At 39.7% G+C, this 72,089-nt stretch overlaps 1 non-coding gene across 1 annotated transcript; it reads right to left on the bottom strand.

Moving 5' to 3' along the window:
• Positions 1-47,244: 47,244 nt before the first annotated feature.
• Positions 47,245-47,317, bottom strand: trnar-ccu (transfer RNA arginine (anticodon CCU)). The gene has a single exon. It is a non-coding gene; the product is annotated as a tRNA-Arg (tRNA).
• Between the last annotated feature and the right edge of the window lie 24,772 nt (positions 47,318-72,089).

Raw genomic sequence — 72,089 nt, 5'->3', positions numbered from 1 at the left:
TGTCAGAGAGAGAAAAGGATCAGCATGGATCTGCTTCTTTGGGTTCAGCAGTTTTTACAACTGCCTGACTGGTCTTCGTGAATAGCCATACCAAACCAGAGAAAAGCTGAGCTGGGAGAACTGGTTACTTCCCTTTCATTGTACACGTATTTTCTTTAAAGCTTAAAAGGCTTTTGCCTTAGGCAGCATCTGTTAGCCATAATCAAAATGGCCTTAAAACCCTTCAAACCTATACTTTTTGGAGTCTGTAAAAAGTCATTTACGACCTTTCTGAAAAAAAAGACCAAGGACAGCATAACCTTGTGAAATGAGTAGCATCATCACACTTTTAAATGGTGTAATTGGACCAGCCTCCACCATTTCCTCTGGCAGCTCATTCCATACATGCACCACTCTTTGTGTATTAGGTGTCTTTTAAAACTTTAGGTGTCTTTTAAAACTTTCCCTTCTCGTCTTAAACCTATGCCCTCTAGTTTTGGACTCACCCAACCCAGGAAAAGACCTTGTCTACTGACCCTATCCATACCCCTCATGAATTTATAAACCTCTATAACGTCATCCCTTAGCCTCAGTGCTCTAGGAATACAAACCCAGCCTATTCAGCACCTTCCATAGCTCAAACCCTCCAAACCTGGCAACATCCTTGTGAATCTTTTCTGAAAACTTCCAAGTTTCACAACATCCTTCTGTCAGGAGGGTGACCAGAATTGCATGCAATATTTCAAAAGTGGCCTAACCAATGTCCTGTATAGCTGCAACATGACCTCCTAACTCCTAAACTCAATGGTCTGTCCAACAATGGAAAGCATGCTCAATGCCTTCTTCACTATCCTATCTACCTGAGTCTCCACTTATAAGGAACTGTGAACCTGCACTCCAAGGTGTCTTTGTTCAGCAATACTCCCCTGGACTTTACAATTAAGTGTATGAGTCCTACCCTAAGTAGGATTTGCCTTTACAACATTCAGCACCTCGCATTTATCTATATTAAATTCCATCTGCCACTCCTTGACCCATCTGATCAAGATCCCATTGTATTCTGAGCTAACCTCTTCATAATAATAAAGAATAATATTCATTTATTTGACACAATTAATACTATCACAACAAAATATACTGTAAATTATCTGGTTACACAGTTTGCAGATGACACCAAAATTGGTGGACAGCGAAGGTTACCTCAGATTAAAATGGGATAGTGATCAGATGGGCGAATGGGTGAGAAGGAGCAGTTGGGATTTAATTCAGATAAATGTGAAGTGCTGCATTTTGGGAAAGCAAATCTTAGCAGGACTTATACACTTAATGGTAAGGCCCTGGGGAGTGTTGCTGAACAAAAAGACCTTGGAAAGCAGTTTCATAGCTCTTTGAATGTGGAGTCGCAGGTAGACAGGATAATGAAAAAGGCATTTGGTATGCTTTCCTTTATAGGGGGTTGGGAGGTCATGTTGCTGCCATTAGTTAGGCCACTGTTGGAATATTGCACGCAATTCTGGTCTCCTTCCTATCGGAAAGATGTTGTGAAACTTGAAATAGTTCAGAAAAGATTTACAAGGATGTTGCCAGGGTTGGAGAATTTGAACTAAAAGGATTTGCTGAACAGGCTGGGGCTGTTTTCCCTGGAGCATTGGAGGCTGAGGGGTGACATTATAGAGGTTTATAAAATCATGACGGGCATGGATAGGATAAATAGACAAAGTCTTTCCCTCGGGTGGGGGAATCCAGAACTAGAGGGCATAGGTTTAAGGTGAGAGGGGAAAGATATAAAAGAGGCCTAAGGATCAACTTTTCATGCAGAGGGTAGTACGTGTAAGGTTGAGGTTAGTAGAATTGCAATATTTAAAGGCATTTGGATGGGTATAAGAATAGGAAGGGTTTGGAGAAATATGGGCTGGCTGCTGGCAGGTGGGACTAGATTGGGTTGGGATATCTGGTTGGCATGGATGGGTTAGACTGAAGGGTCTGTTTCCATGCTGTACACCTCTATGACTCTATGACTCTAAACCTATCTTGTGCTTTAACTTAACTATGGATGATCATACACCACCACATTATAACTAGGTTGTACTCCACATGGTGATGTTGTCTGGTCTTCTCCCGATGATCCCAGGGGTGCTTTCTCTTTTCAGTGGTTGCTCTTGAGTTAATATACTGAGTTTTGTGTTGCCGCGATTCTCATACTCCAAGTTTTACACATATACTGGAGGGTCTTTGGTGTCCTCAAATAGATGGATCAGGCTCGGTCACCCTGGTTGATCAGGCCCAACCAGGCATGTTGATGGCAGATTGGTACTTAGGCCTCCATTCCTGGTGGTGCTGGGTGCACATAGCCTTCTCTAAATGAAGGTGTGAGGTGCTCTCGTGTCTGGTACACACCGCAATGTTTCTGATCCCCCAAGAATGACTTTCCATTGACTCTATTCAAGCCCAACTTTGGGTGTGGATTGTAATGCCTGCAGCTACCAGATTGTTTGAAGGTGGCTGCAACCTATCTGGCTGTTGTAGCATATTAATTAGCACAGTCACTTTGATCAAGGCTTTGTCTTTGTTTCTAGCATACTTTAGTAATTGTCCAATCTTTGTAAATTCATCATTATGAGCGGCCACAGTGGTCAAGTGAGGTATATGTCTGTGCCTCCAATATCCATGCAGACCTATACATTTCTGGGCCCCACTCTTGCTTTTTGGAACAGCCATTTCTTGGAGTTTATTCTTTACTTTTTCAGGATTGACTCTATCCCTTTTTGTCCGTTGAATGGCTAAAAACTGCACAGCTTGTACTGGTCCTTGTATCTTCTTTGGATTTACTTCCCAGCTTCTGTCTCACATAAGTTGTACTAGTGTGGTTAGACTTCTGCCACCGCAGTGTCTGTTGGTTTGTGGATCAAAACGTCACATTAAATGAGGTGGCAGCAGACAATAGTCCCTTGCTATTAACCCATGGTATAAGGTTGGACTGTGTGGGTAACGATGGGATAGCCGACAGAAGATATATTGGCAGCCTTCCCACGTAAAAGCAAACTGAGCTTGTGATTCCAGGGCTATCAGTATCGAGAAAAATCAATAATGGAATACCAGGCATCTAGCCCCTGTTAAAAAAAACCTTCAATAACAGTGACGACTTCAGGCACAGCCACTGATAGTGGAAGACCATATTTGTTGAGTTGGCAGTAATCAACTGTCATTCGTAAATGTCTACCAGACGTCTTTACAGGCCATACCGGGCGGCTGTACACAGATACTGCATATGGCACAATCCCTGCAGATAACAGGCACTGTATAATATACCCAATTTCTTTGTGTCCCCCCAGAATACAATACCTTTTCATCAAAACCATCCATCTGGGCAGAGGGATAATGATGGGTTGCCATTCTGCCTTGCCAACAGTAACCATCACAGCTTATATACCGAAAGGGAATTTGCCCAGTGGGTTTGCATGGTGGTACCACTTAATAGGTCCATATCAATATTATTTTCTGGTATGTTGGATATCAATACCAGGACTACTCGTGGAGGTCCAGTCCCCAAGGCTATTCTAATGTCTATTCTAATTTCTGATGTTATCACCCAACAAATCAATTAATAGTCATTTTGAGCCTTACATATCTATCTATTACCATGTATAGGAGTAACTTCTGCCCCAGGGTCTAGTAATGTAATATCTTGTTGTACATTGCCTTTCCTCCAATAAACGGTGATAGGGACATGAGGCCTTGGGTCTTCGGTTGTCCCACTAAATGCCCTTACAATCTCCCGGAGTTCCGGGCCTGCCCCTGAGCAATTGACTGACTGGTTCATCTCTACTGCCGTCCTCCTCCAGGCCAGGGTATGGCGATGTTGTGGGAGACACAGTCAGTGTAGTTTTCTTTCTTCCCTCCACATCTGATTTCGTCTCTCTTGCTTCCTTACCATTTGAAAAACAGTATGTCTTCTAAATATTATACATGGCATTCGTAGTTATTCCATTTCTATTCCTGCTTTCAATAATGCTGCAAACATTTCTCTTCTGGTTGTCTTTTGTTTCACTTTCAAACCAACCCCATATCCAGTTTGTTGTACCTGTTTGTTGCTTGTTCAGGTGGGCCTCACCCTTTGCTCACCAGCCTCCATATCCTCTAACTGTCCTAACAACAAACATACCTGTCCGACTGCAAATCCCTGGACTGGCCCTAATAGAGCTAACATGGCACTTCTCATCCAACCTGGACCACTTCACATTAGCCGGCTCCTCATTCTGTCTCTGAAAACTTCCTGGTCTGCACCCTGAAACTTCTGAGAATACATAACTGCTTGCGCAGTCAAATCCTTCAAATATTTTATACCTTCTTGCATACTGTCCCATTTTTCAACACCACCTTCTCAATTCATCGAGCAAAGGTATTTGTTTCTTACTGCTAGTGTCAGTGCATCACATAATGATTCATTTTGCCCTACGTTTCTAAAAACACTATTCACATGTGGATTAGCACTTAGTGCTCCCAGATTCCCTTGCTCTGTGGCACTCAACATGGTATGGGTGGTACCCTGGTCCCATGACAGCGTCAGCCAAGTGGCCAAAGGTTCACCCAAGTTATGTCAAAAGCACGACCCCACATGCTGTAATTCAGGCAAAGAATAATTTCTCACCATTGTTGAATCTTGGAAGTTATTTCAGCTTCCTACTTGTTTTGCCTTATTTGTTATTAAGGGTCGTACTATTAGACCTTTTTGTAAGGATGGTTCCAGAAATGGAGCATCTCTTTCCCTGTCTATCCTTTCATACTCTGAAACAGATGAATACCAAATGTCTCCACTCCAATGGTTGGGGTTCCACTGTGAGGTTAATAACCAGCCCACTTTACCAGGTCAATTTTCCAATTGCACTATTTTGCTCCCTTTTTCTGTTGTACCGGTGCCAGATGGCATACTGTCTGGTTCTGTTTTTCCTCTGCTTTCTCAGCTGTCTCCTGTGCTGTCTTAACTGATTTCTGTTAGGGTGATATTACACCATCCTACCACCATTAATGTGGTCTCAAGCTGCCTGTTGTTAGCCTGGCACTTCCAATTCTCTACACATAGAATACATAACAATATCCATCTCATCTGTGGTACAATATCGTTGCTCTGCAAACACTTGTTTATGGCAGCCTGCATGAATAACCCTCCTTTCTGTCACTTTCCGTTTATAAACAATCTCCATTCTCATGGGAGTCCTAATTGTGCTAACAAGTTAGCTACGGACTCGAACCCAGAGTCTGCCACATTCCATCCTGGATTACTGCTCTCTTTGGAGCATCAGGTTGCCTTTCCCTTGTCTTAAACTTTTTTCCGAATGCCATCCTTGTGCCTAAGCAGTTCTTTTCGATTTGATTAAGTGTTGGTCAAATATTGTGGCACTAGAAAAGCACATCAGGTCAGGCAGGTGATGAAGGGCTTATGTCCAAAATATCGATTCTCCTACTCCTCAGTTGCTGCCTGACCTGCTGTGTTTTTCCAGAGCCACACTTTTTGACTCTGACTGTCCAGCATCTGCACTCCTCACTTTCTCCTTCGAATATGTTTGCTTAAGAGAATACTCAACAACAGCAATTTGCTTAAATCCGAATGTTTATTAGTCATAATAATAATAATAATAATAATAATTAATGGTAAGGAAAGTAAGATTATGGGCAGAATTTTCTGACCGTCTTGCTCTGACTTACATGTTATAAGAATTACATATGTATAATAATTTTGATGGAGTGAAATCCATCATGGTTAATCCATTTGAAAAGGGGCCTGGCAACAAAGTGATTGAGAATGATTATTGTAATTTGCTTCTACTAAACATGACAAAAAGACAGGACATGTTTTTCTTTCCCTGGAGGTAGTGAGACAAGGATATAATGGGACAAGTCAGCCCTGCAAAGAAAGTCGGCCCCTTCTCGCTATCTCTCTACATTCTGAATGGCCAAGCATGTCATCCTGCCACACATTAAATAATTCAATTAGTGGACAATGAAGGACCTCAACTCACTACCACCAAATCACCCATCACTCTCTCTAGCAGGAACAAAGGTGGCTTGGAAACTATGGAGATCTGCCTGCAACGTTAGTGAGGAGGCCTCTAATTGTCTCGATATGGGATCAATCAGAGAGTTGGATGGGAAAGAAAAGGGCTGATCTCTGAAAGCCACCCTCCTACTCTTGCCTCTAACCCTTCTGACCCTCTTTCTCTGACTCATATTGTGTGAGAAGAAAATAAAACATAGTTCATTTTATTGCTGCTGGGTCACCCAAGGAATCTGCCTCAACCAGTAGACTTTAGCATCTGGGTTCTTCTGGCTTAGGTTCTGGCAACCTGGGTTACAAAGTCTGTAATTTTGCAAGAAACATGTCTATATTTTGCTTGTCAACTCTTAATGAACTGATTGCTGGTAAATATGGTATATTTCTCCTGACAGTGGAGAAGTGTGTTAGTCCCTTCCCCATACACTTTTAAAGGAAAAAAGGGAAAATTCTGTCTAGAATCTCACTTCTGAGGGCAACAAGTAAGTTAGAATTAAATGCAATTTGAGGGATGAGTCACAACCTTTACAGGGCATTTTTTTCCCTGCTGTCTTTGAATGAGCCAGGCAAGGGACAACAATATTTTAACATCGTGTGTGGCTGTCATGGCTATTGGCCAAAAGAGTTCAACAACTGATTGACACAGCGCAAGTTACCTGCCCCTAGAAATTTGATATAACACAATTGGAGCAGGCAGGAGTTTTCATCAAGTAGACCTTGTGGGCAACATTGAATAGTCCCCAGATAGCAGAGTTCATTGACCAGTATTTCTCAGGCAGATGGAAGATAGACTGGAAGTAGAGGAGAAATCCCCAGGGAAGAGATCGCTAATACCTTAGCTAGAGAGCATGGTTGTGTGCTCATCACTTTTAATGAGATTGAAATGTTCCACACTGACAGACCACTTGTCATCTTGTTATGGACTAGGCCAGACAATTCAAAACGCCCTTAAGCAGATAGCCCAGACCGTGACTTTGCTATTTGTTTAGCTAGGTGTATAGTGGATATTCCAGGTGTATATTAGCTGGGTCAACTGCCAAGTTTTAACCAAACAAGTTTATTTACAATATTGCAGAATGAAACACAAAGAACAGAAAATAGAAGAGCCAATAACCTGACTTAATTAAGCTGTTTCAAAAACATACACATCCCTTCGCACAAACAATAAAACATGGCACAGGCTTACAGTTTGCAAGGAAAGAGACAAGTCCAGCAGCTTCTTTCACACATTTTATGTTTAGGGATAAATTTAAAGGGCCCCAATAGACCATTCATCTCTGCACCAACTCATCCTGCGCTTTTTACAACTCTTCTGAAAAAAAATCAATGACACAGCAACTTTGAGAAAAGGGAACAGCTTTGACAAAAGGACCAGCTTTGTGACACTCTAGTATCAGTGAGACATATCCAATCATCGTGGGGTTATAAACTTTTTTTACCTAATGTAACATAGCTGAAATGCATATTTTAATAAACTCAGTAAACTATCTGAAAATTACTGACAAATCATCATTTGCCCATATTAGGTAACTGTAGAGTTATATCACTATTTCTCCTTTTAGCACTTTGTGATTATTAAATTGTGACTGATCTATTTGGTACTGGACATTTTTTTAGAGATTGGAGGAAGTGTTTCCTGAGGTTAATTAACTTTCGCATCTATGTTTAACTGTTTTTCCCCTAATTCTTCTATGATACTTTGGTTATATGTGTAACTAACCTTTATGTTGAAACTACAAGATGATAAGAGGCATGGATAGAATGGATAGCCAGAGACTTCTTCCCAGGATGGAAATGGCTATAACGAGGGGGCACAATTTTAGGGTGACTGGAGGAAGGTTTAGGGGAGATGTCAGAGGTGCTTTACACAGTACATGGAATGCACTGCCAGCAGTGGTAGTAGAGTCAGATACATTAGGGATATTTAAGCAACTCTTGGATAGACACATGGATGATAGTAAAACGAAGAGTATGTAGGTTAGTTTGAAATTAGAGTAGGATCAAAGGTCAGCACAACATCGAGGGTTGAAGGCCTGTACTGTTCTATGTTCTATGTTCTACTTCTGTGATTATCTGAAGAAGCTTTAACTAAAAGCTATTTCTTAATATTGCGAGTAACTTCAAAAAAACAACTATTTACTACAAAATAACTTCAGCTGCTTTCCTTGCAGCTGCCTTGGCTGGTTCACAGACTGAGACTCACGTCTGGTGTTATTTATTTGCTGGGACAATCATCTTTTCATTAATGAGCCTGGATCAGTTACTTGTCTGTGCTTAGGCATTCTCTTATCAACACTGTCTCGAACGTTTGCTCGCAGGACCTCTTCACTAGCCTTGAAGTAGCTATGTTCAATGGTAAAAATCACACACAGTCACAAACACACACTCACACTCACACTCTCTCCCACACACACATACACTCTCTCTCTCCCTCACATGCACGCATGCACACGCATAAGTCCATGGGGTGAATTTGCATTTATAGAATTGTGTTTGCAGATACATTCTATTTTGTTTAAAAAACACACAATCTGAAGGCAGTCAATCCAGGTGACATTTTATAAATTCCTACTTTGGAAATAGAACCAGTCTGACTCAGATTGGAATACAGGCAGACTCTAACCATACATCTTTAATGCATTGTCTGAACTGAAATGTCACCTTTTTTAATAAACCTTAAGTTATCTTGGGAATGTGACATGAAAGAAGTTCTAGGATGTTTATATTAATGATTTGAAATCTGCAACCCATTCTAAAAGATGAGGGGCTTAATAGCAATCTAGGTTTGTCATTATACTGCATCAGTTATACGACACTATGATTTTTTTACTGTAAATTCTGTGTCCTATGATCCTGCCCTGCTAGCTACTTGACGAAGGAGTAGCACTCTGAAGGCTAGTATTTCCAAATAAACTGTTGGACTATAACTGGCGTGGTGTGATTTTTAAATTTGTCCAACCCAGTCCAACACTGGCACCTCCACATCCTGTTCAAAGGTACTATTGTGCTTCACTTAAAGGCTAGAACAGCTGTTTGTTCCATTTATCTCTTATCAGCCATTGTGTGTCTTAATGCTGGGACGGGCTGCCTCATTGTATTTAGCCCTTGTTGGCCATTTTGTGTAAGCAGGTATGGACCATTTTGGTATAAACCCAAATGAGTGGCCCATGCTTGCTTGATCTTTCTCTGATCTGAGACAAAGAATAAGAGAATAATCATGTTCGTGCATTGAGGCCAGATTCAGGGAAGATTGTTTGGCCCCCTCCCTGCATTGACCGGTTTCTGCTGGAATAAAAGTCTTCTCCTTGCCTGAATCCTACCTGCCTCTTGACTCTTTGTCCCCTGTTGAGGGCAATGCTCCTCCAATAACTGATCACAATCCCATAAAAGCAACACAGCTGAAAACACTTAATTTGTGTTGCCAATTTACCTGACCATCTTTGGACTGTGGGAGGAAACCGGAGCACCCACACACGGTGAGAATGTGCAAATTCCACACAGTCAGTTGCCTGAGGTGGGAATTGAACCCTGGTCTCTGGCACTGTGAGGCAGCAGTGCTAACAACTGTGCCACCGTGCCACCTGTAATGTACTGCTCATAAGAGCTGAGAAACAGCTTTATACCAGAAAGAAAAAACAAAGACTCTTTGAAATTGGTGTTATTTTCAAGTTTGAAGCATTTAGTTTGGAGAATGTAGGAAGGCCTGAATTTGAGCTGAGAAGACCACAGTTGTGATGGTTTGAAGAAATATTGGAAGATCACTTAACCAAGAGATAATGGAAGGATCCTTCATGAAATCTCATACCTTGGAGAATAAATGGAAGAGGGTGAAGAAATCAAATTGAATTCTTAATAGTGGTGGCACTTTAGATTGGAAAAAAGCCAACAACCTGACTAAGTAATCAAAAGAGATGTCATGAGCAAAAGGGATGGTTCAGTTTAGAGGTTTAGTCAACAGTTTATGTGATTGTGTTTCAATGTGTTTTCTATTCAAAGGATAAATATTCACCTAAAACAATTTTACCTTATTGGTTCTTGCATTACTTGATTTTTGTATAATGAAATTCATTTGATTTAAGCATGAAATCTTATGACATAACTGTTTTATGTTGAATACAGGGTGTTCAATTTTCTCTTTAACGATTAACAGTTTCTACAGGGAATGTAGCAAAATTAGAAGCCCTTTGTAAGCCCTTTGTACCACAAACTGACATGCTGGTATACTGCATTTGCTAAAGTTAAAGCTAACAGAATCTCATTGCAATTTATAAATATTAATTGTAAAACAGAATATTGTGTGAATTGTAAGTCATTTTTAAAGAATGAACATTTGTCCCTGGGAGTTTTGTAATAATTTTAAAAAGCCAAGGTTAATAACTTGAACAGAAATGTTGTAAATTGAGCTAAATGCAAGTGCAAAAAAAAGGACAAAGGCCAGAATATTACATGGCCTGAATGGTGTGGGCTACAGGGGGATTCTGTGGTGGACCTGTGCACAAAGCCTGGTGAAGCCTGTCCTGATGTTGGGAACAACTAGGTTTGGGACGTTGAGCCAAGATTCTCGCTAGGGAAGAGCAAGTGACTTATTAACAGGAATATTGCTTGTTTGTGATCTTATTGATTGTGTATCTCTCCTCATTAAATTGCAACTTTCTATCATAATACCTGTTGCAAGCGATCTTGACACCGAGAATTCTTAACCTGGAATTTGGAGCAGATTCCTGGTGTCTTGATTCCACCTCTTGTTCTGAAGGACCTCCATGTTGGAAACCAGGCCACAACATATCAGGACATGTTTATGGGCACTAACCACACATAACCCACACCCATAGACATTGGCATCCAACATGTGCCAGCCTCAACAAGCCATGGCTTGTCTCTGATCCTCTTATAGGATGCTTCTAAATCTCAGTGCTGCAATTTGGTATGCACCGGCAACTATCATTGTAATGCCGCAGCACTATTCATTGACTCTGATCTGCTTTGCCTTTTTGCGCCTTGCCTCTCAGCCAGAGATACCTGCTCACAGTACTACTGTCTTGTTATGACAATTTCTGACCCGGCTAGCATGGTCTGGTGTCATGGTTTCCTCTGTTGGTTGCAAGGGAAGAGGATGCCCTGTATCTGCACTACCACATCCAGTAGGACCTCCAGGACTCTGTCATAAAATGGGGCACCAATTTCTCCTTGTCTATTATGTCTGGGGATTTCCGGGCTAATAGCATTTGTCCAGGTTCACAAAGGCCTTTCAGAGATGGTGCCAGTGCCAGAGATGGGCAAATGAATTCCGGGATAAGTCAGCAGTAATAAGTTGTTCTCAATTGAGTAAGTAGTAGAATGTAAGTAGAATTGGACAAAAGGTGTGTCATAACTGTGGGGTAGATCGTTAATGATCAAGTTTAGTAAGATACATTGAAAAGACTCGCTAAGCTCAAAGAAAGAAACACTCTATGAAACTCAACAAAATCAACACATAGCCAAAGAAAACATCAGATTCAAACCCAAAATAATTGATGCAATAGTGCAGTTTTTGAAATTTGATGAGCAATAGGTTAACCTGAATACAATACAGCTTCAGTTAGCTAAGAACAAATTGCAATGAAGCAACTTGGAATCAAAGGCGAGGAAAATGAAAGAAAAATACAAAAAAAACTTGACTGAGAGTTTCAAAGAGTAAAATAAGTGAGAGCTGTTGAACTAGGTTATAGAAAATCTTCATTAATGAGCTATGGAATGCAGTGGATGATAATTTGAATTCATCTCCAGATTTTGATTTAATGAGGAACATTTGCCTCTTGTTCACATTTAGTGAAGAAAATGTAGAAATGAACCTTGTTTTCTTTGACAAAACTGGTACAAATTGAGCTTGACCACAATAGAAGTGAGGCTTTTTTTTTAAAGTATCTTTGTAGGGAGAACAATAGATATTCCTTGCAGTCTTTTGGAAGAGGACTCCTCTGATTTTGAGACTTTGCACATTATTTCATAACAATTATTTCACATTAATTCCAATGAGCTTGTCCTCAAAGCATACAAAATAGAATGCCAGACTTTGAAGGAGACATAGTAGCACTGAACATTCATAATATGTGTGAATGGGAAAGAGCTTCAGTTTGGCCAATGGTTTTAATCAATGAAATTAGAGGAGGCTTTTGAGAAAGCATTTCACTAGCTAGTAGGTCACACTTGGAAGGCTGTGAGATTTCTAAAATGAAGAAAGCTGCTGTTCTACCTGATAAGTATAGTCAGCAAGGTGGCAGTGGCCCACCATCTGTAAAAACAAACAGAGATAAGGAACTTGAGTGGTAGTTAGTTGAATCCTAGCTACAGTAGGTAATATGGTAATAACAAAAATGCAGATGCTCTTCAAAGTAGTCAAAAAGGCCTTGTGAAGGATAGGCATGAATCTTTTTATTTTCTAGAAAGTTAGACAATGGAAAGTCATTTGTTACAATTTAAAATGCTGCTTACTGCCAACAGCACTATTAGGTGATGCAGCAAATGAACACGAGCACATATACGGTGTTACTGTGCCAAGTCACAGAACAGCAATGGAATTAGAGTCATACAGCACAGAAACAGACCCTTCAGTCCAACCCGTCCATGCTGAACATAATTCCAAACTAAACTAGTCCAGCCTGCTTGCTCTGCATAAATAGTGTAATCGTATCCACATCCATCACTTCCTCAGGAAATTCATTCCACATGCAAACCATCCTCTAAGTAAAACATTTGCCTCTCAAGTCTTAAATTTCTCCCCTCTCAACTTAAAAACATACCCTCCATACTCAGGAAATCCCCCATACTATGGAAAAGACAACTCCATCTATATCTCCTATTATTTTGTACACTTCGATCAGGACTCTAGAGTCCATCTATTTTTCCACAGTAAAACAGACTTGAAATATTCATTTAATAGTTCTCCCATCTCCTGGGTGATGACCTCCTTGATCTTTAAGAGGCCCTACCCTCTCCCTAGTTACCCTCTTGCTCTTAATGTGTTTGTGGGATTTCTTTGGATTACCTTTAACCTTAATGCTATCTCATATCCCTTCTTTGCCTTCCTGATTTCTTTCTTAAGAATGCCCTTACACTCTTTATATTGATTAAGAGATTCAATTGAACCAAGTTGTCTATATCAAAAATAATTTATTGTTTATTCCTGACTAGAATCTCAATATCTTTATTCATCCATTGTTACTTAATCGTACTTGCCTTACCCTTCACTCTAACAGGAACATAATGCCTCTGAACGCTGGTCATCACACTCTTGAAAGTCTCCCACTTGTCAGGCATCCTTTACCAGTGAATAATCTACTCAAATCAATTTTTGGAAGTTCTTTTCTCATACCATTAAAATTTGCCTTACTCCAATTAACTTTTATGGAAGGCTTATCCTTTTTCATAAACATTTTGAAACTAATAGAATTATAGACCCAAAGTATTCCTTCACTTTTACATCAGTCGCCTGCCCTGCCTTGATGTCCAAAAGAATTTCTAGATTTGCTCCTTTCCTAGTAGGGTAAAAAGTGAGGTCTGCAGATGCTGGAGATCAGAGCTGAAAATGTGTTGCTGGTTAAAGCACAGCAGGTCAGGCAGCATCCAAGGAACAGGAAATTTGACGTTTCGGGCCAAAGCCCTTCATCAGGAAGGGCTCTGGCCTGAAACGTCGAATTTCCTGTTCCTTGGATGCTGCCTGACCTGCTGTGCTTTAACCAGCAACACATTTTCAGCCCTTTCCTAGTAGGAGCATTCACATATTGATAAAGAAAATTTTCTTGAACACATTTGACAAATTCTTAACCATCCAAACCTTTGACACTGTGGTAGTCCTAGTCAATGTTTGGGGAATTAAAATCCCCCATTATTACAACCTTATTATGCTGACAAATATCTGAGATATACACATTGGTTTCTCAATTTCTCTCTTACTATTGGGGAGTCTATAGTACAATCCCATCAAAGTGATCTTTCTCTTCCGATTTGTAATTTCTACCCATATACTTTCACTGGACGATTTTTTCCAAATACCTTTCCTAGTTATGGCAGTAATGTATCCCTAATTCAATAACACTATACCCCTTCTTTCTAGCTTTCTTTTCTATCCTTCTTATTGCATCTAAAATCAAGAACATTGAACTGCCATCTTTTAGCCAAGTTTTTGTAATATCTATGATGTTGCAATCCCATGTTCTTAAACATGCTCTGGGTTCTTCAGTCTTACCTGTAAGACTCCTTGGATTGAAATAAATGCAATTTTATTCAGCATTATTACATACTCTGACTCTCTTGTTTTTTCTCTTCTAATTGATATGCTGTCTTTATATTCAGAACCTTCCCTTTCAATCTTTTTATTTACATTGCTACTTAGATTTCCTCCACTTCTCTCTGTCAGTATAAAGTATCCTTTAACAGAATGACCAAATCTCCCTCATCACTTTCCAGTTCAGGTAAGACCCATCCTTTTTGCACAGGTCTTTTCTACCTCAAAAGACATTCCAAATGTCCAAAACCCTGAATCCCTGAACGATACACTACCTCTTCAGCCATTGATTTATCCCCTTTTATTTTTTTCCCTTGTTTGAGTTTGGCATTGAGATCAAATCTCAAATTGCTACTTCTAATGTTCTATTTTTAATCTTTTACCTAACCACTTACATTCACTCTGTACCACTTTAATCTTTTCCCTAAACATATCATTTTTAACAATATGTACAATAATGTCCAGCTTCTCAACCTCACTTTTAACAATACGCTTGAAGAAATGTCCTTAATTCTGTTGTTGTGGTTCTGTTCGCCGAGCTGGAAGTTTTTGCTGCAAACGTTTCATTCCCTGGCTAGGGAACATCATCAGTGCTATTGGAGCCTCCTGTGAAGCTCTTCACAGGAGGGTCCAATAGCACTGATGATGTTCCCTGGCCAGGGAACGAAACGTTTGCAGCAAAAACTTCCAGCTCGGCGAACAGAACCACAACAACGGACACCCGAGCTACAAATCTTCAACCAGACTTTAAGTCCTTAATTCTAGCACCAGGAAAGCAACAAACCATCCTAATTTATGTTCATTGCCACAGAATCATCTGTCTATACCCCTGCAATAATAATTCTATAAAATCTTGTCAAACGCTGCCTAACATAAGAATCATTTCAAGTATTCAATAACTGACTGCCCCTTCCACTTTCCTCGGAGAGACTATCCCCTTCTACAATTCCAAAAATGGAATATCAATTCGATGGAGGAATAACCACCAGAGACTTTTGAACTACTTCTTACCTTTCCTGACAGTCACCTATCAGTCTGACTAATCCTGCTGTGTAATAACTTTTCTAAATCTATGAGCCATCTCACTCTGCACCTTATGTGTGGCCTTATAACATCAAGCCTAAAAAAAGGAAATTCCAATAAAAACTTATATATAAAATAAACTATCTTTCATTACCTCCAGAAAAATGGAAAAAATTGAAAAAAAAAATCTGAAGCATGCAAAACCTAAATAAATCCAACTACTTAGCTGACCAACTGAATTAAAAAAAATTCCTCTTCAATGAGTTCCTCAAAGAAAACATTTTTTCCAGAGCCGATATGTGTCAGACTCCCTGTAATGAGAACAGAACTCGTTATTCTCAAAAAAGCTGTTCGGTTTTTCAAAAAAATATTTTGCATTGTGAAAAAAATGCTCTAAAACACATATAGCCTCTTCTAACTTCTGAATTTAGAAGTTAAAAAAATAACTTAGCTGTTTATTTTGGACCCTGAAAAGCTCATTTTAAAAAAAGTCAGCTTGAAAACAAAATCATGATTTTTTTTTGTTTGGACTTCTTAATTTTTTTGAATATTGTTGAAACAAAATGAATAAACATTTTATATTCACAAAATATAATGACTGCAATATCTGTAAAAAAAAACTAGAATAAATATTTAACTAAGCATGCTGCTCAGAAAGCCATAGGGCAGGGTAGTTCACTGAACATCTCACTATTACTGTACTCAGTTGATATTATGCTTCATACCACATTTATCATTAAAACATTTCAGTGTGAAATCTACAACGCTGAAATGGCAATAAATGTTCAAAAATTAAATTGAGGAATACAGCTTCCAATTATTATTTGTCAACTATAGTCACAGGTGAGGTGCTGGAAGACTGGAGGTTGGCAAACGTGGTGACATTGTTTAAGAAGGGCGGTAAAGACAAGCCAGGGAACTATTGACTGGTGAGCCTGACCTCGGTGGTGGGCAAGTTGTTGGAGGGAATCCTGAGGGACAGGATGTACATGTATTTGGAAAGGCAAGGACTGATTCCGGATAGTCAACATGGCTTTGTGCGTGGGAAATCATGTCTCACAAACTTGATTGAATTTTTTGAAGAAGTAACAAAGAAAATTGATGAGGGAAGATCAGTGGATGTAGTCTATATGGACTTCAGTAAGGCGTTTGACAAGGTTCCCTATGGGAGACTGATGAGCAAGGTTAGATCTCAAGGAATACAATGAGAACTAACCATTTGGATACAGAACTGGCTCAAAGATCAAAGACAGAGGATGGTGGTTGAGGTTGTTTTTCAGACTGGAGGTCTGTGACCAGTGAAGTGCCACAAGGATCAGTGCTGGGTCCTCTACTTTTTGTCATTTACATAAATGATTCGGATGCAAGCATAAGAAGTACAGTTAGTAAATTTTCAGATGACACCAAAATTGGAGGTATAGTGGACAGCGAAGACGGTTACCTCAGATTACAACAGGATCTGTACCACATGAGCCAAGGGCCTGAGAAATGGCAGATGGAGTTTAATTCCGATAAATGCAAGGTGCTGCATTTTGGGAAAGCAAATCTTAGCAGGACTTATACACTTAATGGTAAGGTCCTAAGGAGTGTTGCTGAACAAAGAGACCTTGGAGTGCAGGTTCATAGCTCCTTGAAAGTGGAGGCACAGGTAGATAGGATAGTGAAGAAGGTGTTTGGTATCTTTTCCTTTATTGGTCAGAGTACTGAGTATAGGAGTTGGGACGTCATGTTGCAGCTGTACAGGGCATTGGTTAGACCACTATTGGAAAATCTGGTCTCCTTCCTATCGGAAAGATGTTGTGAAACTTGAAAGGGTTCAGTAAAGATTTCCATGAGTGTTGCCAGGGTTGGAGGATCCGAGTTACAGGGGGAGGCTGAACAGGCTGGGGCTATTTTCCCTGGTGCGTCGAAGGCTGAGGGGTGACCTTATAGAGGTTTACAAAATTATGCGGGGCATGGATAGGATAAATAGACAAAGTCTTTTCCCTGGAGTCGGGGAGTTCAGAAGTAGAGGGCATAGGTTTAAGGTGAGAGGGGGAAGATATAAAAGAGACCTAAGGGGCAACTTTTTCACGCAGAGGATGGTACGTGTATGGAATGAGCTGCCAGAAGATGTGGTGGAGACTGGTATAATTGCAACATTGAAGAGGCATTTGAATGGATTTATGCATAGGAAGGGTTTGGAGGGACATGGGCCGGGTGCTGGCAGGTAGGACTAGATTGGATTGGGATATCTGGTCGGTATGGACGGGTTGGACCGAAGGGTCTATTTCCATGCTGTACATCTCTGTGACTCTATAACTAATGTAATCACGCTTGTCCACTCTTTGGGATTATGACTGATCATATTGCATTTTCACCTCTTGGCTTGGAACATGCAGGGTTAATTATATCATTACTGTTGCAAATGTGTTGCTGGTCAAAGCACAGCAGGTTAGGCAGCATCTCAGGAATAGAGAACTCGACGTTTCGAGCATAAGCCCTCGAAGATTATATCATTACTGTAACTGTCCCATGCAGCCTGTTACATTATTTATCTGTAATTTATTCAATTGTTTCAGTTGAAAGTAAACCTTTGTAGATCACTGACTTTCTGAATTATAATGTGGAATATTGCTTACAGTTGAATCCAATCTCATTGCAGGAATCATTCTGAGGGCAATGGTTTCTCGCAGTATCTGTTACCAGAGAAATTGTAGGAAATGTTTAACAATAGTAGCGGGCAAGGAAGCGGGCCTGTTGTCGTCCATGTGTGTAAAAATGTGCATGTCCTGGCAATAGAGATCTTGTTGCAGCTGTGTGATGTTATCAGAGCTACTGGTGCATGCACTGGTGATGGCAGCCATCTTTGTTGACTGCCTTTGCATTGGGATCAAACATTCTGAAAAATTAAAACGCCTGGTGTTTATTGAAGCAATGCTTTCACAAAGAGAAAAGCTTATGAAAAAGTAATGTCAGCCGTTTTTATCAGCTACATTCACCAGAGTTTGTAAAAGGGATTATGAATGATTTATGTTTGAAGTGAATTTCGTTGAATAATTTTGTACCAGGGAGGAGTCAGAAACATTGTGATTTGAGTATAAGAGTAATGATGTTTTGCGTCATTTGTATCGGAGGTTGGTTAGACCTGACCTGCAGTTCTGTGTGCTGTTTTAGCCTCTTTATCTCTGTGGGTGGCACGGTGACACAGTGGTTAGCACTACTGCCTCACAGCTCTAGGGACCCGGACTCAATTCCCACCTCAGGCAACTGTCTGTGTTGAGTTTACACATTCGCCCTGTGTCTGCGTGGGTTTCCTCCGGGTGCTCCGGTTTCCTCCCACAGTCCAAAAATGTGCAGATTAAATGAATTGGCCATGCTAAATTGCCTGTAGTGTTAGGTGAAGGGGTAAATGTAAGGGAATGGGTATGGGTGGGTTGCTGTTTGGAGGGTCGGTGTGGACTTGTTGGGCCGAAGGGCCTGTTTCTACACTGTAAGTAATCTAATCTAAACAGTTCAGAAGAGATATCATCATCAAAAACGGTGTGCAATGATGTTCATCAGACTTGTTTGCATCATAAGGGAAAGTCCAATGAAGAGTAGTTGGGCAAACTGGGTTTGTATTCTCTAGCATTTCAAAGAATGAGAGGTGATCTCATTGAAAGTTCCAAAATGTTTCCAAAATAGATGTTTTCCAAAACAGATAGATGCTTTCACTGTTTGGGAAGTTTAGAACCAGGGGGTACAATTTCAAAATAAGTAGAATGATCATTAGTCTTGATGAGAATTTTTTTTAAAGCATTGTGAACCTTTGGAAGTCCCAACCAGAGAGGGGTGTGGAGGCTTAGTCTTTGAATATGTCAAAAGATTGGTAGATTTCTGGTTACCAGTGGCATACAAGGATATGGGAATGGACTGATTGAAATTCAATGAAGTGTTTGATCAGTCAGGATCATGTTGAATGGTGGAGCATTTTTGATTTGTTGAATGGTCTACTCCTTACCTATGTTCCTTTAGAGCTATTGGTTTAGCTCAAAGCTTACTCAAAGGTTATGGACTTTTCTTTAGATTTTCGTTGATAATTACGCATTGACACAGAATGTTGATGTGCAATATGTGCCAATCCATTGTGTGGGATAAATTTAAATTGTCCTCTGAGTAAACAATTTCTGTTGTTTCTAAACTATCTATCTATTAAACATGTAGTTTCATACTGGAGATGATTTAGCAGAAGAAATGTCTTTTCCACATCTTGGTCAGTGTACTATAATTCAGAAGATAACCCAGTTGAGTAAGGAGTGGTTTTAATAGAAATACTCATGCATCTATTATAGTAATGGACAGTGCAAAAGCAACACAAGTGTCTGAAGCTTTTCAAAGTAGAACTTGGAGTCATAGAGACATACAGCATAGAAAGAGTTCCTTCCATCTATCTCATCCATGCTGACCAGATATCCCAAATTAATCTAGTCCCAGCACTTGGCCCATATCCGTCTAAGGTAAAAACAATGACTGCAGATGCTGGAAACTAGAGTCTAGATTAGAGTGGTGCTGGGAAAGCACAGCAGTTCAGGCAGCATCCGAGGACCAGTAAAATCGATGTTTCGGGCAAAAGCCCTTCATCAGGAATACAGTCCCCCCATATCTCTCTAAGCCATTCTTATTCATATATCCATTCAGGTACCTTTTAAATGTTGTAATTGTAGCAGTCTCCACCACTTACTCTGGCAGCTCATTCCTTATACCCACCACTCTCTGCATGATAAGGTTGCCTCTTAGGTCCCTTTTATATCTTTTCCCTCTCACCTTAAAACAATGTCCTCTAGTTTTGAATGCCCCCAACTCTGAGGAAAAGACATTGCCTATTTATATTATCCATATCCCTCAATATTTTATAAACATCTATAGGTTCACTGCTCAGCCTCCGATACTCAGGGAAACTAGCCCCAGCCTATTCAACCTTTTCCTAGAGCTCAAACCCATCAACGCTGGCAGCAAACTTGTAAATCTTTTCTGAGTTCTTTCAAGTTTCACAACATCCTTGCTGTAGCAGGGAGACCACAATTGCATGCAATATTCCAAAAATGACCTATGCAGTGCCCTGTACAGCCACAACATGACCTCCCAAATCCTGTATTCAATGCATTGACCAATAAAAAATAGCATACCAAATGCCTTCTTCACTATCCTATTTACTTGCAATTCCACTTTCAAGGAACTGTTAACCTGTACTCCAAGGTGTGTTTGTTCACCAACACTCCACAGCACCTTATCATTAAGTGTATAAGTCCTGCTCTGATTTACCTTTCCAAAATGTAATATCACATATTTATCTAGATTAAACTCCATCTACTAATCCTTAGCCCATTGGCCCATCTGGTCAATATCCTGTTGCATTCTGAGGTAACCCTCTTCACCATCCACTACACCTCAAATCTTGGTTTCATCTGCAAACTTATTAACTGTACCTCCTATGTTACATCCAAATCATTTCTATAAATGATGAAAAGCAGTGGATCCAACACTGAAGCACACTAATGGCCACAGGCCTCCAATCTAAAAAGCAACCTTCCACCACCACCCTCTGCCTTTTATGTTCGAGCTAGTTCTGTATCCATAAGACTAATTCTCCCTGTAATTCCATGTGCTCTAACCTTGCTAACCAGTCTATCATGAGGAATCTTGTCGAACACCTTACTGAAGTCCTTATAGATCACGTCCACCATCTTGCCCTCATCAATCCTCTTTGTTACTTCTTCAAAAGACTCAGTCAAGATAGTGAGACATGATGTCCTACATACAAAGCCTTGTCTACAATCCCAAATGAGTCCTTATCTTTCCAAATAGATGTAAATTCTGTATCTCAGGATTCCTCCAACAACTTACCCACCAAATTCTGAACAGAAGGAACTGAAATCTCAAAGTAACTGTATTAACACCGAGCATCAAATTATATGGTGGAATGGTGTGTCTTTCCAATTGCATGGAAGACTGAAAATGTTAGAAGGTTAAATAAAAATTTGGAATAAGGAAGCCATACATCATGCTCAAATAAGTTAAATAAGACTTGACTTAACTGCGACTGGTAAAACTGAAGGATTACTAATTGTTTAAAGCCTAGAACAAAGAAGGATATCAAAACATTCTGCTTGAACAGAAGCAGAATTTAGTGAATATTCTTGAAGTGACAAAGAAAGATTTTGATCAACAAATTGCTGGTGCAACTAAAAATGCCATTTTGAACTTGCTATCTCACAAGAAAAATATAAGGTTTTCATGTTTAGAAAATTTGACTTAAAAAAATAAAGATATATCTAGAAATGTGCATTAAGAAAGAGATTGTTTATCGGCTGAATTAACTGGAACATTTTTTGGTGGGTTTTCACATTGGTGAAGCTGCAAAGATGAAAGGAGATAAATTTCAAAAGGTGAAATCTGAAAAGACTCTTGTTAACAACTGAGGATAAAAATTCAGAGACCATGCTTGCAATCTCCAATGTGAATGATAATGAAATACCTGTTTGCAGAGCCAATTGAATTAATCTGAATGTAATATGAAAACAAAACAAGAATTAAAATGTCAAGTAGACTGGAGTTCCTTGACATAAATGGATTGATTTGTTAACAATGGACAATTTTACACATGTTATGAGTGGTAAGAGATTGATTATGTGGTTTAAAATAAGACTTTTTGCTGATATATATAAAAAAAAACTGGGTGGAATTGGTGACCTATTTTCATTTGAATCTGAGAAGGAAGGTGTCATAATCAATTAGTTTCATGGCTCATATTAATATTTTAGAGATTTTCTTTAGGTTTGGGAAAATCTAATTTGTATGCGTACGGTAATTCAAATGTTGGCTTCACCTGCCTGTTAAACATAATTGCAATAATGAGGAGAGGTCAGACAGAGCAAAATGAGCTGTTATAGAGGGTCAAAGGTTGAGAAGGAGGAGGTGCACAAGGAAATAGAGTAAAGGAAGCCTGAACAACAAATTACCATATTACAACTATTGCCCAGGTTATACGTGAGCAATACCAATACCCTTAATTATATCATTTCATTAACATACCGCCTAATACTCCTGGCATTTTCTCTGTTCCTTACTTTGAAGATAAAAATGTAAACTACCAGGAAATTTTTATGCACAGGTTCAAACAAGACTTCTTCTCTATGCAGGACCTCCAACCAACATTGTACACCAGGTACATGAACGACGTATTCTTTCTCAGGACCCATGATGAAGAGTCACTGATAAAACTACACAGTGACATCAACAAGTTTCATCCCACCATCAAACTCACCATGGACTACTCTTGACAATCTGTCTCATTCTTGGACACATGCGTCTCCATCAAGGATGGATACCTCAGCACCACACTCTACCGCAAACCCACAGATAACCTCACAATGCTACACTTTTCCAGCTTTCACCCAAAACATATTAAAACAGTCACCCCCTATGGACAAGCCCTACGCATACACAGACAGTTGGAATTACTCAAGGATGCCCACACTAGAACGGGGTATGATGCTCAACTCATTGACTGCCAGTTCTGAAGTGCCACAGCAAGGAACCTAATGACCTCCTCAGGAGACAGACACGTGCTGCAACCAACAGGGTACCCTTCATTGTTCAGTATTTCCCAGGAGCTGAAAAATTATGCCATGTTCTTCGTGACCTGCAACACATTATCAATCAGGATGAGCACCTCACCAAGACCTTCCCCACACCTCCACTACTTGCCTTTAAACAACCACCAAACCTCAAACAGATCATTGTTCGTAGCAAGCTGCCCGGCTCTCAGGACAACTCCATACAACCCTGTCGTGGTGGACGCTGCAAGACGTGTCAGAGTGTGGACATAGATACTACCATTATGAGTGAGGGTACCTCCCACCTTGTACATGGCAGGTACTCATGTGACTCAGCCAATGTTGTCTATCTTATACATTGCAGGCAAGGATGCCAGGAGGCATGGTACATTGGGGAAACTGAGTAAAGGCTACAACGGATGAATGGGCACCGAACAACAATCAACAGACAGGAGGGTTCCCTCCCAGTTGGGGAACACTTCAGTGGTCCAGGACATTCAGCTTTGAGCTTTTGGATGACCATTATCCAAGGTGGACTTCGGGGCAGGCTGCAGAGAAAAGTGGACGAGCAGAGCTGACAGCTAAGTTCGGTACCCATAGGGAGGGTCTCAACCGGGACCTTGGGTTCATGTCACATTACATGTGACCACCATTGCACTATACACACACAGATACTCCTACACACACACACACACACACACACACACACAGGCATTCCTATACACCCATACAAAAGGACACACATACACACAGATGCGCACACAGACACCCACACACACCCTTACAGACACACACACTCCTACACTCTCACATGCACCCCCTCACAGATTTAAGACACTCTGCACTCACTACACACATGCACATACACTTTCTCACACTCACAACCCCCAACCCAAACAGACACGCACACAAAGACTCACATGCACACATATATTTTGTGCGGTGAATTTGTACTTGCAGAGTTACATTGTACTTTGCTCAAAAACTGCATGCATTCATGTAGAACTCTGAGCTCAAAACAGCATGAATTTATGTAAAACTCCATTATCTCACTTTTTAGATTAGATTCAATCTAAACATCATGGCATAGAAAGAGAACACAGGGGGCCAACACCTTCAACATATTGTCTAGCTATCACCATTGTTAACAGCTAACCTGAGAATGCAACTTTTTTAAAAAAAGGTTATGTGATTTATACATGAAAGGAGTGAAACTATCACTGTATTCTAACAAATGAAAGGTTTAACAATCGATTTTTCAAAGTATAATTTCAGTTACATCACACTGTAAAGTTTTGCTATAAATTATGTGTGTTAGGATTTAGCCCTCCACTATCACCCAATGAAGGAGTGTCATTCCGAAAGCTAGTGTGCTTCCAGTTAAACCTGTTGGACTATAACCTGGTGTTGTGTGTTTTTTAACTTTGTATACCCCAGTCCAACACCAGCATCTCCAAATCATGACCAGGAAATATAGTTCTGTCAATTTATTATTAAATGGAAGAAATAAAATTAAACTAATCTTTTGATTCAGTATTTGTTTTCTGTATGCCTTTAGTTTTTTTAATGCTCTTATCAGCTGCTTCCCCTGTTAATACGGGGATAGTCTTGGGCAGCTCTGGGCCTACGCATTCTGATTTCAGAGTGTAGCATCTAAGTCTGGGTTTCAGCATTGAGTCCATACAGCTGAATTTCTAATTCAGCATTCAGACCTTTGAGGAAGGCTATTTGGTTACAGTGGAAGCTTCACATCATTCATCAATCATGTCGAATTTCACAAGTCTTTTGAATAAGGTGATCAAACCTTTCATAGTGGAAAGGATAGAATCCAAGCTCTGTGAAAACTCCTGAGTCAAGTTGAAGTTGAACTTTTCTGAACTACTTGGTATCATACATTTGTTCTCTTGTAGCATTACTGGTTTCCCAAGTATTTGGGTGTACAATCATCAGTCTCCAACTGCAGCATGGCCCAAGTTTTCACTTGATTAATTTCCAGTTGTATTTGAGCTAATTTGAGCTTTAATTGTAGACATTCAATATTCCACACTAAAGTCAAAAAAGTTATCCTTTTGTATTCTTCTCTTATAACCTTGGTATATGCTTGGCTGTGATTTTCCGTGTTGCTGATATATGGCTGTCAGTGTGGCATACAGGATCTTTGCAAGGATTGCTGCCCTTGATGAAATTGTACTGGTCAAGGTAATTTAGTGTTTATTTTGCAGACTCCCAATCTGATACTCTAACAATTGAAATAACTTTATGTAGTCATCTTTTCTCAGGCCAACAAGTAAAACCATCTGGCTTTTCCAGCAACTAATGCAAAGTGCAGGAACTGGGAAATTATGGAACATTCTGTACTCATTATCCTCCTTGATGGCCATTTAACTTTTCAAATCTTCCATTGGCTCCACTTGTCTTGTGTATACATGCACCCTTGCTGTACTCCATCATTTTTTCAACGTCACTCTCTCAGACCTGGACCAATTGTCCAGAGAACCTGAGTTTACACTCCACTGTGGCAGTTTGAGAATTTTAATTCACGTTAATACAACTGGAAATTAAAAAAAAACCTGTATCAAGAAAAAAATTGTGAAGCTGTTGGACTGTTGCAATAACACACAAATATCTGGCCCATTTGTGACTCCAGTCCAACACAACCCTTTAACTGTGCTATCAGATCACTTATTTGGATCAAGCCATGGACTAGTTCCTCAAGAAGGTCCGTCCCAACTTCACAGAGAAACAAGCAATGGATAACATTCCCAGGTTTGCCATCAAAATTAGATCTCAAGAGTGAACATAATTATTTTAATATAAGATTGAGTATACCCATCTATATTCAGTCAGCTATTTCTAGCAGAAGGGATACTGAAAGATTGGTACAGTAATAGAAGGCAAGGACCTGATAAAGTAAATGTTCATTCACCTTTCTACCCATGTTTATTGAATTTGAATGGGAATTTGTGTAAAAGCATGGAGGGGAATCTTCTCTGTTCAGTTTTGCTTGTTGTGTGTTGAGAACACAGACTGGAGAACTGAATGTGGAGAAGCACATACATGGAACTAAACATGATTGGTGCGGGCTGTATCTGCAAACAGCAAAGCACATGATCCAGTGAACTGATGGCAGTACTGTGCATCACTGGTTTGTTCTTGTGGGTTGAAGTGTTATTGTCAATGTCCGTCAGACTCAGAGCATTTAATATTACTCTGTCTAGTCGGAACTGCAAGATTAATGTGGTGTACCACCCAACCCCCAACAGCCTTGTCACTTGTCAAGTGGTCAATGGGCACTGTGAACTTGCAATCCATGCAATTACACGCCTTGTTCTCATGAAAAGAAATCGGCGAACTGCCAGTGTATTGATAAGCTTCACATCATTCAGAGGAAGAGGAAATCTAGTGCCTTCTGCATTCAATCTAAATCGGAGGGCTATAGGTGATGGAAATATGGGAGGATACGAAATTGTTGATGGTAAACACTTGTACAGAGACACAGGAAGATTGTATCTTTGTCTGTACAGAATTTGTTCAGAAATACTTTTCAGTGGCAGTTCAGATATAGCCTCCAGTTTTCCATTTGAAGATAGTTGGCTTGGCTGCTTTTTTCCAGCAGGCAGTGTTCGTTTACAGTTCAAAGATACACTGTTAATCCCTGGAGCCCAATTTATATGCATCACTGATGCCCCTGCCTGTTTCTGCTGGGAACCCAGAATGCCTATTCCCAGGCTTCCATTACCTCACCTCCACCCAATCTATCAAGGTACAATGCAAGCTAGATGTTGGCAGAAACAATATATACAGTAATCAAAGCAAGAAGTGCTGGAAAAGCTGAACAGGTATGGCAGCATCTGTGGAGAGAAATCAGAGTTAACATTTCAAGTCAAGTGATCCTTCCTCAGAATATTTCTGCAGAAGGATCACTAAACTCTAAGTTTTTCCTACAGATGCTGAGCTTTTCTGGCAATTTCTGTTTTTGCTTCTGATTTACAGCTTATACAGTTCTTTTGGTTTTATTCATTAAAATCAATAATTCACTTTGATATTGGTCTATTGGAAAAATGTATAAGTAGAGAGACTAAGACTAGTCCAAGTAATAGTGACCTGAAAAAAAATGTGAATTGGATTTTTCTTACAACATTCAAGTGATAAAAGGTATTTTGGAACAGATCAATAGATTCAGACAATCAATTCAACTTAAACATTAATGAAATGTCTGGTTTTCTTGATGCAGCTTTGAGCTGTTTAGTATCCTGAGATATATATATAAATGTAGGCTGTTGTTGTGATTGACATTTTTCTGTAAAATGTCTGTTTGCTAGACAGCTCTGGAAGGAACATGGTTTTCATTTTCTTTGTTTTCAGGATTTCTCTCCAAGAGTTATGTTGCAACTGAGATAAATTGCATATGATCAGCTAGTCAAATGGTATCAAGAACCTGGTCCAAACCTCTGTGATAAATTATCATCAAGGAGTGAATAAAGGAAACATGTTTGAATAGGTCAATCATTTGTAATTTATTCTTATGTCATAATTAAATAAACTTCTATTTTAGGAGCAGGAGTAGACCATTTAGCCCGCAGACCGGTTCTGCCATTCAATAGGATCTTGCTGATCTGATTATGGCATCAACTCCACATTCTTGTCCACACATTATACTCCTTTTTTAGTCTAGAATCTATCTACGTCTGTCTTTAGAATATTAAAAAAAACCTGCCTCAACTGCTCTCTAGGGAAGAGAGTTCCAAAAACTCATAAACTTCTGAGAGATAAAAGTTCTCTTTGTCTCTATATTAAATGAAAGATGTCCTATTTTTAACCCATGCTGCCTGTTTCTAGTCTCTCCCACAAGCAGAAACATTCTTTCAGCATCCAAAGAAACATGGAAAATATGACTAGATGTTTTTCATTCAGCATTTTGAGCTTGCTCTGAAATTCACCATGATCATGGCTGATCATGCAACACTGCAGCCTGTTTCCACTTTTCCCCTATAACTTTTGATCCATTTAGTCCTAAGAACTGTATCTAACTCCGTGAAAACATTCAATACTTTGGCCTCCACCATTTTCTATGGCAGAGAATTTCATAGGCTGACCACTTTCTAGGTGAAGGAATTTCTCCTCCCACCACAACAAGTCCTCAAAGGAACTTAAATGCTTCAATAAGATCATGGACACCATAAAAATATGTGCTAAAAAGTGAAGAACACAACAGCTCAGAATAAGAAAGTGCTACATTTTGAATGAAATGCAGGAGTTCTAGGTTTGCCATTTACTTCTTACTGAGAGTTTAACGTGTTAAAAGTGTGATAGGTTCTTTGTCTCTGAGTTGAGAATGTGGTGCTCGAAAAGCACAGCAGGTCAGGCAGCATCCAAAGAGCAGGAGAATCGATGTTTCTGGCATAAGCCCTTCATCAGGAATGAGGGACTTATGCCTGAAATGTCCTTGGATGCTGCCTGACCTGCTGTGCTTTTCCAGCATCACCCTCTTGACTCTCATCTCTAGCAGTCCTCATTTTCTCCTCTTTGTCTTTGACTATTATGGGAACTCTGAATTTAGATAATGTGTTTGAAAATTGCTTTTTAAATGAAGTCTGTGTTTTTTTTGGTTTAGGAGAGGGAAGAGTGGAATTTAGGTTACAGCTTGTTTTATCAATGCTATCTACTTTTAGACAGTAGGTCATTAATATATAATGACATTCATGCTACAATTTAATAATTGTGATATAATTACTGTTTGTTTCAGCTCATCATGAAATCATTTGCAATTAATTAATCTCCAGCCAGTACCTTTTATAAGCCTATTATATTTAACATACATGACATTTTGGTTGGTCGCACTTCCTTATGTTTTGCATCCCTTTGTAGGCCAGCCCTCAATCACACACACAATTGCATGACCAAAGCAGAACAAAGTGAGAAAACTGACAAAAAAGCCTCTATTTAATAAGAACTATAAATTGTTTTCTTTAAAAGTAAAGATGTTCCTTTATATTTATTTTCCTAAGCTCTGCAAAAATCAGCCATTCCTGAACATTTATCTAAATAATAACACCAGACTAAAGCATACAAATATGTCAGAAAAATGATGACAATGGAGAGAGACAGGCCAAAAAACAGGAAAAGATTATGACAAATAACATGAAGGAGAATAGTTCAGAGTTGTTTAGCTCCCTGTGAATATTAGTCCTCTGGAAGTCCTGCTGGAGAATGGGCATATATAGCAGGCAGGAGAATGATGAATTGTACTTAGTGTTGGACAATTCCGAAAACCTGTCTACTGACTAGGCACTGGAATTTGTGTAGCACCTGGAGAATTGCTATCATTATGTATGTTGGTGAGATAGACTTTCCTGTTCTTGCACATCCAAAAGGGCTTATATATTTCCATGAGATCTATGTTAAATCAAGGGCAGTTGTATTCTTACCATGATCTGAACAATATTTAGAGCTGAAAGCAATCTGGCTGCTTCTGAGTGCAGTGTGGCTACTGTTTTTCCTACGTTACAGCAGTGACTATAATGTCAGTAAACTGCTCTGAGATAGACCAAAACATTTGATGGAAGTGTGTCTTGTTTCAGGTTGCCTACAGAGCTTCCCTCTTTTCCTTAAATCCTGTCTGACTTTCCTGCAATTAACAGGTCAAAGCAATTTAATATGCTAGTTGTTTCAGAGTCAAGGGCACAAAAAGAAGCAAACAGAAAAAAGTTAAGGCAAAAAAAATTGGAGCAACTTAATTCAATCACTTTTCGATCTTGCGCTGTCTTTCTTTCCTTTTCAATCAGGAGCTGAATTGTTTCTTTACATGGTGGGAAGACTTATAATGTATAAATCTGGGCTAACTGCATGGAATTTACAATGAAACTTCTTCAGTTCAGTTAGGAAGAGTTAGGGTGAAAAAAAATCACTATTCGCATCTTTCAGAGACCTTTGTTTCTAGGTACAGAAATGTGAACAGTCAAAAACTGGGTTAGGCTGCAAAACTCCCCATGATTAAATAGCACATCCTAAGTCCTATAAATGATCAAGGCATATTCAGATAAAATGTCCTAAGGTCTGTAACATAGCAGATCTGAAAATAAATTTAGTATAAGAACATAAGAATATCAGAAATAGCTGCAGGAGTAGGCCACCTGGTCCATTGAGCCTCCTCTGCCATTCAGTAAGATCGTGGCTGATCTTTTCATGGACTCAGCTCCACCTATCCACCAGCTCATCATAATTCTTAATTCCTTTACTGTTCAAAAATCCTTGCCTTATAAACATTCAACTGCTTCACTGGACAGGGAATTCCACAGAGTCAAAACCCTTTGGATAAAAAAGTTCTTCCTGAACTCAATTTAAAATCTGCTCTCACTTATTTTTAGGCTATGCCCCTGAGTTCTCATTCCTGATGAAGGGCTTTTGCCTGAAACATTGATTCTCCTGCTCCTCGGATGTTTCCTGACATGATGTATTTTTCCAGCACCACATTCTCGACTCTGATCTCCAGCATCTGCAGTCCTCACTTTCTCCCTGAGTCTTAGTGTCACCTGCCTGTGGAAACAATAACCCTGGCTCTATCTTCTATACTTACTTCATGATTTTCTATGTTTCTATATGATACCCCCTCATTCTTCTAAATTCCAATGAGTATGGTCCAGGTCTACTCAATCTCTCCTCATAAACCAGCCCTCTCAATTCTGGAATCAACCTAGTGAACCTCCTCTGTATCCCCTCCAGTCCAAGTACATTCTTTCTCGAGTAAGGAGACCAAAACTATACACAGTACTCAAGGAATGGCCTCACCAACACCCTAGACAACTGCAGCATAACCTCCCCGGATTTAAACTTCATCCCTCTAGCAATGAAGGACAATATTCCATTCTCCTTCTTAATTACAGACTATGTGATTATGAAATGTACACTAAATGCACACAAACTTAAGGAATGCTAAATCCTTAACAATAATGAGGATGAAAGTGATTCTGAGATATCATAGCTCCAGTGAACATGCGCAACAAACTGGTTCATTTTCAATTCTCAAGCTTCAGTTCTTGGTAGCAGAAGCAAAGATTCAAGGTGTGTATTTGATAAGTTGACTTGGTTCTCTGAAAAAAATAATGACATTTGGTGAAATCACGGGGCCTGAATGACATGGACTATGGTGGGAAATGTGGCGGAATCAGGAGAGAAGTCCTGTGAAGCCTAACTTGACATGGGAACAACTGTCTAAATCTTTTAAATAAGTTCTGGTCATCAAGGCGAGATTCTCATGAGACAGCCGTGTGTTTCTTATTTAGCAAGATTATTCTATATTAATGACCTTTTTCACTGCAGTTCTCAATTGTTAGCATGCAGCTTCCTATCAGACCACGAGCCATGAGCAAACTGAACTGAGAGAACTCTGGACATGGAAGACAGAGGGGGCACTTGACAACGTTGGCTCGCTACTAGCTGTGGAGAGCCTCCATGTTGGTCACTATGCTGGGCACAAATCAAGGGCAACAAACACAAACACATACCTGTTCACAAACATTGGCGTCCAATTACTGCTAACCCCTCATGATCCTCATGGTACTTGTCCAATCCCATTCCAGCATCCTTTGGAAGTACAGTCCCACATTTCAAATTGCACGAGCAATTAGCATTGAAAGGCAGCAGCGGGGACAATGTTCTGAGAGCGACAGGCACTTAGCCTACAGATTAGACCAAGCTGCCTTTGAGGACTGCTTGATTTCTTTCTATGCAAGCCCACTTCAAGCTCATCTATATTCTCGCCGCCATGCTTTACATTACCTTGTCATGCCATATCATGCCTGTTAAGTATTCGAAACTTTAGCCAGAGCCTATAAGTACCACCATGTTGAAGAGTTCTTTCACACACAGACAGCCTATTTGCCATTAGGAATCCATTCCGGATTGCGATGAGTACCTCTTGCTATGCAGAACATTAAGATGTCAATCAAACACATACAGCACGAGCCATCTGCATATGCAGCAAACATACTATATATTCATGCAACAAAATGAACATGACTGAAAGTGGGTAGGAGCGAATCTTTGATACAGTAAAGAGGAGGAGCATTGTCAGTCAGATGCCCTGCTGCAACCAGTCACAAGAAAATTCTGCACGCATCCTGGAGTTTGGCCACAATCAGTTGTCATTTCTAGCCAATCATGATCAGGACATGTGTCCGACTACAATCAGAGGAGTAGGCAAGTCGTATCTGTCCGGTCATACACAAACAGACTGTGAATCTGCTATCTTCAGCCAAAGAGTTGCAAAGGTAGTGATCAGGAGACTGGTCAATCCTGTTCAGGGGCTGATCATGAAGGTTAGCCAGAGGACTTGGACAAGAATGATTTGGGGGTGGGTCCATGTGTTCATCATTGAGAAAAGTGTAAGGGTGATGTTTTTGAGACAAAGGGAACATATTGCCAATGGGAGGAGAGGGGTGCAGTACTGGGTGAAGACAACAGAGTGTATTTTGAGGCAGCGATAAGATGGATGATGAGAGTAAAGTCAATGGGTAAGGGCGAGGAGGGGGCGGGCAAATGGAACAGAATTGAAGGGCATAATAGACTATAGGAACAGGGTTTTGTGGCAGAGACCACCAACACGGCCTCCACTAGGAGAGCGTAAAGGAGCAGGGTGGGTATCATTAAAATCTAATGTTGGGGTTCGGAGGCAGGAAGGACAGTAGGAGGCAAAGTTCAATGTGGTGCTTCTCCACATGGGGAATGGATGTAAATAGGCTAACAGGATAATGTGAGCTAAAGTAAGACATGAAGGCTCTGGAGGAGGATTCTACTATCCAGGCAGAGCTCAGAGCTGATAGTGTCTATCACAAACTGCATTCCCTGCTATCACCTAATATTCCCTAGAAACTAAATACAACTGGAAAACAACTGGGACAATGCCCAGGGTGGGATTAGTGTCAGTTTGTTGGGCAAAAGTGCAGTATCCATGTCTTGTGGACACCAGGACTTTGAAGGGGCAAAACGTGAATCACATGTTTTCAAATCTCAGTTCGATTTTATCATCCACATGCAAACTGAACATACTCCAGGGCCAAACACTAGTCAAATCCGATTAACACCATGCCATTGGCCCATGCAAATTGAACATTGGAATCTCAATGATACTGAAGCTAACATCATGTCAAAAAAGAAACAAATACTGATCAAAGGTGAGCTGCTCCTTGTGCATAACTGTTGGGAGGCAGAAGCAATCACTCAATCATCTGTCATATAACTGTTCCAATAGATTCCACTGAATGTATTGGTAGTTTTCGTGGTTGACAGGTACCTTGGGTGAAGAGGATATCAGGACACTGCAGGCATTCCCTTTTAGATAATAATGTATTAATTACTAAGCTGGCATGACACTTTTACCAAATAGGTACCATGATGAGGCTGAGGCTGAATACATGACAGAGACATGGCTTTCATTATCAGATTTCAGCATGCTCACTCTCTGGAGGAGTGTGTGCAGCCCTTATCTGCAGAGCATGCCAACATTCAGAGATAAGGACCTCTTCCACTCCTTGAATTTTGAATGTAGGTCATTTCCACCATGCCTTGCTGATGCTGGGTTTGGTCACTATGGCTGCATTCTGAAGAAGGTGGAGGCAGATGCAAGACAGTTAGGGATACATTGATTCTGCAGGAGGACCCAAATTGTTTTGGCATTGACTCCATTTTCTGGGAATGAGCATAGGTGAAGTGTCAATACAGGCTCCATATGTCTGGGGACACTGATAGAACTGTATTGAATACTGGAGGCTTGCAGGAGTAGAAGACCATTCTCTACCAGTGACTTTGAAGGTAACAGTTGCTTTAAACTTCTATGTGACTGGCTCCTTCCAGGGAGTGACAGGTGACTTGTATGGGATATCTTTGTCCGACACTCAGTTCATTAGCAGTGACTGAAGCCATCTGTACAACGTCACACTAATTAATTTTGTTCTCCCATCATAAGGTCAGTGCTGCAGACGAGACAGTAAAGATTCTGGAACATAACTGGGATCTTCAGGGTGTAGGATGCCATAGACAGTACTCACTTGGCACTGAAAGGGCTGTATTACATGCTGTGGAATTCACAGAAAGGTGTTCCATTCCATTAATGTTCAAGTGATCTGTGACCAGTTACGAAATCCTGAAGGTGTGTGGTCACTACTGGCAGGTGCCATTATTCCTATATCCTGGAGCTCTATCATGTATCTGGTGTGTTTGAGGGTCCAAGTGCCTCACATGGCTGGTTACTGGGGGACAACTATGATCCACTGTGATCATGGATTATGACACCATTGTGCAACCCCTGGATTGATGTAGAGCACAGATACAATATTGCTTGACCAGGGCAGAGGTGGAACAAATGATAGGGTTGTTGAAGATATAATTCTGCTGCTTGAAATGGTCTGGGTGTGGAGGGCCCTCCAATATACTCTGGACAGAGTGTGCTGCATCATCATAGCATGCTCTGCCCTGCATAATTGGACTGGGTAGCAAGAGGATGTGTTGAATGTCGAGGATCTGGATGTATGACACCAAGGTGGAGTATAAGGACATTGCAGAGGAGCTAGCTCTCCATATATATATATTATATATCACTAACCTCAGCTACATTGGGTACACAAGCACCTGGTTGATAGCCAGTTCCAGTAGATGGGAACTGGGTGCAGCAAACTATTACATAACATACAATTGGCATTGGTAAGGATGGCAGTATTTGGTTTGGATTATGGGAAGAACTGCAGCTTCTATTCATTTTGTTTCTATTTGCTTTTGCTAACTGTTAATAAAAACTCGTCTTTTCACTTATTTGATTGTTGATGTTCCCCTATAGGACAATGACAAGATGTTAGTCTCCAGTGGGTATCTAGGACAAAGTAGAGATGATTGAGAATAGAAAGTTTAAATATGATGTCACTGAGAACTGATAAACATATGGCCTGATGATTTAAAAGTGACTAGGGTGAGCAAATGAGGTTGTATGCATAAGAGAGTGTCAGCTATGCCAACTATGAGCCATGGAGAACATATCTTTGTGACTGCTGTGTCATTATGAAGGGCAACACTGGATTTTCAATGCTTGTCTAGTTGCGCAGGGAGTGTTAAGACTGCTGGTCTTTCGGCAGTTATCCAGTGTATGGACAGGTCATTTGAGAACAGTGCGTGGTGGAATGGGGCCAGAATCAGATGTTAGGTGGGGTTTAGGTACTTAATGAGAAAAGTTTGGTAGTGTGCAATGGGAGATTTTGTAAAGTCTCATGGAAAGTAAGCCTCCATGATACTCAATGAAACTGACACTTGTCAACAAAGTGTATTATTTAACCCAATAGTCCATTCTCAGTACAGTCAGTTCTGATATAATGGGATAATTTGGTTCTTGTGAGATCTCACATTATAAGAAAATAACTGCGTCATTTAAACTAATGGGGCAGGAATCACTTATAGCCAATACAGATAAGGAGAGTTCACATTCATAGAGTCATAGAGATGTACAGGATGGAAACAGCATGGATGGTCCAACCCATCCATGCCAACCAGATATCCCAATCCCAACCTGCCAGCACGCGGCCATATCCCTCCAAACCCTTCCTATTCATATACCCATCCAAATGCCTCTTAAATGTTGCAATTGTACCAGCATCTATCACTTCCTCTGGCAGCTCATTCCGTACACGTACCACCCGCTGTGTGAAAAAGTTGCCCCTTAGGTCTCTTTTATATCTTTCCCCTCTCACCCTAAACCTAGTTCTGGACTCCCTGACCCCAGGGAAAAGACTTTGTCTATTGTTCTATCCATGCCCCTCATAATTTTATAAACCTCTATAAGGTCACCCCTCAGCCTCCAACGCTCCAGGGAAAACAGCCTCAGCCTGTTCAACCTCTCCCTATAGCTCAAATCTTCCAACCCTGGCAGCATCCTTGTAAATCTTTTCTGAACTCTTTCAAGTTTCACAACATCTTTCCAATAGGAAGGAGACCAGAATTGCATGCAATATTCCAACAGTGGCCGAATCATTGTCCTGCACAGCCGCAACATGACCTCCCAACTCCTGTACTCAATACTCTGACCAATAAAAGAATACATACCAAAAGCCTTCTTCACGATCCTATCTACCTGTGACTCCACTTTCAAGGAGCTATGAACTTGCACTCCAAGGTCTCTTTGTTCTGCAACACTCCCTAGGACCTTACCATTAAGTGTATAAGTCCTGCTAAGATTTGCTTTCCCAAACTGCAAATAACAGTCTAAATTCTTCAATCATGTTAAATCCAATTTGTGTTGCAGAAACATATGTTATAGCAGAACAAACTGAATTTAGAAAATGTAAATTCCTTCAGTAAAGATTGCTGGTGAGTATATGAAGATGCTATGACAGAAAACTGCAGTACAGATGAATGATGTTCTAACAGAAGGCTGCAACAGGATCAAAGGGCTCATCCTCATCATAATGTTCCTGTTTCCTGCCCCATTTCTTCATTTCAGTAATTATTGTATCTAATCAAAAAGTGCAAAATCAGCAACATTTTGGACTCAAGTGGAATTACCTGTGTGTGACCAGATTATGTGGCACTTACCTCAAAAGAGTTAAGTTACTTTATGGTCCATGCAGACAATTAAACAGTAATAATTGAAATCTGTAGGCCTATCTTTAGGGAACTTTGAGGAATTATTCATGTCCTGAGGTTAAATAAACTCAAATTTTGGATATACAGACATGTTAATTACAAAAGAGTTAATTTCCCTTATGATTTGGAATATATAGCTCTATTATGATGAAAATGCCAATAGGCAGGATATGACTATCAGTGGCTTCACACTAAAAATTGGTAAGCACTGTTAGAGGTTATGACCTTCAGCTGAAATGATAAACCAAGCCTCCTAGCATGGACACAAATGATCCCCAGTTACAGTTTGACGAAGAGAAATATTTCCTGGTTGACATTTTTCTCAGTGCACATGACTAGAAAAACAAATTGCTTGCTTATTTACCCCACTACAGTGCGAGCCTTGCTGCTCAGGAATGAGTGTATGATGCATATCAGATACAACCTTCAAATGAGAACTAGGCATATTGCAGTAAATTGAGAATGAAAAGGAAAATAAAAGTGCCAACAAAACAAAATAAGACTAGAATAACAGTTGGCATAAAAGGTAACCCAAAAATCATCTACCAAAATGCAAAAAGTAAACAGGTAATAAAAGTTGTTGTCAGGGCACTTAGGGACAAATAATGTGGCATATGTCAAGAAGCAAAGGGCAAGGAGAGACAATTTAATAAGTGCTTTGAATTGGTGTTTGCTAATGAAGAGATCACAGAGGTCAATCTTCAGCTAATTCGAATCATTCCACATAATGTCAAGAAATAGCTGAAAGTACTGAATGCTGCAAAAGTCCCTGAGAACATTCCAGTAATAGTTCTGAACACTTGGGCTCCAAAACTATTTCTGTTCCAAGCTAAGCCATTCCAGTACAACTACAGCACTGGCATTTATCTAGCAAGGTGAAAAAAATCCTAGGTGTTTCCTTTCCACAAAAAGCAAGACAAGTTTAACCTGGTCAACTCCAATCCCATCTGTATCCTCAGGATCATCAATAAAGTGGCAGAAGGTATTGTTGACAGTACTATAAAATGGCACTCACTCAGCAACACCCTGTTCACTGATGCTCAGTTTGGATTACTCAGCTCCTAACCTTATTACAATTTTGGTTCAAAAATAGACAAAATAGCTAAATTCAAGAGGTGAGGTGACTGCCTTTGACAGCAAGACAGCATTTAATTCTTATTCAATTGCTGTAAGCAGGATTTTGATACATACAAGTTGCTGCTGCTATTCCTACACTGCAATAGTGACTACAGTTCAAAATCTCTGGTCCAATGAAAGGTCCTCAATCTGAAATACTAACTTTTTTTCTCTCCTCAGATCCAGCATATTATGCTGTGTATTTTCAGCATTTTGTTTTCTCATTTGTTGGTTATGGGGCACTTTGAGAGTTTCTAGTGTTGGGAAAGGTGCTGCATAAGTACACAGTTCTGTTTTCTTTTAATAAATAGCAATACATTTTGTAAAGAAGAACCAGACTTTCCTAAGAAGATTTTTCCAAAGAAAAACTAAACCTATACAATCTGTTCATAAAAATTATTGTGTAATAGTAAAGATTGGATTCACAAATCTCCAAAGATAATCCATTAATGTCAACAAGAAATAATTGCATTTAAATGGCTGTTTTATGTTCTGAAAATGCCCTAACATACTTCTCCACAAAAATCAATCAATTTGGTTAAATCTGAAGGTACATCACAAGATACTGATTTTCATTTACATCTGTTGGGTTAACTAATAGACAGAAGCAAATTTTAAATAAGTCAAAACATTAATGGAATGCTAGCTTTTATCTCAAGTGGTTTAATATGCCAAGTGGTGGAAGTTATGCTACAATTGTACAGAACTACTTCCATATAATGTATTGCATTAAGTTCTGAGTACCAACTCTCAAGGGAATACGCTGTATAAACTGATATATGTCTGAACAGACACTCTCAGAAACTTTATGTACAAAAATAGACATTTATTGGGATACTCAAATAGCTTAGACAGTAAACAAACAAGAATCACTTTAAGAGTATGGCGTTTGCAAATTACAAACTCTAAGAGAGTTTTTAAATGCACATAGGGTTTACCTTGGAAAGGACTTAGTGTTATTAAAGTGCACTATAAAATGGTTGAAGAATATACTATATCTGAATCTGAAGGTTAAGATGGCCAATACAATGTTAATGGATTCTTCTTTATCCTCCTCACTACCATCCATGATTTCAAAGATGACCATGTTCACAATTCACTATTGTAAATAAGCATATACCTGACCGTACAGCAAAACAAGGGACACACACAGAACTAATCCCAGCATACCCAGAATAAATTGTTATGATAGGGTGAAGAAGTCTAATTGACCCTGCTCTTTTCAACCTCTTCTTGAGAGGCACTTTCTTCAGCTGCTTCCAGTTCTGCAGTCAAAACTCCACTTCCTCTTCTGCCTGGCAGCTTCTTGACACTCAAGCTTGATTGCACATTCTGTCTGCAGTAGTTACCTTTTTATTTTATGTTTATTTTTAGGCGAAGTTCCGTCTCCAATATATGGGAATTTAGATCAGGTGTAAATCAAAATAAGAGATGAAGAATTTTTCATGCCTCACTGGATCAACTAGTCACGGTACCTTTTAATAAAATGATGGTTTCAATTCAAACAGTTTCATTTACTCCACAATGAAACATACGTAGCTTGTGTGTTCAGAAGATTGCCATGGTCATTTTAAGTGCATGAGTTTTCTCTTTCTTAAAGCCAGTTCTCTGTACGTACGTTCCAGATTTGAAAATCAGGTAATGGATTTCGAAAATCAGTAAATCTCTTTTTTGACAAAATACATAATATTAATGGAAAAAAGACCGAGAAAATGGAAATAATCCTGACTTCATATGGACCTAGACAATGTCCATATTTCTTTCCCTATGTAGTAGAATAAAAATTGTCATTTGGAGAAATTTGTACTGTGCAAATATTGCATGTGCAATATGACTTGTATTGTTATCTCTGCTTTTTATTGTAAGTTCTTGGACAGTTAATAAAGCCCTGATCATAATGTTAATTCATTATTCCAGAGTATTAGGACAATATTTACATACATTTAGACTCCATTAACAGTCATTTTCTCATTTTGAGAAAAATATAAGGACACCCAACCCAAGTCCCCCAAGTGTTTCCAATATACAAGTTTCACTTTATTGGCTTCGAATATGGCACAGTGCAGTTTCACCAGAGTTGTATCAGGACAATAGTGGTTAGATTGGAAGGTAAATAACATCAAGGAATTAAGTGTATGGTGAAATATTGGTGTGAATGAAGTGGGTTTCAATTTGTGGCATATTGGCACTATTAGGGAGTACACTTCTGGTGAATCACGTAACTAGGGGCTTTAAACTAATTAGAAGTTGGGAGGGCTTTGGACAGGGGGAATGTAGGCTCACAAAATAAGAATATAATGACAGCATTATAAGATAATGGTTCACCATGTGAGAGAAAGGACAATGTACAAATATGGAAAAATAGCAGTAAACTGGGTCTAAAGGGAAACTAGAAAGGCAAAATTAATGACTCTTTACTTGAATTATGGAGAATTTGGAACAAAATAACTGAATTAATGACTTTTCTCCACTCCCCCTAAGTCTATCAATGATCTTGTAACGACCCCATGTTTTCCTCTGGCCTCAAAGGTTCCCATTACCCCTGTACTGATGTCCTTAGAACCCCATATGTTCTCCATGCCCACTCTCTGCTCCTAAACCAACTTCCATGTACCCCATACCTTTTACAGTTCTCTACAAAATCATATTGTCTTATGCCTCTCTGCAAAACCATGCCCTGATAGTACTCTCCCACCTAAGCAAGAAACATGCCAAAAGATTATCCCAAAGCACCATCTTTTGATATCTCCTTGCCAAATCACCTAGTTTCCACCATGGGCAAACTTTAGAAGCCATGTTGACTATTGTGACATTATTATTTTAAAGAAGTCGACAAGTTTAAAGAAGATCGATCACATAATGTTCAATATTACTGTCGCCTCTCCCCATCACACATGCACAGACTCAAAGATGAAAGTAATAAACTGTTAAAAGTTATTATCATTTCAGTTGCTTTTGCGGAAGGTCTTTTCCTTGGAAGAAATTGTTATTTGAAATAAGCATCTTGTAAAGCAATTGGTTCTCAGCAAGCTATGAGATTTCTCTTTGTCATATTTTTATAAGATTAGCAATAGTAAAAGGATAGTTGTTACGAGGGACTTCAACTTTCCAAACATTGACTGAAAATACTATAGTTTGAGTACTTTAGATGGGTTAGTTTTTGTCCAATGTGTGCAGGATGGTGTCCTGACACAGTATGTAGATAAGCCAACAAGGGGCAAGGCCATACTGGATTTGGTACTGGGTAATGAATCTGGCCAGGTGTTAGATTTGAAGGTAGGTGAACACTTTGGTGATAGTGACAATTCAGTTATGTTTATTTTAGCAATGGAAAGGGATAGTATAAAGCAGGGCAAGTGTTATTGCTAGGGGAAACACAATTATGATGCGGCTAGGATCACAGGATGGAAAAGAAAACTGCAGGGGATGGGCACAATAGAAATGTGGAATTTATTGAAGGAACAGCTAGTGCTTGTCCTTGATAATTATGTACCTGTCAGGGAGGGAGGAAGTGGTCGAGTGAGGGAGCTGTGGTTTACCGAAGAAGTTAAATCCCCTGTCAATAGGAAGAAGAAGGCTTGTTGGGATGAGACATGAAGGCTCAGTTAGGGCACTTGAGAGTTACAAGTTAGCCAGGAAATACCTAAAGGGAGCAAGGATGATACATGAGAAGTCATTAGCAGATAGGATCAAGGAAAATCCTAAAGCTTTCTGTAGGTATATCAGGAATAAAAGAATGATGAGAGAAAGATTAAGGCCAAGCAAGTTGATAGTTGTGAGTGGAGTCCGAGGAGATAAGAGAAGCGCTAAATGAATATTTTTCGAAAGTATTCACAATGGAAAAAGGCAATGCTGTCGACAGAATATTGAAATACAGGCTACTAGAATAGACAAGATTGAGGTTCACAAGGAGGCGGTGTTAAAAAGTGTGAAAATAGGTAAATCCCCTGGGCCAGATGGGATTTAACCAGGATTCTCTGGGAAGTCAGGGAGGTGTTTACAGAGCCTTTAGCTTTGATCTTTGTGTCATCTTTGTCTACAGGAAGAGTGCCAGAAGACTAGAGGATAGCAAATGTGTCGCCTTCTTCAAGAAGGAGAGTAGAGACGACCCTGGAAATTATAGACTGACTTCGGTTATGGGGAAAGTGTTGAAAAAGGATATAAGAGATAGGATTTATAATCAACAAGAGAGGAATAAATTGATTAAGGATAGTCAACATGGTTTTGTGAAGTGTTGGTTGTGTCTCACAAACTTTATTAAGTTCTTTGAGATGGTGAGCAAACAGGTGGATAAAGATAAACTGGGTGCTGTGATGTATGTGGATTTCAGTAAGGTGTCTGAAGAAGTGGTGTCATTTCTGATGAAGGGTTTTGGCCTGAAATGTTGATTTTCCTGCTCCTCGAATGTTGCCTGAACTGCTGTGCTCTTCCTTAACCCTGAAGTGCGTGTATGTGTGTGTGTGTGCATGTGCGCGCCTGTGTGTGTGTGTGTGTGGGGGGGGGGGTGGGGGGGGGTGGAAGGTCAGGGTGGTGGTTGTGTTGCTGGTGAGAGTGTGAGGTTCTTTTCCTTGAGATTCTTACACACTTGATGCAATTGTAACACCAACTTCTGTGAACAAGCAACCAAATTTCTAAATTCAAACACAGCTGAATTTATGCAGTACAAGCTTTCTTGAGGAACCTTTACCACACACCTTGCAGAGCTTACGGGGTTGTGAAAAAAGCTCTCCCTGAACAAAGGAAACAGCCTTTCCTTTATACAAAACTCTCAACATCACACTTAGTACTGCCAACAAGACAACCCTCAGCCATCCCTTCATAGTCACATGCCACTCAAGATACAATGCAGTAACCACTCCACCTCAGAAACAATGTTATTCAAATCATCCCTTAATGGTCAAATCTGTTGCAAATCACTTTTTTGTAACTATAGGGGAGTAGTCAAATTCCAACTGTGATGTTCTTATTGATTTCTGGATGAAAATGTAAATCATCCCTAAATGGCAAGGGAATGATCGTGTGAACCTCCCACATTCCATCTATAAGACAAAACATACCACCTTGCCTCTGGGGCATTCAAATTCTTGCAGGTCAGTAGAGAAAATTAATACTTTAATATCTCAGGAAGGCAGTGGGGGCATTGCTGTTCCCTTTTGATCAAGGCAAAACATAGAGACAAGCAGATTAAAATTCTAAAATAAACAGAGTGAATTCCCTAGTTGGCAGTGAATGTCTAAGCTCAATTATATTTTCACTTTGAGATTTAAGATTGTCTGAAGCTCAAAAGTGGATATTTAGAAGATTAGATGTGTCCTTTTTTAAAATGTAGAAGTGTTGAATGGAAGTTCATAATATAATGGAGTTTAATAATCTTTAAACATGTTTTAGTGTGTTTTAGACAACTCAGAAATGACTGCCAGACCACCCAGACCCCTTGGCATCATGGTAGCCCACAAACCCACCAACACACTAAAGCAGCAGCTAATGAACTTGAAAGACCCGGTACAGACAACAAGCAAAACTAATGTCATTTACAAAATACTGTGCAAGGACTGTAACAAATACTACATTGCACAAACAGGCAGAAAACTAGCCACCAGGATAAATGAACACCAACTAGCAACAAAACAACATGACCCTCTCTTACTAGTATCCTTGCATACAGATGACGAAGGACACCACTTCGACTGGGACAACAAATCTGTCCTAGGACAAGTCAACAGAGACATGCATGAGAATTACTAGTAGCTTGGCATTCCAACTGGAACTCTATCAACAAACACATTGACTTAGACCCGATTTACCAACCCCTGAGAAAAAGAACAGGAAATGACACCACCATAGGAAATGACATCACCACAGGAGATGACATTGTCAACCCAAAGAAACCCAAGCATATAAATAGAAAGCAGGAATCATCAGCAGTGCTTCGTCCGGAGGATCAATGAAGATGTTACCTAGTATGGTGACAAAACATTGGAAAATAAATCTTCCAGCTCAACCAGCAAACCTACATCCAGCACCTCAATTTGAGCTACAAATCTTCTCAAAACACACTGATAGGAAAAGGTCTAAGGCTGTTTGATCCCTTTGTTAATGTATACATCCCCTTCGTACAGGGAGGGTATCCTTTTAGATTTGGCCCAGGGACACATCTAGGGCAAGTTAGATGCCATGTCAGTAAAGAAATCCTGATATCCCTGCCCACAATCATAATATGTGCTCTATCACAGGGAACTTATTTGTGAAATTCACTCCATGGTGTCAGACCCCATGGCTAGAGTTTGTTCTGTATGTAAAACAATCTGTCTGGACTTTGGCATTATTTGAACATTATTAATTGAGTATTCATACCCTTTAGTCCTGTTACCAAATTTTAAATCGCAAGCCTTGCTTGTAGCTTTTTTTTTCCTTGTTATTCTTCATTCTTTGCTCTTTTCCTATGTGTTAACACTTAAACTGACAAATTATTTTCATTGCAATCAATCAGATAGAGGCTACAATAGAGTCTTGCTATATACAAATTGGCCAGGTTGGGCAAAAAAGGATTTCAGAAATTAAGATAGCTTACTAAATAAAAGATATAAGTGGGGAATGATGACATCCTCCATATATCCAAGGAATCTAAGAATTTATTTTCAATAGATTGAACTGTCTAGCCAACATAGATGGTACATTTTGGCTTCAGATCCATTTGCTGAGTACAAGTTGGCTAGCGAACTTTGGAGGAGTTAGTTAGCTCAATTGGCTGTGCTGCTGCCAATTCAGGTTGACACAAACAGTATGGGTTATATTCCTATGCTGGTTTAAATAACTGTGAAGACCTTATTTATGATTATTGCCTCTTGCCTGAGGGGCAGTGATTCTCAACTGAAGTACTTCAGTTACATCTCTCTCTAATGTAAGAGAAGATTATAGTAGTACTCACAATAGCGCATAACAATTCATTTTCACATCAATTATAAAGTGTCATCCAAATAAATATTGGTTTTCTCATTTTTAAAATATTTCTTCTTTGTCATTCCCATTTAGAATTCATACTCATCTTCTTAAATTTTAAGTATCAATGGGAGGCAAAAGTAGATTCCTTGAACTGTAATGCTACCGTTATAATAAGGAATATTGGGCTCCCATCTTCCATCTCCTAGCCCATGTTGCAATAAGTATTGTTTGCAATCTTCAGTTTTCCTGTCAATTTTACTGACATCCTTCCAGTTTGAAAAATTGGCAACAGCTTCTGTTTTGCTATGAGAGCTTCCAGAACTGCCCTAAAAATTAATTATGAATGAATATCATTGACAAATAAAGCAACATAATTGGAAGACAGAAAAAATGCATAAACAGGAAATGCTTAAGAGACTCAGAAGATCTGGCAACTGTCAGGCTGTTTGTTGAGAGTGAAAAAGATTTAATATTTTGTGTCTTTGGATGTGTTCACAGTTTCACCTAAACAACCCTGAATTGCATTTATGTTCATTTTGTCACCAAAACTGTTTCCAGGTTAGTGAATTTAGTGTCATTCTATCTGAATACAAAATAAATTATTAGTTTAGGTTATGGTAAGGTTAAGAGGAAAGTAAAATTCTTACTTTCCTCTTATCCTTACCATAACCTGAACTCACAATTTATTTTGTGTTCAGATAGAACAAAATTGAATTCTGCTACTTCTTACTAACATTTATTACTAACATTTCATGAGGACTCATCTAACAAACGACCCAGAACTTGCAATGACCTATTTTGTATGTAGGATGATGTTTCACTGAGAAGTTATTTTCGCTAATTTCATTGATAAAAAAAGCTATTGCCAATATTGAAATAGATTTTCTGATTAGATTGTCAGCCCATGTATTACATAAATATTTTTAGTGGCTCTGACTGAAACAATCCTCATTTAGATCAGTTAAAAATGTGCTGGAACATGAATTATCATTTAAAAAGCTACCATCCAGAACAAAGTGACAATGTTAACATTTGCACTGAGTAAATTGGTTAATTTGAAGTCAATGCCTCCTTTATATAAAGCAGAAGATATTGAAATGTTAGACATGGATTATAAGCAATTCAATCAAAGGGTTCACATGTTATCACAAAACATAAGAAGGAAGCTCAAGCAATTTGTTTACAGTTTGAGAGCCACAACTGGATTAAGGTGCATAATCCTCTTGATAATGATAATATGACACCTCTTGGGATAGAGAGCTGACATATGGAGTCTCATAGGGTGCAGTCATTGAAATGCCAAATTAAAACAATTCATCATTTTACCCATCACTTTGAATCTTTGACTCTTTCAGATGCATAGGTAAAATTGGAAGCAATATCTATTAGACAAATGCCTTGGCATTTGAGAATTTATTTTCACAAGAGCAACTCAACCTGAAAGTTCTGCTTTCAGATTTAATTCTCCTTCCTTTACAGAAACTTAAATGATGTATAATTTGGTTCTTAGTCTAGACAAAGCTAGCTGCCCCTAGCTTTCTTTATACAGACCTTCTCATTAATTTCAATTCCCAAAGTAGAAAATGCATTCATTAAAACCAAGAATACCTCGTAATGCGTGCAGTCTAGATAAAAAGAATAATTAGAACCCTAGAGAGAGTTACTGAATGAAAGCATTTAGTTTTATTTAGCAAATAATAAGAGCAATTTAGTTTAATTTTGTGGTAGTGTAACCTATTTTTTTTTGTTGGCAAATAAGATTTCCAGTTAATTTAATCAGGTTATAATCAATGTGAGAAATATTTATAATGAATGATTTAACAAGCTCATATGAAACACCTTCATCCACTTGGTTTAGTTATCTTTGCTGCACAGCCTATTTATTTGAAGTTGTTTATCAATAATATAGTGTTGTGTGATTTAAATCAATATGGTTTGCTATTTAAACAAGTGAGTGAGGAGTTTGTTCTTGTTATATTAGCAGCTTATATTTAGAAAGCCAGGAAGAAAATATCCCAAGAAACTGAAAGAAGCAACCAAAATATTGATCAAATAGTTTGGTTTCATGAAAGAACTGAAGGCAGAGGTAGATTGGAGGAGAAGTTGCTTAGGGAATTACTCTTGAATTTTGGATACAGACAACTGCAGGCACCTACTAATAGTGGAACAAAGGCAATGATGGATGCACAAGCAGTCAGAGCCTGAGGTAAAGTGAATTTGTGGGGGAATATAGCCTCGATAGGTTACTGAGATAGATTAGATTAGATTACTTACAGTGTGGAAACAGGCCCTTCGGCCCAACAAGTCCACACCGACCCGCCGAAGCGCAACCCACCCATACCCCTAACCTAACACTACCAGCAATTTAGCATGGCCAATTCACCTGACCTGCACATCTTTGGACTGTGGGAGGAAACCGGAGCACCCGGAGGAAACCCACGCAGACACGGGGAGAACATGCAAACTCCACACAGTCAGTCACCTGAGTTGGGAATTGAATCCGGGTCTCTGGTGCTGTGAGGCAGCTAGTGCTAACCACCGTGCCACCCTGGGGCAGCAGTGCTAACCACAAAGTGCTGCGTAAGGCAACAGGGAACACCCCATCCCATCAACTGAATGCAGATAAGCGGTTGTTTGCAAAGCAGATTAAGGACACACAAGGAAGAGTCAGACACCCCAGATGGGGCTTGAACCCACAACCCCTGGCTTAGGAGGCCAGTGCCTTATCCATTAGGCCACTGGAGCTGCACATGAGACCATATAGAGATTTATACAGTAGGGGGTGTGTAACTTATTCAAGGTTCACATAGTCAGCAGCACATTTAATAGAGTAGTTCGAAAGAGAAACAATTTTTTTCAAGTTCCTGAAAACTAATTCATGGACTTTAGAATTTTGAGGGAAACTTCGAAACCTGTAAGTTGTGAATTATAAGATACCCTTTTAGAAAGACGAAGTACACCTTCAGGAGAAATCAAGTGTCCCTTTGTATGAATTAAGTGCTTTATTTTACACCTTAAGGCAATGCTGCTACATGCATTGAGATATCAGTAAAGATTATCTCTGGCTGTGAATGTCTTGTGTACACATTGTCCCTGAGAGTGTTTGCACCTAATCTCTAAATAAGGCTCTTTATTTAATTATGTTTCATGGCCTATGCAATGGTGTAAATATTTTTTTTCAAAAACAGCTGTCTAATGTAGTGTCAAAGACATCCATCTTTTCATGTTCATTCCAGACTGGTGTTTTCTCTGGTACTAATTTCAGAGACACGATCAATTGCACTATCATTAATTACATGAATGTCAGTATTCTGCAGACAGACTCTTTACGACATGTTAGTTACCTTTTGAGTTTCTAAAATTAGACATGAATGTGCACAGAAAGTAGGAATTAACAAAATGCCAAGTCAATTAAATGCCCCAAATTATGATTTTTAAAAAAATTAAACAGCAAGCCTACAGTTGACAAAAATAGTGCTTACAAGTTAAACGAATATTTCTTTACATAGAAATCATAGAATGGACCAGGCAGCATTCATGGAGACAAAGCAAGCTAACCTTTCAAGTGTAGATGATTCTTCATCTCCTAACCTAACCTGCACCTCTTTGGGTTGTGCGAGTATACCAGAGCACCCGGCAGAAACTTATGGAGAACACAAAAATTCTCCACAGACAGTTGTCCAAGGCTGGAATCAAACCCAGGCCCCTGGTGCTGTGAGACAATAGAGTTAAACACTGAGCCACCCTGAAGAAGTGGCTGCTGGTGGTTTTAACTCAGCCAGCATAGGAATTGAACCCATACTATCATTCTGCATTACAAACTAGTTGTGTCAATCAACTGAGCTAACCAGTCCCTGTGGTAAGCTTCAATCAGATCGCTCCCTCATCCTTCTAAAGTCTATTGAGTATAGAACCAGAGTCCTCAACAGCTCCTCATATGAGAAGTTCTTCATCCTCAGGATTATTCTTGTATACCTCCTCTGGACTCTCTAACACAAGCGCACCCTTTCATAAATAAGGGACCCAAACTGTTTATGATATTCCAAATGCACTCTGACCAGAGCCTTATGCAGCCTCAGCAGTATATATCTGCTCTCATATTCTAGTCCTTTTCAAATGAATGCTAACACTGCATTTGGAGAGAGATCAATTTAGGATTGATGCTGTCTCACTACTCCCAAAGTCTACTATTATCTCAGTGGATTGGAGGGTGTTTTTATTTTACCAAATGATTGATTGTTTAGAGGTCATTATAACTGGATTAGCTCTCTTTAATGGGTGTCTTTGAATACAAGTGTATTTTTGAGGAATCAAGTACTTGAAGTTAATACGTGTTTTTTTAGGGAACTATGTACTTGGAGAATTTTGTTATGTAATGGATTAAGTATTAGAAGAATGTAAATGCATTGATTGGAGTCTTAATCAATGAGACTGCTTTTTAAGTATACTAAAAGTCTATACCAAATACTGAGAACTTTTATTGTTTCATAGCTTCTGACCCTTCCCCATTGTGAATAATAGTAGATATAAAGGGAGATGCTTGTGGTAGTACAACATTTGTTGACATAAATTGACACTAAATTGGCAGAGGGATAATGACCAAGGTAATGAATGGAGATTTGAGTTTTCATGATTTAGCATTAAGTTGGTATGGAAGGTAAGAAGGACAATGGATGTAGATAGAGAGACATAGATTGGCATTGAGGATAAGTAGGATGATTGGGTGGGCAGAGGGCATGAGATGGAAAGAGTTGGCATGGTATGGGATTTGTATAGTAGATTGGGGGAGTGAGATCTTGAGGGTTGTTTTTGGTTTTTACAGATTTCCTTACAATTGGGTACGAGATTCGAGAGCACTGAGGTGGTCTTTATAAATGGGCAATCTTGGCAGCTGGCAGTTCCTGCACCAGATTCTGAGACAATGGGCTTAACTCCTAATTGATCCTTGAGAACAAACCTGAGTAAAAAAAAATTGGACCATGAATGATAATTGGATATTTATGACATTCAAGGAATGATAATCTATATGAGTCAGTAAAAAATTGAAGGTTTGTCAACAAAATGTGATGTCGGATAAGGCATCAGTAGTAGAGATTTGAAATAAACTTACATTTGGGGAAGCTAATGGTTGAGAAGCTTGTCAGGAGAATGTTGGAATAGTGCAGCCCCTCCAAGCCTGGGAGAGAGGATTGGCCTAGGGGTGGGTGGAGGGATGTGAAGAAGATTATCCGAGACTTTCTATGAGGTCTGTAGTACAGACCTGCTCATAGATGGGCAATATTACTGAGCAGCTAGAGGTCCATGATCAACAGTAAGCATGTGAGCGATGGACAGAGGCATGCTCTGCTTTCTCAGTGCCTTTTATTTTGTCCATCTTCTCTTTCTGAGTGACTGTTCCATCTGCTCTGTCCCAACCTTTGCTTACTCTGGGCTCCTGCTGTCTACATGCTTCTACTTTCATTGCAGACAAGCAGGAGGTTGGAAGAACACAGCAAGCAGGCAACATCAGGATGTGGAGAAGTCAACATTGTGAATTTTTATTGTGGCATATTTCACAATTGTCCCTGCTCTGACTTGGTTCCCAAACACTTTCTTCATGTTTTGCTCTCAAGACACTCTTACTCTCCCTAGGTTTCTGCTGTCCCTGGCTTCCAGCTCTCCTGAGTCTCCAGCTCTCTTCAGGCTGCTGCCTTATCCAGAAAATTGCTCTCTTTTCTTCACAGGATGTGGGCAGTACTGGCAGAAACAACAATCATTTTCACTAAGTTTACTTTTAAAAAGGTGGTGGTGAACTGCCTTTTTGAACTTCTGCTATCCTACTGATAAGAATGCTGTGAGGAAGGGAATACAAGACTTTGACCTAGAGATGGTGAAGCAATGATGATATAGTTCCAAGTCAAAATGGTGTGTTATTTGCAGGAGAGCTTGCAGGTAATGGTGCTTCCATGCAATTAGACATGCCCTTCAGGGTGGTAGATCTTTTGAATCTTGAAGCTGCTTTTGAGATAGTCTTGTAGAGTTGCTGTAATGAATCTGCAGAGGGTTGGTGTGGACTTGTTGAGCCGAAGGGCCTGTTCCCACACTACAGGGATTCTATGGATTCTAATCATAGAATTTGTACACATTGCTCCACTTTACACAAGTGGTAAAGGGAGACAATGTTGAAGGCTTTGGATGGGAGGATGGTTTAGATTAGATTAGATTAGATTACTTACAGTGTGGAAACAGGCCCTTCGGCCCAACAGGTCCACACCGACCCACCGAAGCGCAACCCACCCATACCCCTACATTTACCCCTTACTTAACACTATGGGCAATTTAGCATGGCCAATCCACCTGACCCGCACATCTTTGGACTGTGGGAGGAAACCGGAGCCCCTGGAGGAAACCCACGCAGACACGGGGAGAATGTGCAAACTCCACACAGTCAGTCGCCTGAGTCGGGAATTGAACCCGGGTCTCAGGCGCTGTGAGACAGCAGTGCTAACCACTGTGCCACTGTGCCGCCCCAAGGTGGGGATGGTTTGTAGACTTCCTTCAGACAACTATCTCTGCAAATTCCATCAAAAGATACATTGACTTGGTAGTAAGAAGCAAGCACATCCATCTTAGTATCTGTTTCCATAATAATATTATGGAATAATGCACCATTTTCATACAAGGTGTAATATAATTTAGTGGCAGCATCCAGATTAGAAATCTATTTTGAAGCTAAGGGACTAATAGGCCCAAAATTGGACATTCTAAATTGACTCACAACTGAAGAAATTGGGCCTGGCAGAAAATTGGCTGAACTAGATTAAAAACCAGCCAGCAGCTATTAGCTACAGAGAACAGTGGAAACTAAGATCAAGAAAGTTACAAAAGTTCAAGAGATATGTGTGAGAGAAGTGTCAATTAGAGATTCTGTTGTCTTGACTGCCTGAGTATGTGTACTTTATACCTTCCCAGCATGGCAACAGTGAATGATCTCATTGAATCACTTTAACCCAGCTCATGACCCCTTTGGCCAAAGATCACAGAATATTTGGGAAGGTCCAGAGTGAGGGTTGTCTAACCTAGGCAAACCTCCCCCCCCCCCCCACCTCCACAATGAAGACTCAGCAAAGACTTGCATGGAAGAACCACAGCAATATTTGTAGCAGATGACCATACAACAACCCAAGAAGACCCAGAAGAAAATCTGTCTTAATCTGAGGGACCCATCTTCGTGGAAGAGAGAGCCCTACACTAGAGAGGAAGGAGATTCCAACGGCCCAGCTCAAACATAGATTATTGTGGGTAATATCCTCAGTCAGATGGATTCAGCTATATAAACAAACAAGCAAATTTTACAATGTGGTTGTGGTGAAAATTTATAAATTTATTGTGGTGACCATTATAAACCCATTTTTCTGTTATTCATTTGTGGGTCATGGGCATTACTGGCTGGACCAGCATTTATTGTCCATCTCTAGTTGCCCTTGAGAGCATGATCGTGAGCTGACTTTCTCGAGGATGGTGAGTAATTTGGAGGGAAATTTACAGTTAGTGGCATGTGCATGTATCTGCTTTCCTTGCCCTTCGAAATAGATGTGATCATTGTACACACTATGGCCACTAAGCATCATTGATAGGGAAAGTGGATCATCAATTCGTTGTGGAAACCGGCCCTTCAGCCCAACAAGTCTACACTGACACTCCAAGACTCATTCCCCTACCCTATTACTCTACATTTACCCCTGACCAATGCACCTAGCCTACATATCCCTGAACACTATGGCAATTTAGCATGGTCAATTCACCTAATCTGCACATTTTTGGATTATGGGAGGAAACCGGAGCACCTGGAGGAAACCAACGCAGACACGGAAAGAAGGTGCCAACACCACACGGACAGTCGCCCAAGGCTGGAATTGTACCCGGATCTTTTGCGCTGTGAGGGAGCAGTGTTAACAGATGTGGGGCTAGTCATTAGGTTGCTTTGTACTGGATGGTGTCAAGCTTCTTGAGTGTCATTGTAGCTGCACTCATCCAGTGAAGTGGGGAGTTTTTCAGCCATCACACTTGACACTAATCCAAATGAAACTTGAGGTGAGTACATAAGAACCAGTTATCTACTGTCTAAAATAAAAGCTAACTCAAGAAAATCGCCAACTCATGAGCAATGACATGAGATCAGATCATTATATCAAATTAAATCCGAATCTCAACTCAACATAGCGTCCAAATTACTGTCAGTGCTATAAATACCAGTAAGCTAAGAAGTTTTTGTCTTGAGTTATCTGGAAATAAATACATCTGCTTAGTTCTGAGCACAAATCTGCATTACACTTTGTAATTTTCTGACAGCTGTAATAACAAACCTTACAAACTTAAGCCTACAATGTTGCAATTTCAACAATACAGTAATCTGAATTGAAAAAATACTGAAGACTGCACCATGTCTGTGGATTGTAAAATTATAAGACACTGTGTGACATGTGATGCTCTGTTCTTTATTTAGAGAAACCTACAGGTTTATGTTATGCAGCAAATTTATTCTAGGGTATAATGTTTCTGCAACCCATGATAAATTTTTGAAAATCATTGCCAAAGTAATTGCTAGCTTTATATTTAAACAAGCACGCATTCCCATTGTTTGGAGTAACACTGCTGTCTCAGTTAAATTTTAGAAAACATTCTGAAAATGTTAATTTAATTTAAATTCTGTCAGAAGTGTAAGAACATTTACCATTGCCCATATGGACCTAAATCACATTTATCTTGCAATCTTACAACTAAAATATGGATTAAATGATGGAATGCCTGAGTAAACATTAAATCTTGAACAGCATTCTGTAAACAAATTATTTAATTGCCATATAAATCTAAGGATTTGTTCTTATTAGAGTCATAGTGATGTACAGCTCAGAAACAGACCCTTCGGTCCAACTCGTCCATGCCGACCAGATATCCTAACCATTTGCCAGCACTTGGCCCATCTGCCTCTAAACCCTTCCTATTCATACACCATCCAGATGCTTTTTAAATGCTGTAAATGTGCCAGCCTCTACCACTTCTTCTGGTAGCTCATCTGCATGAAAAAGTTGCCCCTGAGGTCCCTTTTATATCTTTCCCCTCTCATCGTGAACATATGCCCTCTAGTTCTGGACTCCCCCAACCCAGGGAAAAAACCTTATCTGTTTATCCTATCCATGCCCCTCATGATGTTATAAATTTGAAAAGGTCACCCCTCAGCCTCTGAGGCTTCAGGGAAAACAGCCCCAGCAATTCAGCTTCTCCCAATAGCTTAAATCCTTTAAACCAGCAATATTATTGTAAATCTTTTCTGAACTCTTTCAAATCTAGCAACATCCTTCTGATAGGAAGGAAACCAGAATTGCACACAATATTCCAAAAGTGGCCTAACCAATGTCCTGTACAGCCGCAACATGACCTCCCAACTCATATACTCAATGCTCTGACCAATAAAGGAAATTATACCAAATAACTTATTCATAACCTATCTACCTGTGACTCTACTTTCAAGAAGCTATGAACCTGCTCTCCAAGCTCTCTTTGTTCACCAACAATCCCCAGGACCTTACCATTAAGCGTGTAACTCAGGGGCTGATCTGCTTTTCCAAAATGCAGCATCTCACATTTTTCTGAATTCTTGTACATGTCACTTCTACCCCAGAAGAGATTCCAATGATCCAAAAATATGAACTCTTCTACCATGCACCAGCTCCTCAGCCATGCATCCATCTGCTCTATTCTCCTACTCCTACTCTCACTAGATCATGGCACTGGTAGTAATCCAAATATTTCTACCCTTGAGGGCCTCCTTTTTAAATTCCTACCTAACTTTCTATATTCTCCTTTCAGAATCTCATCTTTTTCCCTTCCAATGTTGTTGGTACCAATGTGTACAATGACCTCCTGCTGGTCCCTCTCTCCTTTGAGAACAGTCTGCACCCTCTCTGAGACAACCTTGATCCTGGCACCAGAGAGGCAACACACCATTCTGATTTTTCGCTGTTGGCCGCAGAAAGATCTGTCTGTGCCCCGATAACAAAAATAATTTGTGCAAAAAGTCCAACCTATTAGTTTTATTTTAAAAAATCTATGACTGAAATACATTTCTAAGCATTAATTATTGGAATTGGCATCATGAGCAACACCAGCATTTACTACCTATCTCAGCTTTCCAGTGGAGGGTTTTTGCAGTTTAACTGGTGAATGTGCTCACACAATATTGCTCAGAAGGGTGTTCTGGATTTCAGACAGTGATATTGAAGAAATAGCAATTTGTGTCCAAGTCAGGATTGTGTGAAGAAAAATTAAAGCTGAGGGTAGTTCCTATACAAAGGTCTCCAGAAGTGACATATTTTGGAGATGCAGTTGATCAAGGATTTAATGCAATGCTACTGCACATCTCAGGCAGATTACGTGGGTTACAGAATAATTTGTTCTGTCATGGGACGTGGATGAAACTGACAAGACCAGTATTCATTGCCCATCCCTAATTCCCCTTGAACTGAATGGCTTTCAGAAGGCAGTGAAGAGTCAAATGCTTGGCTGTGAGTCTGGAATCAGACCAGGTAGGCAAGCAGATTTCCTGTAATATAAGGGATTAATGAATCAGACAGATTTTTAAAACATTGAAGGTTTCATAATTCACTATGACAGAGGAAAATTTTGAGTTCCATATTTCAATTAATTGAATTTAAACCTCACGAGCTGCTGTGATGAGGAATACAGCCTAGTTAACGGCTAACTTGTTTACTAGAACATTTATCATTATGCCATAATGGATGTACAGGCAAAGTAAAGATAAAAGAAGTTTCATCCATTGTATGATATCAATTAAGAGGGTAGCTCATCTAGGGTGCTGTTGCATTTCTTGAGTTTGTTGAGGTTACATGTATCAAGTAGGTGGAGAGTATTTGACCACACTGAGAACTTGTTGATAAATGAGAGATACTGGGACTCAAGATGTGAATCAATGACAGTGGAATGCTCATTTATTGGCTGGCTATAAAAAACTGTGGCAGTTATGGATCTGGTCCAGTTTCTGGTCAATCAGTGTCAAGCAAGGGAGTGCATCTTTTTCTGTTTATAGAGATTCTGGAAAGTTCATGGCCCAATGTAATTCTATTCCACCTCCATCTCATGCTGCTGAAGAGGTTAGACATTCTCTGCACATATTCCAAATGAATGCTCAGACATGAGGCACATCTATTTATCACCTACTCAACAAATTGTTCCCAGTTAGACATTCAATATGATTATGAAATGATGGAATCATTGGTGAGAATTTAATGAAGAGAATGAGGCACTTGATGATGTAACATGGAGTGAGTGTCACTGGAGTTAACATGTCTGGAGTTTTAAACGTCCAATTATGACTTTGTTGCTTTTCATTAATGTAGATTTTCATTAATCTGTATTTTTGGGGATGTAGATGTCACTGACTCATCCTCTGTTTAGTATACCAAAAGTGCTGTTAAGGTGGAAGTACTAAGATTTGACACAGTGACACTGAAGGAAGGGTGATATATTTCTAAGTCAGGATGATTTGTGTGTGGAAGGGAACTTGTAGCTGGTGCATTTCCCATGTATCTGCTCCCCTTGTCCTACGAGATGATGAAGGCTGTGGCTTTGAAAGGTGCTGTTAAAGGACCTTTGGCAAATTTCTGCAGTGCATCTTTTCAATGATACACAATGCTGCTGCTGAGCATCGGTGATGGAGAGAGTGCATTTCGAAGGTGTATGATGTGTTTTGTCATTCCCTCTCTCATGGCATTATTGGCCTACCCACAGCAATGGACTGTAACAGTTCAAGAAGGCAGATCACCATCATTTAAAGGGCAAATGGGACAAGCATATATTTCTGGCCCAGCCAGCAACACCTATATCCCATGAAAGAATTAAAAAAAAGGTAAGTTTATAACATGGAAACAATGTGCTATTGCTTAGTTTGTTCCATTGTCCTATACAAATTTCTATCCTTCGAAATGTCATTGTGCTAGTGAAAAAGTATCCATCTTCTCTAATGCATTTGAATTCAGTTCTCGTTGAAGCCTCCCTGTACATCATTCAATCTTTCGTGTCAAGTTAATTTTTGAGGCTATTGCTGCTGTGGTTAGGGAGCAGGGATAATCTATTAGCTTCCCTTCAACACCTTGGCAATAACAAGAGTAAGAACAAACAATAGCAGCTCCAAAATTACTTTTTGATGTTAACATGACAATCAGCTGCACAGTATTTAAATTAAGAGCAGTGATAGGTCATTCTTATTACACATTTCATTGTGGATGTAATGTGGCCTTAACTCTATTATCCTGTCCATCCGAAAGGACCCCTCCCTCCATCCCATAATCCTTAACTCTGTCATAGGTCAAAAGTTGCTGTCATTTGGCTTTGATTCAATGAGCCATTTTCCACTGCTCTTTGGGAAGAGGATTCCAAAAACCCAAGGACCTCTGAGTGAAGATGTTTAATCTCATCTTTGTCTCAAATACAAAGCCCCTCAATTTTAAACTGTAGTTCAAAGTTCTCGACTCCCCCATAATAGGAACTATCTTCTGAACATCGCTGTCAAACTATTGTGAATCTTATATGTTTTAATAAGCTCATCTGTCATTCTTTTAAATTCCAGTTTGTGTAGGCTCAACTTGCTCAATCTTCCCTCATGATATAATCATTTTATACCAGTAATTAGTCTACCAAACCTTCTCTGAGCTGCTTTCTTTGCCAGTATAAGCAGAGCAAAACTTTAAATAATACTTCAGATGTGTTCTGAGGTGTACGGTTTGGCTTTAGTTCAATTTCCTTACTTTTGTACCCTAATCCTCTTGCAATAAAGGCCAACATTGTATTTGACTTTCTATTACCTGCTGTATCTGAATAAATTTATATTTCTTACGTACTGAAGTAGTTAAAAGCTCTGTTCATTTATTTTGTAATTCCATGGGATATAAGAGTACCAGATAAGACCATCATTGTTAACTAATGATAAGTGCCCTTGAAATATTTCACTTGCTATCTAATTCAGAGGGCAGTTCAGGAATTGTCATGTTGTTGTGGTTCTGGAGTCACATTTATTCCAAATAGGGCAAGGTTGACAGATATGCATCCCTTCAGATGTTAGGGTCTTAAATGGGTTTTTACATTGATCATTGTTAGCTTCTTGGTCACTGTTACTGCAACTAGCTTTAAATTCCTAAATATCAATTAATTGTATTGTGAATCATATTGTGTTTCTACTTTTTCTTGCCAAAGTGAGCAAATTCACATCTTCCCACAGTGTAATTCATTCTGAAAACGTTTGGCCCACTCACTCAATCTATCAACATCACTTTGTAAACTTCTTGGGCTGAGTCTTGTGGAGGCAAGGTGTTTCAAGATTTCCATGTAGGCAGCTGGAAAGAGCCCTGGGTTGCCTCTGGTCCAGATCGTCAGATGTATCACTCAGACACTTTATCAATCAGTGCACGATCTTCCCCTTGGCTCAAGAGCTCTGGGGTCAGGTAGCCCACCTGGTGAGAGCTGTTAGTCAATTGACCCACCCATGGCCACTACTCTACACCACACCACTACCCCCACCCAATCTCCAGCTCAGGAGCCTACTAACGACCCATTTATGGTTTATTTATCAGACTCCATACATGACAAACTCCCAGTCGGCCACTGATTTAAAACCCTGGATACCAAGATTATGCCCTCAAATACATGTGAACTTCCCAATTGTTTTCCTTAATTGGAGTCAGGGTTGGAATTCCATCAATTTGGTTGGAGATAGGAAGGTGGCAGTGTCTCCACCTACCAACCTTGCGTTATTTCTAACCACCAACACACCACACGGAAGAGCACATAATTCCTTTCTTTGTATCCTCCTGACAGTTTGCTTTCCCAACTATCTTTATATCATCACCAAATTTGATTGCAATACACTCAGCCATTTCACTTGAGTTATTAATATAGACCATGAGGTACTAGCACTAATATCTATGACACACCATTAGTCATAAATGCCATATTGAAAATTATCCAGTAATCCTAACTCTAGGTTTACTCTTACTTAGCCAGTGCTCTATTATCATTCTGCTCCAGCTAGGAAGATGTTGCAATGATTGTTAGTAGACATTGATCTACTGTGACAGATAAGGGGCAGGTGATTTTTGCAAATTCAAAAGACCAACATAATTTCTGGAAAGCTCTTATTTGGATGATAATGTGTGGGAATTTCTGTCTTGAATGGACATAACTAAACAGCACTCTCTAGTAGAACCTCATACCTGGTGTATTTGTCAAATGTCATTTTGCTTTTACAAATCATATTGATTTTGGTGGATTCTATTATGATTTTTTCAATATCCTGCTATACATTTCCTTAACAGATGTTAATATTTTCTGAGTGGCAAATGTTAAGCTAACTTGTCTCAAGTTGCTTTCCATCTTTCTGTTTTCCTGAATGACACTTGATCATCCATTTAATAAAGTACAACGGTTCTACAGATGTTTAAGATGAACCTTCTGCTTAGATCTTTTATATATCTAGAAATTATTCCAAGATTTCTTTTGCTCTCTTTATGGCCATACTAAGTTGTATTGCCACTTTTACAAATGTATTTATCTGCAGTCCCAAATTACTTTGCTCCACTATTACAAGAAATAGCATACAAAAATAAATGATGTCTTCCTTCCTTCTACCAAAAGGAGTCACCTCATTGTCAGTTCACTTCACCTTCACAATGTAGTGGATATATTTACAAATTAACTTGCTCAGAGAGGGTATTACATGTCTCTACGTAAAGTCATAGCATCATAGAGGCATATAACATGGAAAAGGACACTTTGGCCCAACTTGTCCATGCTGTCCAGGTTTCCTAAACTGAAATAGACCCATTTGCCTAGTTTGGCTCTTATACCTCTAAACCCATCCAAATTTCTTTTAAATATTATAATTGTACTCACCTTGGCAGCTTCTTCTGGCAGCTTGTTCCAGATATGTATCACCTCTGTATGAACAAGTTACCCCTTAGGTCCCTTTTGAAACTTTCTGCTCTCACCTTAATCCTGTGCCCTCTAGTTTTGGGCTTCCCTACATTGAGGAAAAGACCTTGGTAATACACACCTTGTATATGTCCCTCAAAATTTGATAAACCTCTGTAAGGTTACACCTCAGCACTTTACGCTCCAGGTAAATTAGTTGCTGCCCATCCAGCCTCTCCTTATAGCTCAAACCTTTCAGTCTCATGATTCCTTTTAAGTCATTTTTGCACCCTTTCCAGTTTAATAACATTCTTCCTATAGCAGAGTAACAGAATTGTATGCAGTACTCCAAATGTGGCCTTACCAATGTCTTGTAAAGTCATAACATGATGTTCTAAATCCTCTACTCAATACTTTGACCAATGAAGGCAAGCATGGCAAACATCTTCTTCACTACACCATCTAACCTTGAAAGCCACTTTCAAAGAAATATGAATTTGCACCCCTTGGTCTTTCTGTTCAACAACACATTCAGGGCCCTAACATTAATTTTGTTAGTCCTGCCTTGGTTTGTCTTACCAAAATGCAACACCTCACATTTATCTAAATTAAATTCCACCTTGCCATTCCTTGGCTCACTGGCCTAGTTGATCAAGATTCTATTGCACTCTTAATGTTCTTCACTGTCCACTATACCAACAACTTTGGTGTCATCTGCAAACTCACTAACCTCCTATATTCTCATGCAAATTGTTTAAATAGGTGATGAACAGCAGGGGACTCAACGCCAATCGTTGTGACACACTGCTGATGATACACTTCCAGTCTGAAAAACAACCCTTTACCACCACTCATTGTCTCCTAACATCAAACCTAACATCTCCTAAAATCATTGTATCTGTTTGGCTAGCTCATCCTGGATCCACTGTGATCTAAAATTACTTACCAGTCTACCATGTGGAACCTTGTCAAAGGCCTTGGTAAAGTCCATGCAGATAATGCCTACCACTCTGCCTTCATTTATCATCTTGGTCATCTCTTCAAAAGCATCAACCAAGTTTGTGAGACACAATTTCCCATACACAAAGTCAATAATCAGTCCTGCTTTTCCAAATGCATGTTGATCCTGTGTCTCAGAATCCCCTCCAACAACTTACTAGTACTGACATCCAGCTCAATGGTTCCTTCATTTTCATTGCAGCCTTTCTTAAAAATGGTGCAATGTTTGGTCCCTCCAGTCTTAAGGTACTTCATCTGTGGCTGTCAATGATATAAATATCCCTGCTAGGGGCCTCACAATTTCTTCCCTAGCTTCAAGACATCTCTCAAACTTGATCAGTTCCCAGGGATTTATCTACCTTTGTATGTTTTAAGAGCTCCAGCACCAACTCTTCTGTAATATGACCTCTTTTCAATAAACCACTATTTGTTTCCATGATTCACTGGCTTCCATGTCTTTCTCCACAGTAAACACTGACACAAAGTATTTGATTAGGATCTCACCCATCTCTCTGTGGTTCTACACATGGATGGCCTTATTGATCTTTAAAGAGCCCTATTCTCCCTCTAGTTGCTCTTTTGCCCTTAATATGCTTGTAAAATTTCTTTGGATTCTCCTTAACCTTCTCTACCAAAGATATCTCATTTCCCCTTTTTGCCTCATGATTTCCCTTTTAAGTGTACTTCTACATCTTCTATATTCCTCAAGGGATTGGTTTATGTCAGTTGTGTGCACCCTACAAACATCTCATTTTTCTTGACCAATGCCTCCTTATCTCATGCCACCCAGTGTTCCCTACTCTGACAGCCTTGGCCTTCATACTAATAGGAACGTGCTTTCCCTAAACTCTTGTTGTCTCACTTTTGAAAGGCTCTCCCTTGTCAGTCATCCATTTATTTGCTAACAGCCTCCCCTAATCAACTTTTGAAAATTCCTGTACAATACCATCAAAATTGGCTTTGCTGGAATTTAGAACATTAACTTTGGGCCAGGTTTATCCTTTTCTGTGACTATTTTAAAACTAATAGCATTATGATCACTGGTACCAAAGATCTCCTCCACCTCAGTCAGTGGTCTGCCTAAGTTCCCAACAGGAGGTCATGATTTGCCCCATCTGTAGAAAGGCCATTGATTGAGAAAGTTTACTTGAACACACTTAACAAATTCCTCTCTATCTAAGTCCTAAATGTTATGGTAGCCCCAGCGTATAATTGGAAAGCTAAAATGCCCTACTTTGGAAACCTGTTATTCTTGTAGCTATCTGCAATCTCCCTACATATTTGCTCCTCAATTTCCCACTGACTATTGAGGCACCTTTAGTACAATCCTATCAATATGATCATCCCTTTCTTATTTCCGACCCCCAGGAATATTCTAATGTTTTCCCTAATCAAAATGATACACTCCCTTCTCCTTGCCTCCCCTATACCCTTCCAGTAGCATCAGTATCCTGCAATATTGAGCTGCCAGTCTTGTCCCGCCCTTAGCTACGTTTCTGTATAGCAAGTGGGGCTTGAACCTAGGTCTCTGGGTGCAAAGGCTTAAGTTCAATCTATTCAATTTCTACTCACTTATCTGTATAATCTGCAAGCCTGGTAAACTTCCCACATTTTGTGTAATCGTCCACGTTTGGTACTTTGTGTCAAATTAGACACCCACGAATAACATTTCTTAACAATGGTTGATTAATAGCCAGAGGGCATGCTCACAATCCAATTAAAGATGATGAGCAGCTTCCCAATGCTGAAGGCCACTCAAATTACACAAATCTACCATCAGAAGCAAAGGAGGGAAAGAGACTGCTCCAACATGGAACTGCTTCTCCTCCATTTTAAAATTTTGAAAAAAATGTTTGGCATGCCAACAGGCAGTCTGGTGGGATGGAGAGAGGTGGTAATGGGATCCCTTCCACATATAACTTGAGGGATCATTTGCAACCATGAATTATTTAGGAGCATTTCTCCTTTACTGAGTCTGCTTCCATTCACTGCCTGTGTTTTAGCCACACATTGTGGGTGACTGGAGAAATGACAGGGGCCTACATAGGCCTTAACAGATCCATTGATGCTTCCAGTAGATGCCCACTATTGAAGGCAAGGATTCATTGACCTTCCAACTTGGCCTCTTTGAAAAAGACCAAGAAAAAGGAACATGACAGTCAACAAGCATATTGGGTTTTTTTGGTTCTGACAAAACGTCTCTGATATTGCCTTGAAGCTAGTTGAAAATCCATACCAACATTTCCAATGCGTGATCCCAAATGATTCATTTGTGAGATGAACAATCATGATTCTGACACGTATGTCCTATAGGTCACACATCCCAGTTTCTGCCAACATCCAAAACTTTCTTTAACTACTTCTCTTTGCTTGTTTTTTTTTTCTCAACTATCTTTCAATTCAACCTGTTTCTTGATCGCTGGCTCCATATGCAATGACCTTTGATTGTGAGTCGCTTATTTGGCACCTTCTCCGAGATTTGTTTTTTTACCTTATTCAGTAACACACGTTAAAAATAACTCTCCTTTCAGAAATTCATTCTCAGTGTTCAAATGTCATGCCATCGCAGATTGGGAACATTAAGCATTCAGCCCCTTTAGCCTGCTCTGCCATTCTCGACCATGATTGATCATCAACGTCAGCAACAGATTCTTTCACAGTCCCTGCATGCCTTGATGTAATTAGTGACTAAAATCTATCAATCTCTTCCTTAATGACTAAGCATCTACAATCTTCTGAGATAAAGAGTTCCAAAGATTCACTTGCTTCATGTGAAGAGGTTCTTCATCATCTCAGTCCTTATAGGTTTGTCGTTATATTGAGACTGTATCTAGAAAGGAAACATCCTTTCCTCAGTGGTCCATTGAAGAATTTTACATGTTTCAAAAAGATCACCTCTCATCCTTCTAAACCACAGAGAATACAGGTCCAATCATCGCAATCTCTCCTCATGTGATAGACCCATAATCCCAGGAAACAGTTGGCTGAACATCTGTTGTATGCCCTCTTAGTATTTTAAATACAATATCTTTTTTATTTCCCTTATTTTTAGATCATGGGCAGAAAAAAGGGAAGGGGCTGTTTTAAACCAAAGAGACTGGGTGGGGATCAGCTGCAGTTTTAAAATGGAGTACATTGAAAGTTGTGTACAATATTGCCTTTTCCTGGTACAGTGAGAGCAAGAGAAGGAGCCCTGAAGAGTGTTGTGGAACAGATGGACCTTGGAATTCAAGTACATATGGAACAACTTCAGTTATCCAAACAAGATCTTGAGTTCCCATACAATTTTATTAAATTTAAATAAGGCACAGAGAGAGCAGGCACCCTGGGCTGGCGACAGGAGCAGGAACAGGCTCGCCACCAGGACCTGTTCCTGCTATTGCCATCGTCACGGGAACCCTGTTCCTGCTACTGCCACTGCCATGGGAAGCCTGTTCCTGTTCCTGCTGCTGCCATGGGAACTCTGTTCTGGCAACTGCCACCAAATGGGAGCTGCATTCCTGTTACTTCTGCTGCCAGAGGAACCCTGTTCCTTTTATTGCCAACACCACGGGATCCCTGTTCCTGCTACTACCATTGCCACGGGAACCCTGTTCCTGCTATTGTCGCCTGTCATGTGAACCCTGTTTCTGATATTGCCACTACCACAGGAACCCTGTTCCTGCTACTTCCACTGCCACAGGAACCCTGATCAGTTATCTGAACAATCAGTTCTCCAAACAAAAGACTCCTTGTTTGTCTCGTTCAGACAATCGAGGTTGTTCTGTGGTTCTTTGAAAGTGGCGTCTTAGGTAGACGGGGTGGTGAAAAATGCATTCGCATGCTGGCCTTCATGGTTGAGGCATTGAATATATGAGTTAGGACATAATGTTATGATTGTATAAGTTTTTGGTGATACCGCACTTGGAGTATTGTGTACAGTTTTGGTCACCCTGTTGTAGGAAAGACATAGTTAAACTGGAAAGAGTGCAAAGTATATTAAAGAGGGTGTTGTCAGGACTAGTAGGCCTGAGTGATAGGGAGAGGATAGGACTTTATTCCTTGGAACATTGGAGAATGAGGGTGACCTTATTGAGGTGTATAAAATCATAAGGGACATAGATAAGATGAATGCATATAGTCTTTTTCCCAGGGATGGGGAATTGAAAACTAGAGGGCATAGGTTTAAGGTAAGGGAGAAAGATTTAAGATGGATGTGAGGAGCAACTTCTTCATGCAGAGAATGGTGCATATATGAAATGGGCTGCCAGAGAAAGTGGTTCAGATAGGTACAATAGCAACAATTAAAAAAAACATTTGGATAAGTACATGGATGGGTAAGGGATTAGAGGGATATGGACCAAATGCAGGCATTTGGAACTTGTTGAGTGGGCACCATAGTCAGCATGAACCAGTTTGGGTTGAAGGGCCCCGTTCAATGCTGTATTACATTATGATTCTGAGAGTAGACATAATGGTCTCTAAACTGAGTAACTATTGCTTGACAGTAATATTTTTATTGGCTCCTGACCAGTGAACCTAGGGGTTCAGTGCGGCAGAAGCAACTAGTCTGCAAACAGGAAGCACAGAAACTTTCTCTCTCTCTCTCTATGCTTCTCTTTCTCTTGTGTGAATATTTCAGAACTTCTCTAGTAACATTTAGTTGGTTCCACTAAACATTCTCTGTTGAAGGAGATATAAAATGCCCACACAGATATTGAAAGGATAAATTTTCAATCAGTGAGTGAAAATGTGTACATCAGTGGGCAAACAAACTTGTGTCAATAGCAAAGAACTAAAAGAACTTAGAAGAAATTCAAAGAAAACAACCCTAATTCTTGAGATCCAGACTGGTATTATTGAACTGTGTTTCACTGATTTTGTTTCTCTTTATCTACCCTTATTATCCATGTTGTATCTCTCTTTGTGTGTCTATCTGGTGGTCTTCCTCCTTTTGCCAGGAGAAAGTGAGGACTGCAGATGCTGGAGATCAGAGCACATTTACAGCTTCCTCCCTTTGCCTTCAAGCTTATGGTTTCCCGCCTCACACAGCCTATTTCTATTTCTTTACCAAAATCCACCAACAGGACTGCCCAGACCCATTGTTCCTGTCTGGTCCCACCCCATGGAGCTCTTCTCTTCCTATCTAGACTCAACTTTATCGCCCCATGTCCAATCCCTTCCCAGTTAGATCTGCGATTCCTCTGATGCTTTATCTCAGTTATAGAATTTCCAGTTTGTGAGCTCTAGCTGCCTCCTCTTTACTATAGATGTACAATTTATATTCATGGCCATCCTCTCTCAGGAAGGTGTCAGAGCTGTCTAAATCTTGTTGGAGAAAAGGTCTAAATGGTCCTAATCCATCACCACTCTCCTCCACCTGGCTGAGCTCACCCTCACTCTGAACAATTTCTCTTTCAACTCTTCTCATTTTCTTCAGGTCAGGGGGTGGCCATGGGTACCTGCATAGGCCCTAGTTATGCATGTCTCTTTGTGGGGTATGTGGAACATTCCATGTTTCAGTCCTGCTCCAGCCCCCATCCACAACTATTTCTCTGGTATATCAATGACATCAGTGGTGCTGCTTCCAACTGTCATTCTGAATTAGAAATGTTTATTATTTCACTTTCAACTTCCATCTCAGTTTCACTTTCACTTAATACATCTCTGCCACTTCCCTTCCTTCCTCAACATTTTCCTAACTGAGGATAGGCTAACTACCAATAAATATTAGAAACCCACTGACTCCCACAGACATCTTGACTGCACATCTTTGCACCCTGCTTCCTGTAAAGGCTCTATTCCATTCTCCCAGTTCCCCTATCTCTGTCACATCTGTTCTGATGATACTAACTTCAATTTGCTGGCCTCTGAACTATCCACCTTCTTTCTCAACCAAGGATTCCCCAGCACAACTCATAATTGACAGGGCCATCAGCCAAGTCCAATTCATCTCCCACATTTCAACCCTCACTCCCTCTCTCCCCTCTCACAATAGTAAGAGGGTCCACCTTTTCCTCACCTACCATTCTACTATTGTTCATATCCAAAGGACCAAAAGCTGCCACTTCCACCAGACCCAGCAGGATACCACCACCAGCCACATGTTCTCCACCCTTTCCTTGTTAGCCTTCCAGGGACCATTCTCTCCAAGTCATCTTGGTTCATGCCTCCTTCATTCCTAATGCTTCCTCGCAGCCTTATGGCATCTTCCCCTTTAACCACAGATGGTGCAACATCAGTCCATTTACTTCCTCCATCCTCAGTATCCAAGGGCCCAAACATACCTTTTAGGTAAAGCAGCGACTTACCTGCACTTCATTCAATGTAATCTACTGCATTCGCTGTTCACAATGTGGCCTCTTCTAACAGCCCCCATTAGTAGCTATTTCATTTCCTCAGACTGACTTCTAATTACTCCTTTGTCCAACTGTTTTTTTCTCTCTCTTTGGGTTCTATCTCCACTTACCTTTACTCTGCCATCCCCTCACCACAGCCCATCTTCTGGATAAATATCAACCTTTTCTTGGCTACCATAAGTTCTGAAGAAAGGTCACTGGACCTGAAATGTTAACTCTGATTTGTCTCCACAGAAGCTATCAGATTTTTCTGTTTGTATATTCATTCCCATTTCCTTTTTCCGTGGATTAATGACAAGTTGTTCATAATGAACAGCATTTGCTTGTTAAGTATAGAAACCTGACGGACATTTTTTGTAGCCTGAATTCATCAGTCAAGTAAATTTTTGATAGTTTGACTTTTTCTAACATTTGTGACAATCCATTAATAATGGCACTCGACATCCAATGTACTATCCCAATGGGTCATGACAGTATGTTCAGGTAAATATATCCTTCCTTAGACAAATGGACCAGAACTGCACACAGTAATCCCAATGTGGTCACATTGTTGTTCTGTACAATTGAAGGTAGACTTCTTTGCTCCTGTACTCAAATCCTCTTGCGATTAGGGCTAACACACCATTTACCTTTTGAATTGCTTGTGATACCTGTATGTTAGTTTTCAGTGATTTATGAAGAATACAGCAATATTTTCCAATCTTGCACCATTATAATAAGTTACAGGTTCCTCTATGTTCCCCAATACTGATATTAAGATGGCTGCTCTATAGTTTCATGATTATTTTGAGTTCCTTCTTTGAATTAAAAAAAAATTCTGTTTGCTGTCATTCAGCACATTCTTTCTATTTTACAACACAACCTATGACATTAATATATAGCTGTCTTCTTATTGTTTATTTTAAAACCAAAAGGTGGATGCAGTGCAGTTAGAATGTTTCAAAGACATTCAGAAACATTCATGAATAAGAAATGTTTGGCGGAATGTGGGCCAAGTGCAAGCAGCTGGGAGTTGTTTAGTTTGGGATTATGGTCGGCATGGATGGTTTAGACCGAAGGGTCTGTTTTCATGCTGTATAACTCTATGACTCTCATTCCAATGTAAGTGTAATCAATCTGAATCTTGGCTATTATCTCCTAATAGTTGTCCGTCACCTATCCATCTAGCTTAACAATTGAAATATTCCCTTACACTTAACAGTGTAGGAGGCAAGCAGTACACATAGAGATTTTCCCCTTGAACAAGTAACTAGTTTAAGGATGCTACTCCACATCAAACATGTCTGATCAGGAGATTTTTCTGCTCATGCTATCTACCATAGGTGTACTAGAAGCACTTGAGACACATTACAGAGACATGGTTGTAGGGTGGTCACGACTGGGTGTTAAGTACCCAGGCGAATCAGACTATTCATAAGGACAGACAGTAAGGAAAGGGTGGTGGTGTAGCTCTGATAGTTAAGGATGACATCAGGGCAGTAGTGAGAGATGATATAGGTTCAATGGAGAAAATGATTGAATCAATGTGGTTGGGAGTTAGAAATAATAAGTGGTAAAGGTCTTTGATAAACGTAGTCTACAGCCCACCAAATAAGACATCACAGTGGGACAGGCAATAAACAAAAAAAAGGATAAGTTCTTGATTGTCAAGGGGATCAAGGGTTATGAGGAGAAAGTGGGAAAATGGGATTGAGAAACTTATCAGCCGTGATTAAATAGTGGCGCAGATTTGATGGGCTGAATTGATAAATTCTACTCCTATATCTTATGATCTTAAGGTCTTAAATAACTAAAGGATGTAGAAATTATATGGCAAAAGTACCTATAGTTGTTTCCTCAAACAATATGTAATCAAACCCATGAAGGAGCAAACTATCTTAGATCTGATCCTGTGTAATGAGACAGGAATAATTGATGATGTCATAGTTAGGGATCCTCTTGAAAGGAGTGATCATAGTATGGTTGAATTTCAAACACGGATTGAAGGTGAGAAGGTAAAATCCAATGCCAGTGTCTTGTGCTTAAACAAAAGGGACTACAATGGGATGAAAGAAGAGTTGGTTAAAGTAGACTGAGAGGAAAAACCACATGGTGAGACCATTGGAGGACTGTCAAAACAATTTATACTGCATGTGAAAATACTCATGATTGGTTGACAAATGGACTCTGATTGATTAAAGCATTTCCATGGTGAATGTGTCAGCAAATCTTTGCCCTCGATCTTTTGCTTGGTTAAAAAGGTGCAACGAGTTCCACAACAGTGAAATTAATTCAAATAAAAGAAATTGGATATTTAACAATGACCATGAAATCGCTGTTGATTGTCATAAAATCCAATCTGGTTCACTAATGTCTTTCAGGGACTGCTGTCCTTAACTGGTCTGGATTACATGCAACTGCAGATCCACAGTGACATGGTTGACTCTTGACAATCTCCGGCATTTAGAGATGGACAATGAACCCAGTCATGTCAACATCCCATGAGGTGAATTAAAAAATAACATAACACTTTCTTTCCGTTTACAAAGGACAAGGTCCATAATATTGAACAAAATATTCATCCAGTGATTGTAGCTAGAATACCCAACCTGAAATATTGACGGAGTCAGATTCCATAGAAACTTTCAAATGGAAATTAGATAAATGTTTCAGGGAAAAACATTTATAAAGTTATGTGCAAAAAGCAATCAAATGGCATCAACTGGATATCTTTCTCTAAGAACTGGGATAGGAACAATAGGCTGATTGGTTCTTTTCTATATTATATTATTCTTTGATTGCGTCAAGTGGAAATTTGTAAAGTGCACTCCATGTGAAACCTTAATACATTTTATTTATCTTCGCATTTAATGCTGTGTTGTATTTCCAGTTTCATTTCATTGTTCTTTCAAATTTCTAGTGTATCATTTTCTTTTCTTTTTAAAGGTGAGTATTAATGAATATTTCACCTAAGGGAACAGTCCAACTTCTAAATACAAGCTACTAAGTTCAGTAATGTTTGACAAGTCAATGTTAATTCAATACAAAGACTTGCTTAGAGAACAACCAATTTCAGTATTTTATGATATAATTGATATAAGATGAAAGAAGACATAACTGTGACCTTTGAAATTCCTCAGTAAAAGTGGTACTAGAGTAAATCCAATTTATCTCCCTACCAGTGCACTGTGAATGTGTACTCAGTATTTTTACCTGATGATTTGTATTGGTAGCAATGTATACATCATGTGTGCTCTCCGTCCTAATGCTGTGTTTCCTCATGCAGGAGAAGTGAGATGGCATGGCAGACTGGTGGATGTCTGTGGGAGAGCTTGTAATTGAAGTTGCCTTCTGCTTCCTTGTGATGTGCCAGGAAATCTCTCTGCAGCAGCTTCAACCATGCCTACTGCTATGGAAAGGGTTTGGATATGAGTTGCGTGACATTGCCTTAATGGATAACAGACAGTTGCTTCAAAGCTAACTCTGGCAATTCAAAAGCACCTTCATGGCATCTTTATTTCTGTGGTGGCCTTTTGTTAGCTTAATTCAAAATAAATTTCAATGCCGCATTCTCTGTTCATTGCCTCTTACCTTCATTTGATCAAATATTTATTTAACCTTTTGCTAAAAGATGGTTCATCATTCATTGTGGCAAAGTCCTCCCAATTTCAACAGATAATGGTGGCACAGTGGCTAGATCTGCTGCCTCACAGTGTCAGTGACTTGTGTTCATTTCTAGCTCTAGGTGGCTGTCTGCATGTGTTTCTACTGGGTGCTCCAATTTTATTCTGACAGTCCAAAGGTGAACAAGTCAGGTGGATTGGCCATGGTAAATGGAGGGTTACAAGGATAGGGTGAGTGCTCGAATTGGGTGGGATTCTCTTTGAAGTCTCAATGAGCTGAACAGCCTCATTCTATACTGTAGAGATTCTATGATTAAATCAAAGTTTTCTTGAGTTGGACCTTTCAGGATCAATATACTTAAATAAAACCCAAACCTGAGTGGAGTTAGGAGCCTAGCGGTATTATTACTACACCATTAATCCAGAAACTCAGCTAATGTTCTTGGGAACTGGGCTTGAATCCTGGAGTTTTGAGTAAATTCAATGAAAAATATCTGGAATTAAGAATCTACTGATGACCATAAAACTAATGTCAATTGTCAGTAAAACCCATTTGGCTCATTAATGTCTTTCAGGGAAGGAAATCTCCGATCCTTATCTGGTCAGGCCTACATGTGGCTCTAGATCAACAGCAATTGTTTGACTCTCAATTGCCCTCTGAAATGGCCCAACAAGCCATCAGTTGAATCAATCACTATAAAGTCACAACAAAGAAATGAAACTGTGTGGACCACCCAAATTCACTTGGGCAACAGAATAGACAATGAGATTCTGTTGATTCTACAAAATCTTCCTTAAGAGGATCTGGGAGTAGTACCAAATGTGGGAGAGCTGTCTCACAGACTAGTCAAGCAACAGTCTGACATAGACATATCTACTGAATCCTACTTGACAGACAATCTTCCATGCAACATACAGAACACTCAGCAGAGATGGTGGCACAGTGATATACAGTCAGTAAGGAGTTCCTGTTGGAGTCCTTAATAATGATTCCGCACACCATGAGGTTTAATGATTTCAGCTTAAACATAAGCAAGGAAATGTCTTGCTGATAACCATCAACTGTCCTCTTTTGTCTGATGAATCAATACTCCTCAATGTTGAACAACAGTTGGAGGAAGTACTGAGATGGCTGGGCACAAAATGTACTCTGGGTGGAGATTTCAATGTCCACCAAAAAAGTGGCTCAGCAGCAGCACGATTGATTGAGCTGATCAGGTCCTAAAAGACATAGCTGCTGGACTGGATGTGCAGCTGGTGGTGAGGGAACTACCAAGAGGGAAACACATACTTGGCCTGATCCTTACCAATCTGTTGACTGCAGATACATGTCTCCATGACTCCATATAGTGACCACTGCACAGTCCTTGTGGAGACAGAGTCCCACTTTCACATTGAGAATATCCTCCATCATTTTGTGTGGCACTATCGCCATGCGAAGTGGTGTGAAGGGGCTGGTGTTGGACTAGGGTGGATAAAGTTAATAAATACACAACACCAAGTTCTTGCCCAACACCAAGTTCTTGGAAGTAAATAGGGCAGACATCAAACAGATCTAGCAATTCAAGACTGGGCATTCATGATGTGCTGTGGGACATCAACAACAGAATTGTACTC

The sequence above is a fragment of the Hemiscyllium ocellatum genome, chromosome 4 (genome assembly GCF_020745735.1).
Source record: "Hemiscyllium ocellatum isolate sHemOce1 chromosome 4, sHemOce1.pat.X.cur, whole genome shotgun sequence".
Classification (NCBI taxonomy): domain Eukaryota; kingdom Metazoa; phylum Chordata; class Chondrichthyes; order Orectolobiformes; family Hemiscylliidae; genus Hemiscyllium; species Hemiscyllium ocellatum.
The sequence above is the reverse complement of the archived record's forward strand: the minus strand, read 5'-3'. Positions and strand labels throughout refer to the sequence as shown.